A 60948-nucleotide genomic window follows, 5' to 3' on the forward strand; every position below is an offset into this window, starting at 1 on the left:
GAGACCCCTCCCCTCTTTATAAGGGGAATTATAACTCCTCTCCCCTTTAAGAGGGGGGGTTTCCATACAAATTTCCTCATAACTCGAGAACTAATCAAGCAAATAGAACCAAATTTGGCATGTGGGTGTTTTCGGTGACAAGAATTTATTCTATGGTAAATTGAGACCCCTCCCTCTTTATAAGAGGAATTGTAACTCCTCTCTCCTTTAAGAGGGGGGGCTGCCATACAAATTTCCTCATAACTCGAGAACTAATCAAGCAAATGGAACCAACTTTGGCATGTGAAGGTTTTCGAGGGCAAGAAAATTTTCTACGGTGAATTAGGACCCCTCCCCACTCTAAGAGGGGGGGCTCCTGTACAAATGAAATACAAATTTCCTCCTAACTCGAGAACTAATCAAGCAAATAGAACAACATTTGGCATGTGGGTGTTTTTTTTGGTGACAAGAATTTATTCTATGGTGAATTGAGACCCCTCCCCTCTTTATAAGAGGAATTATAACTCCTCTCCCCTTTAAGAGGGGGGACTTCCATACAAATTTCCTCATAACTCGAGAACTAATCCAGCAAATGCAACCAAATTTGGCATGTGAAGGTTTTCGAGAGCAAGAAAATTTTCTATGGTGAATTAGGACCCCTCCCCACTTTAAGAGGAGGGGCTCCTGTACAAATGAAATACAAATTTCCTCATAACTCGAGAACTAATCAAGCGAATTGAACCAAATTTGGCAGGTGTGTGTTTTTGGAGACAATTTTTTTTTCAATGATGAATTGGGACCCCTCCCCACTTTAGGAGGGGGGGTCCTGTACAAACGAGATACAAATTTCCTCATAACTCGAGAACTAATCCAGCAAATGGAACCAAATTTGGCGTGTAGGTGTTTTTGGAGGCAAGAATTTTTTCTGTGATGAATTAGGACCTCTTCCCACATTAGGAGGGGGGGCTCCAATACAAATGAAATACAAATTTCCCCATAACTCGAGAACTAATCAAGCAAATGGAACCAACTTTGGCATGTGAAGGTTTTCGAGGGCAAGAAAATTTTCTACGGTGAATTAGGACCCCTCCCCACTCTAAGAGGGGGGCTCCTGTACAAATGAAATACAAATTTCCTCCTAACTCGAGAACTAATCAAGCAAATAGAACAACATTTGGCATGTGGGTGTTTTTGGAGGCAACCATTTTTCCCATGATGAATTAGGACTTCTTACCTTTTTAGGAGGGGGGGGGCTCCCATTCAAACGAAATACAAATTTGCTCATAACTTTAGAACTAATCAAGTAAATGGAACCAAATTTGGCATGTGAGAGTTTTAGATGGCAGAATTTTTTTTCTGTGGTGTATTACGACCCCTTTCCCTTTTAAGAGGGTGGGCTTCCATACAAATGAAATACAAATTTCCTTATAATTTGAGTACTAATCAAGCAAATGGAACCAAATTTAGCATGTAGGAGATTTTTGAGTCTTGAATTTATTTTATGATAGTTAGAGACCTCTCACCCCTGTGGTAGGGGGATATAGACTCTCATACAAATAAAACAGAAATTTTGGCGAAACTCAAAAACTAATCCAACTCGAGAAATTCGAGACTCTTCCATAAAACATTAATCAATAACAAGACCACAAAAACTATCTATAGTAACACTAGATCATTCAGGACGAGCCGGTCGCGAGTGTTGCCGGTGACCCGCCGTCGGAAGCGCCGCCCACTGGGGGGCTTGCAAAACTCGAGAAGTGATAAAGATCATCCGAGATTCATGATTTATGTACAACACAGGTTAATTTGTGGCAATACGAAGTTTGTCGGGTCAGCTAGTATTAGTATAAAGTGCAATGTTTGGAATGCAAAAAACCCGAATCGATTCGCTTTTCGCGTTATCGAGAATAAAATATTTGAAATTAGGCAAAAAATATGGTGTAAAAAGTACTATGCCCCCTTAATACCATAATAAGACAGGCAACGAGGGAAAAGTTGAACTTTTCGCCGTTGCGGACGACCAACAAAATGGCGGGAATAAGTTTACTTGTCACGGGCGACATTTTCTGCCACTTCCAAAACGTGTGCAACTTGTAAATGTTTTATTATCAGTGTTCTTCTTTGTTCTTCATGTATACTGCAGAAAATTTTTCAGCTTTTTGAAAACTTGCTCGTACTATCTACCGATTACCAGAGGAAAAGCACTATTTAACGTAGACACAGATCATGAAAATTTATTTACTGTTTGGTTTAGTGTGACTTCGATTCGTTTTAATAAAATAGATTCAATCAATGCATGGATATAACTCCAAAATCGGTTAAGGATTGCACATATACAATGTTTCTACTTTGATAAACGTTACGTATGTAGGTTGTATACATGAAGAATCGTATTATTACATACATGGATACATCCTACTATCGCTACAAAGAGACTTACGTAGTCCTACGTCAACTATGCGGTTGTGTCTTGCGCACAACCCCTCAGATTTTTCTGAGATTTCTATCTCAAATAGTAAGACCACTAGCTGGATTAAATCAGGTTTTCTTTTGGTTTTAGAAAATTATGATCCAATTTTAAAACAACTAAATTATTATAAACATTGCATTAAAGGTTTTGAAAGTTACGTTGTTCACGCCGTTTCGTGACTAACACATCTACTTTGCTTTCAAATTGAAAATTGAGTCGAGAGTTTCTTGCAAATCTCTGTTTCCCTACTTGAAGCTCAGTATGAACGCCAGCAATGAGCTGCTTATGCGCAACATATCAGCAAACGATTCCATTGACATGTGAAAAAATCCTCCGCATCTGAACTTCAAACCATGTTGGCTTCGAGCTATTATTGATAAATATGAACGGTACATTCCGCGATGCTGCTTGGTAAACCATGGCCGATCGTAGACAATCTCCCCTATCTGGTTGCACTGTTTGGAATACACATACTAAGATGTAAAATTATCGGCCTGAGTTACAAAAAATGACCACACCTACCTTATCTTCAAGGTTTTCAATGAGATTACAGATGTACCAAAACTGCAGGAGTAGCAATATCCCGTGCACTATATAGCCCATTTCTTGACCTGAGCCGTCTTCATAGATTAGAACCACAATAATCATAGCGAGGATTATTTGCGTTGGATAGTACTGAATAAAAAAGCTAGGAGAGGTTAAATATTGCAGATGGTCAACGCAATCTAAGTACTGTTGATGCTTTTGCACTGCTATTCGTAAATCTTTCCTCCAGTCATCCCCTTCGGGTTCAAGTTCTTCGAAAATATCAATCAAAATATCCAGCTCAGTTAACATCACATTGAGGTACGAATTAATCCAAACAAAATTCATCATGGTTGCTAAAATACATATGATAATCCACAGGCAGCTTAACATCAGAATAAAACCTGAAAGCAACTCATATTCTGCACCCAAATCCAGCTGAACAGTATATTCAGGCTTCCGATATCCACCAGTTACGAAATACAAAACAATATTCGTGAAGCAAACTCCATTAGAAATTAAAGTGAACCAAACATTGATTCGAAAAGATCGGGCCCGTTTGTCCATGCTGCGGCCGCGATTTTTTGTCTGATTCTGGCGGTCGTTTATGAACTTTCGGATAATATTCTGATGCTCACGGGTACTGCAAATTACGTAGGATTGCACAAATGTTGTGGCAAACATCAAACACATTGTAACCTTTCCGAGAAAAAAATCCAGACCGTTCCACACTTCGATAGCTTCCGGAATGTACGCACAATGGTACAAATAGAATACCAGAAGAAATGCCATCATTAAAAGCCAGCAAAAATGTTGTTTGCAGCTCCATGATTTCGAGTTGTAACCTACAATTATTTTTTTTTGGTTACAAAAATAAAACAACGCTTTTTCAGTTGTTTTCACATACCAATGAAAACTTCAAACGGTTTCAACAGGCGAAAATAGTCGGTATCTATCTTAAGTTCAAACATCTCCTCCCAAGAACGTCGTAGATAAGCTTGTCCAATGTTGATCGCCATCCTGACCCGATGCGAGTAACGTTCTGTTACGAAATGTTTGAGTGCGAGTTGGTCTATCCCTGTGATCCCTCTGAAATTGAAGTGTGTTTATCATTGGTTTAAATATTTCATAGTATGTATAGTGCCCAAGCATAATTGCTTATCGCCATCTTGGAGCATAAATCGATAGGGTAAAGATACAATGTGTATAACCCATCCAAAGTTGTAATATTGCTGATGAACGGCCCAGTTATAGGGCTGGAGCTTACATGGAATAGTACCTAAGATCGATTATCGAAACTAATCCTTGTGCGTAAATTAAATTTACCTGGCAATTATTTTTAATGTTATTAGGTCTTACGAAAAAAAATGTCATTGACATCATCTAAAGGACCGAAAACTGCATCTGTTACCGTATAACTCCAAACTGAGTAAAACAATTTTTCATTCTGGACAATTTGTTTACAGTAATCAAAATCCCGTATGCTACATCAACACTTCACGCTAACCTTTTAAATGCGATAATAACAATATAGCAACGACTGGATTGTAACTATCAAAAATGGCTGTACACAAACACATTGTGTTTTCCCAGCGTTCGCGTTGTTTGAGACTTCCATTAAAATTCCAAGAGACCGGCAATCGTTTTTAACCGTTTTCAACTGTTGCCTTGAATGCTTTCACACAACACCAATCTATCAATGTCTTCACGACTAAAGTGCAGAAAAATGTTTCGTTATGTAAAGGGCCACTGGGAGGATTAGTGTTCTGTAGAGCGCCAGCTTTGTGTGAATTTGCAAACAACGGGACTTCAGCTGGCTACGCAATCCGTAGAAAGCTCGATTCGCGGCTGCAACTCGTCGTTTTACTTCGCGGCTTACATCGTAGTCACATGTCACGAGGTATATGAATTCCTTCACAACAACATCTCAACTCAGCAATTCGATTTCTAATGGAAATTATGGGCCTATTCTGTAAGTCACGTCAAGCAACTCGAGTGCCGGTAGAACGGGCAGCATATCATTAAAACTCATCTCAGTCAATTTAAATTCCATTGAGATTTTTTCCAGGACTGGCTCCAGGAAAGAGAGCGATGAAGAGATTGAATTCAGTAATTCCTTCAAAACTCAAGGATTGAACGGCAAATATTTGGTTATGCTTTTCGATGCTCTGAGTACCGTTCTCCTGAAACCGGTAGATTTCAATGTCTGACAATTTTGTTACTAAATACTAATTGGAATATCTTGCATATTAATACACTTTTCAAAGAAAAATTATTGAAATTCTTGAAATTAAATACCTGATTGGGTAACGGCACCAGTTTTCACCCCCCACAATTGTTTTATTGATGTTGAGGATACTATAATAATTCTATTATTCTCTATTCTGATGTATGATTTTGACCCATCTAGTGTCGCAGGAATTAGCGCAATTAGTTTCATCGAAAAACCATGTTCTAACATTATCTGCCACAGTGCATTTCGTTTGACTGAATCGTAAGCTGCCTTAAAGTCCAGACACAGATAATGAGCCGACAAGTTGTACTCCCGGAATTTGTCTAGTAATTGAAGCAGGGTAAACATCTGATCCGTCGTGGAGCCACCCTCACGAAAACCAGCTTGGTACTCGTCGACGAAGGACTCTTGTAGAGTACAGTGGGCCCCCGTTCGTTTGAACGATTCCTCATGCAAACTAACGAGGTTAGTTTTTAATTTCAACAACTGGCACCCTAAATATGCTGAAACCTTTATGAACTTGCCGCCTTGCTCTTCGTTATTGTATTGGTGGGTTGATTCAGTTGGCAATTTCAAGCGGTGAATATTCATTCTCCAATCGGATTTCTATCATAATCGTTGGGAAACCGTAATATGAAACAGATTAAACACGCTAAATCAGTACAAACAAATCGTGTTTATGAGCATTGTCTGCATAAGCAAATGATGTTATGTTGAGAATGACATTTGAACCATTTTTAATTTGCACGTCGTGCAAACCAGCGGGGTTCAAATTAAAAAGTGTTCAGATTAAAAATGGTCACACAAACGGGGGTCCACGGTACTTATTTTTTAGAGATTTTAAAAATAAATCCTACCACTCCTCCGCCATTTGTTCTCACTCCCAGCTTCTGACAATGATCCGGTGGATTGCTTCGTACTGCCGCTCGCTCCTCGCTTTTAGACATCCCGCCTGGATACGGTAGGTTCTTTTTACCGCAGTTGACCTGGTTCTTTTCATCTGTCACTCTCTGGCATTCGCATCAAACCAGTCAAAATCATTGCATATTTTATTGTTAAATTAAACAACAAATGATGTCTATAATCGCTTTGAAATGGGACTAATTTATTATTTCAAAATTTTACCTTAATTTTCGTTAAAAGAGAATGTATTGACATGTACTATTTATAATATTATTCAACCTCAGGGACCAATCCACAGTGCTCCAAAAGGGCGAAAAGTGGAACGTTTTCCCTAGTGTCTTTTACTTTCATTTTATCATTTATAATCTTCAGCACTTTTGTTCGTATGAATATCCCCCTTAATCTAAAACTGTCAAAAGTCCATCATTGCTTACTATAATGAAAAAAAATACTTTTTTGTGTTAGAAAATATAGACATAGTTTCTTCGGCAAAGTCGGAGTCAGTCCCGGCCACAGTGCAGTGGTCGAATTTTGAAATAACGCGGACATTAGCAATTGCGTAAAAAATGCGTAATTTTTCAAGGGTGGTGTCCTCAGAGAAGTTTAATAATAAAATATATCGTATATTTCTGCACTATTTGGGTGACCGTGAATTCACCTATTAGGATGATACCAACTTTTATTTTTTTAAATAAGGTCATTACAAATATTTAGAAAAGTTTTTGTCCCTCCGGTGTTGTGACACCGAAAGGGGGGGGGCGGTGGATTGGCAAAAAAAACAGAGAATTTTTTAATCGAGCAAGACAAAAAATGGATTTTAGGCATATTTAAAGTTTAAACGTGAAAATCAAATCTATTCTTTCTATTAATAAACACGTTGTTATTTTTCATGCAAAAATCTACGAACAAAAAGACAAAAACAAAAGGACATTTTTGGCCGAGTTTCGGAAATTCCACTCTTTGAACTTCCATTTCTATTTCGTGCTAGAAGCGTAACTCAACTCGTACACTCATTTTTCGAGTTTTCAGGCTTTAGAGCCCACAGACAATTGGATTTACAAACAAAAATTTAACTCATATCCAACAAATTATTTTTTGGCCCCGGTTTTTCAAGCCAATTTTCAAGGGGAGGGGGGGGGGGATGACAAAAACTTTGAAAACGATTTGCAGTGGCCTAATTAAAAAAAATTCTTCAACAAATTGCAGAGCTTACTAAAATAAGCAATTTTGCTAAATACATCAACTATCAATCTCTTACCGGTTGCGAAATATAATGATGTGTTAAAAAGGAGCGCTTAAAAATCAATTATACTCAATAACTTTGTACACGATTTTTTTATTGCTTTCAAATGTTCTACAAAGTTATTCAGTATGCTAAAATACATATTTTCTGATGAAATTTATTCAAGAAAACTTTATTGATGTGAATCAATTACAGGAATTACACAGGCACACAGGCATTACAGGAAATTATGCATAGTTGAAAAACCTATAAACTAGACCTTTACTACGCAATGTATATGTTAAAGGATAATATTTCCACTTACAAATGACTTAATTGCACTTACTCAAATTATTAATAACTTACTTAGCAATTTCATGAAAACAGGATCTTTCAAAATTTATAATTACTCCTATTTTGTTCACATTTTGTAAACTTATTCAATTTCCGAAAATTAGCCAAAAAAGAGCACTCAAAAATCAATAATGCTCAATAACTTTGCACACAATTTTTTTATTGCTTTCAAATGTTCTACAAAGTTATGCAGTATGCTAAAATACATATTTTCTCTGATGAAATTTATTCAAGAAAACTTTATTGATGTGAATCAAATAGAATGGCATTACAGGAAATTATGCATAGTTGAAAAACCTATAAGCTAGACCTTTACTACGCAATGTATATGTTAAAGAATAATATTTCCACTTACAAACTACTTTTAATTGCACTTACTCAAATTATTAATAACTTACTTAGCAATTTCATGAAAAAAGGATCTTTCAAAATTTATAAGTGCTCCTATTTTGTTCACATTTTGTAAACTTATTCAATTTCCGAAAATTTGTTGTGATATAAACCAACGCACAACGCAACGTTATCCAACAGATGAATTATGTTCCGAAGACGATTTCTATATCAAATAGTAAGACCACTAGGTGGATTAAATCAGGTTTTCTTTTGATTTTAGAAAATTATGATCCAATTTTAAAACAACTAAATTATTATAAACATTGCATTAAATGTTTTGAAAGTTACGTTGTTCACGCCGTTTCGTGACTAACGCATCTGCTTTGCTTTCAAATTGAAAATTGAGTCGAGAGTTTCTTGCAAATCACTGTTTCTCTACTTGAAGCTCAGTATGAACGTCAGCAATGAGCTGCTTATGCTCAACATATCAGAAAACGATTCCATTGACATGTGAAAAAATCCTCCGCATCTGAACTTCAAACCATGTTGGCTTCGAGCTATTATTGATAAATATGAACGGTACATTCCGCGATGCTGCTTGGTAAACCATGGCCGATCGTAGACAATCTCCCCTATCTGGTTGCACTGTTTGGAAAACACATACTAAGATGTAAAATTATCGGCCTGAGTTACACAAAATGACCACACCTACCTTATCTTCAAGGTTTTCAATGAGATTACAGATGTACCAAAACTGCAGGAGTAGCAATATTCCGTGCACTATATAGCCCATTTCTTGACCTGAGCCGTCTTCATAGATTAGAACCACAATAATCATAGCGAGGATCATTTGCGTTGGATAGTACTGAATAAAAAAGCTAGGAGAGGTTAAATATTGCAGATGGTCAACGCAATCTAAGTACTGTTGATGCTTTTGCACTGCCATTCGTAAATCGTTCTTCCAGTCATCCCCTTCGAGTTCAAGTTCTTCGAAAATATCAATCAAAATATCCAGCTCAGTTAACATCACATTGAGATACGAATTAATCCAAACAAAATTCATCATGGTTGCTAAAATACATATGATAATCCACACGCAGCTTAACATCAGAATAAAACCTGAAAGCAACTCATATTCTGCACCCAAATCCAGCTGAACAGTATATTCAGGCTTCCGATATCCACCAGTTACGAAATACAAAACAATATTCGTGAAGCAAACTCCATTAGAAATTAAAGTGAACCAAACATTGATTCGAAAAGATCGGGCCCGTTTGTCCATGCTGCGGCTGCGATTTTTTGTATGATTCTGGCGATCGTTTATAAACTTTCGGATAATATTCTGATGCTCACGGGTACTGCAAATTACGTAGGATTGCACAAATGTTGTGGCAAACATCAAACACATTGTAATCTTTCCGAGAAAAAAAGCCAGACCGTTCCACACTTCGATAGCTTTCGGAATGTTCGCACAATGGTACAAATAGAAAACTAAAAGAAATGCCATCAATAAAACCCAGCAGAAACGTTGTTTCCAGGTCCATGAACTCGAGTTGTAACCTACAATGTTTGCAGATACTGTTTTTCTATCAAAAAATAAACTTGTTTTTTGTTAACATATACCGATGAAAATTTCGAACGGTTTCAACAGGTGAAAATAATCGGTATCCATATCAAGTTCGAACATCTCCTCCCAAGATTGTCGCACTTGAAGAAACACTTGCCCAACGTTGATGGCCATCCTGAACTGTTCCGGTACACTTTCTGTTGCGAAATAAACCAATACCGGAGTTGATCTATCGTATTTGAGCTGACTATAAAACGATTGCCCGTGACCGGTGCCAACTGATCGATATTCATAAATTAAATTTGAATATAGTTAAAAACATATTGTGCTTTCCCGTCATTGTTTGAGATTCCCATTTTCAACTGATGTCTTGAATGCTGTATAATTTTCACACCCGTCTATTAATTTCTGCACGGGACAGAGAAGTCCAGAGTAAATTAAAGGTCTGGTGAGAAATTTTCATTTATTACTTCTGAACTGGCAGGTTGGCACTGTTTGGTACAATGAATTAAAACGAATTGAAAAAGCTAAAAGAAACATACGAAATCAAATTTATTTATAATAAATTTATCGTGTCTGTATCAGAGAATCATGAGCCTAATGTTCTTCCACTGTTGTCCTGCAAGACATTTCGTTTTACCACCCGGCAAATAATTCAGATCGATCGATTATCGACTATATTCATCTATTGAAACCATTCGAAATTTACTTTTCATTTGGATCATGGATGCACGCGTTGAAATCTCCTAGCAATCTTGTTTTACCAGGCGTCTCCATATTTGAATATGGAAAACCATACTTTTCCATATTCCGTATTCCAATCGGACCGGACAGGGTTGCACGATGTATTTATTTCACAAATATGCGAATTGTGTCAAAATTCGCTTCAATGGTGTTCGTTTCAAGAAGGAAAAATTGTCGCAAAAAATATTACCGCACTCCGACAGTCGGTGTACGAAAAGCTTGCCGGAATAAGGGAACACTCCGTTATTTGGATCACTACCTGTCATCAATACCTAGCGAAGGAAAAGAAAAAGAAACCGCCATTGTTTGTACAATTAGCTGGGACTCGTATCCGTACTCATAGTTGCTACCAAATGATGAGAGCAAACATTACCGGACCAGATTCAGCAAATATTACAGTTAAAGAAAAGCACTTTGATCACGCCAGATTGCGGTGAAACTCAACCGCTGAAAATGTTTATTAGGCGACTCGGCAATTAGTGACTATTTTGCTCATTTTCCAACTTTTACAGAAAGCCTACATCTGCTGTGGTTTGGCCAAAGTTAATCAGTCCATTGTTAAGCTAGATAGCATATAAATTTTGACTTGACAGTAGCTTCAATTTTTGTAAATTCCATATCATATTACCGTTAAGTTTCAGCATAAAAAATTGAAATAGTAGTATTAAACCATATGTTAAAAGTATTCAATGCAACCACCAAACAGAGATAGATTAGTTTTCATCATTCAATATCGAGTACGAAACTAGCATTCCAATGTAAATATTTTAACTCATACTTCCATCCATTGTATCCGCTTCATTGGTTACTACTAACTATTCAAATATTTCTCTTTTTCTCTCTATTTTCAAATGACTATCGTTTTGAACTCGATCCTTGTACTGCTTCCGTCTACCGAAAAACAAAAAACGATTATCGGCTGCAAACTTCGGCTGCCGCTTCGATCCACTTCCGTTGCAACCACGTCCACCACCAATACCACCACAACCACTACCACCAACACCGAAAATACTTTACCATCACTGCGATACGCGTGTCCCATCTCACTCACGCCGGCAGCATCTGCCGAGCTGGTAGACATCTCGGTCGGGGTCGTTCCGAGCGGGTACACGGACTCGCGCTCCCGAATCTCAATGGTCCAGTATTTGGAGCCTCTGTCCAGACCTACCAAGGCACCAAGTATGTTGATCACAAAAAGTCAATTGCTGTTTCTGTTTTTAGTTCCTATCAAACATTCAATGTTGTACCAAAGATAATATCAGTGTCATTTCAACCAGCTACGCTCGGTTGGTTGTTCGCTTCAAAAAAAGAAAACTCACGCTGCGAGCTGGTTGTGTTCTCGAATTATTTGACATAAACCATAGATTATTGTATCTCTGTTTAGTCGTTTTTCAATGGCACATTCGCGCGTAACATTCGAACCCTCTCGCGGCAGGTCTTCGAAGTTGGCGTGTTTGGTTTGATGTTTGAAGTCACAGTCCCCGCACACTCACACCGGAAAATTTCCAACCATTTGCTTTAGTATTCCTTTAGATCCTGCCACGCATTACCACTGTTCCGTAGTTAGAGCTGCTTAGTAGTATCGCTTATTGTTGAAAAAAAAAAATAATCCAAAAATTAAAATGTGTAGAAACCCCTGATTGGCAAAGTTACTAAATCTATTCCATTACAACAGAAAATGTAGACTAATGCATGTTTCGTCGTTTAAATTCTTATAGCACCCAGCGGCATTCCTAATAGTTCACATCTGGTTTCGCCTGAGAACAGCCGAAGCTCAAAATGTGCTGATGAAACGTTTCATTTGTCTCAATTGGAAAATACACATCAAAACGAATCGCTCTGCGTTAACTCAGTAATTGGCAATCGAAGCTGGCTTGGCGTAAATATGGCAATTAAAACTTTTCCCTTCTTTTCGTACTGACGCAACAACAATTCCGCACGGGAGCTAGAAATTAGATTTCTGCCGAACTTTTCCCCCCCGCCCCGGTTCTCCCACAAAGTTGCCGCAAAGCAGCACGCCAATCGTTGGGTTTTGCGTATTGAGCCTTGGTTGCTCCCGTTAGTAGGGAAATTTTTACTGAAAAACTTATTTTACTCTCCCTTCCTAAGCCACACTCAAACAATTCGATTTTTAGCAGCGAACTAACAAATTAATTGCAGCTGAAATTTTTGGTCTAACGTTGAGTTTTTGGATGTCGATATAAATATGTGTTTCTTTTTTGTTAACGGGAATATAAATATCACACACTTAATCATGCTTAGCAATGGGATAAAATGATACAAGACAATACAAAAGCGAATATTTTGAAATGAAATTAAAATGAACTTTAACTACTTATGAGAAATTTGATGGAAAATTTTATACGGGATACCATTATTTAGATGTAATTAAGACAAAGATGTCTATGATTAAAAATATTAGAAGAAATTCGAGCCAAATTAAGGTGCAGATATTGGTCTAATTTGTAGTAAAAAATTATTGCAGAATTCACTGAAATCAATTCTCATTCAAGACAAATTATCAAAAACGTTGAGAGTCGAACAATAGAGAAGAATAAAGAAACTATTAAAAGGTTTGAATCAAATTGATGAATAATTGAGGAGGAATTGAAACAAAATAAAAAGTTATGTTTTAGAAGATTCGTTTTTCATACAACAATTGCAAAAATTGTGTGAAATATTATTTATTTCTCGAGGCAAATTTAATGCAAATAAATATTGGAAACGTCTGCGCTTGAGGTGGTTGCGAAGGGTCCTGTACCGACCCACTTTTTCGAACATTTAGACTGTTGTTTCGTTACTGACCAATTCGCTGGATTATTCCTATAGTCGAGAAGCTATACATAACCCCATAAAAAGTAACTTCGAGATGTCAAATCACACGACCCAGGTGGCCAATTTACAGGACCATCAGTTCATTGTTTAAAATTGTTCTCCAACTCTTTAGTTACTTAGTTATACTACCAAAATAACCCGATCCACCCTGTAATAAAGAATGGGCCGGGCGAAATAGAGAACCTTCTTACTCACCAAAATGATAAAAAATGACAAGAACGGGATGAAAAAATTGTACAAAAATTAAAAAAAAACTGGTTAAGGATTAATATAAAAAAGGCCTAATTATAAAACAGGAAAATAAAAAGACACGAAAAATCCGAAAAGGCACAACAGTAACACAAATACAAACGTGGACAAGTCACAAAAAAAGATTCAAAAATTATGTAAACAATCATAAAAAACTGTCACAACAATTACACAAACATGATGTTGTCTAAAATCAATACCTATAAAAATGGATTTCTGTCTGTCGGTATGTTCCTTATGGAACCGAAAACTACTAAACCGATCGGCGTGAAAATTTGCATGTAGGCGTTTTTGGGGCCGAGGAAGGTTCTTATGATAGTTAGAGACCTCTCCCCCTACAAATGAAACACAAATTTCTGCAGAAGTAGAGAACTAATCAAGCAATTAAAACCAACTTTGGCATGTGGATGTTTTTGGAGGCAAAATTTTTTTCTTTTGTGAATTGAGATCTCTCCCCTCTTTAGGAAGAGAATTATGACCCCTCTCCCCTTTAAGAGGGGGAGCTTCCTTACAAATGCAATACAAATTTCGTCTTATCTCGAGAGCTAATCAAGCAAATGGAACCAAATTTGGCATGTCTGGGTTTTAGGAGGCAAGTATGTTTTTTATGAATTAGGACCCCTCCCCTGTTTAGGAGGGGGAGGCTCCCATACAAATGAAATATAAATTTCTTCATAACTTGAGAACTAATCAAGCAAATGGAACCAAATTTGGCATTTGGGGGTTTTAGGAGGCAGGAGTTTTTTCTATGGCGAATTATGACCCCTTCCCCCTTTTGAGGGGGAGGAGTCCCTTATAAATGAAAGATAAATTTCCTCATATTTCAAGAACTAATCAAGCAAATCGAACCAAATTTGGCGTTTCGGGGTTTTAGGAGGCAAGAATTTTTTCTACGGAGAATTGAGACCCCTTCCCTCTTTAGGAGGGGAATTACGACCCCTCTCTCCTTTAAGAGGGGGGGTGGGGGCTCCCAAACAAATGAAATACAAATTTCCTCTTATCTCGAGAACTAATTAAGCAAGTGAAACCAAATTTCGCATGTGGGGTTTTTTTGAAGCAAGAATTTTTTCTACGATGAATTATGACCCCTCCTCCTTTTAAGAGGGGGAGCTCCCATACAAATGAAACACAGTTTTAACTCGAGAACTAATTAAGTAAATGAAACCAAATTTCGCATGTGGGGGTTTTTGGAAGCAAGAATTTTTTCTACGAAGAATTATGACCCCTCCTCCTTTTAAGAGGGGGGCTCCCATACAAATGAAACCTTTTAACTCGAGAACTAATCAAGCAAATGGAACCAAATTTGGCATGTGGGGGATTTTAGAGGTATGAATTTATTTTATGATGGTTTGAGACCTCTCACCCCTGCGGTAGTGGAATAAGGACCCTCATACAAATAAAACGGGTATTGTTGCGTAACACAAAAACTTATCGAACTCAAGAAATTTTAGACTCTTCCATAAAACATTAGTCAATAAGGCTACTACAAATATTTTATCAAGTTTTTGTCCTTCCAGTGTTGGGCAACTGAACGGAAAGAGAATTTTTTAATCAAGCAAAAGTAACGCATTTTTACCTAAAGTTTAAACGTGAAAACAAAATCTGTTCTTGCTTTTCATATATATGTTACTAGCTGACCCGACAAACTTCGTATTGCCACAAATTAACCTGTGTTGTACATAAATCATGAATCTCGGATGATCTTTGTCACTATCTCGAGTTTTGCAAGCCCCCCAGTGGGCGGCGCTTCCGACGGCGGGTCACCGGCAACACTCGCGACCGGCTCGTCCTGAATGATCTAGTGTTACTATCCCAAGTAACAATTTGGGTTTTATTGCACTTTTATGATGGCATTTAAGACCAAAATTGGCCTTGAAAGCCGTCATAAGAGTACAATAAAACTCACATTGTTGCTTGGGATACATAGTTTTTGTGGTCTTGTTATTGATTAATGTTTTATGGAAGAGTCTCGAATTTCTCGAGTTGGATTAGTTTTTGAGTTTCGCAAAAATTTCTGTTTTATTTGTATGAGTCCACATCCCCCTACCACAGGGGTGAGAGGTCTCTATCATAAAATAAATTCAAGACTCAAAAATCTCCTACATGCTAAATTTGGTTCCATTTGCTTGATTAGTACTCAAATTATAAGGAAATTTGTATTTCATTTGTATGGGAGCCCACCCTCTTAAAAGGGAAAGGGGTCGTAATACACCACAGAAAAAAAAATTCTGCCATCTAAAACTCTCACATGCCAAATTTGGTTCCATTTGCTTGATTAGTTCTAAAGTTATGAGCAAATTTGTATTTCGTCTGAATGGGAGCCCCCCCCCCCCCTCCTAAAAAGGTAAGAAGTCCTAATTCTTAATGGGAAAAATGGTTGCCTCCAAAAACACCCACATGCCAAATATGGTTCTATTTGCTTGATTAGTTCTCGAATTATGAGGAAATTTGTATTTCATTTGTGTAGAAGCCCCCCCTCTTGAAGTGTGGAAGGATCCTAATTCACGTTGAAAATATTTTTGCCTCCAAAAACCTCCACATGCCGAATTTGGTTCTATTTGCTTGATTAGTTCTCGAGTTATGGGGAAATTTGTATTTCATTTGTATTGGAGCCCCCCCTCCTAATGTGGGAAGAGGTCCTAATTCATCACAGAAAAAATTCTTGCCTCCAAAAACACCTACACGCCAAATTTGGTTCCATTTGCTGGATTAGTTCTCGAGTTATGAGGAAATTTGTATTTCGTTTGTATAGGACCCCCCCTCCTAGAGTGGGGAGGGGTCCCAATTCATCATTGAAAAAAAATTGTCTCCAAAAACACATATATGCCAAATTTGGTTCAATTCGCTTGATTAGTTCTCGAGTTATGAGGAAATTTGTATTTCATTTGTACAGGAGCCCCTCCTCTTAAAGTGGGGAGGGGTCCTAATTCACCATAGAAAATTTTCTTGCTCTCGAAAACCTTCACATGCCAAATTTGGTTGCATTTGCTTGATTAGTTCTCGAGTTATGAGGAAATTTGTATGGAAGCCCCCCCTCTTAAAGGGGAGAGGAGTTAGAGGGGTCTCAATTCACCATAGAATAAATTCTCGTCACCAAAAAAAACACCCACATGCCAAATGTTGTTCTATTTGCTTGATTAGTTCTCGAGTTAGGAGGAAATTTGTATTTCATTTGTACAGGAGCCCCCCCTCTTAGAGTGGGGAGGGGTCCTAATTCACCGTAGAAAATTTTCCTGCCCTCGAAAACCTTCACATGCCAAATTTGGTTCCATTTGCTAGATTAGTTCTCGAGTTATGAGGAAATTTGTATGGAAGCCCCCCCTCTTAAAGGGGAGAGGAGTTGCAATTCCCCTTATAAAGAGGGAGGGGTCTCAATTTACCATAGAATAAATTCTTGACACCGAAAACACCCACATGCCAAATTTGGTTCTATTTGCTTGATTAGTTCTCGAGTTATGAGGAAACTTGTATTTCATTTGTATAGGAGCCCCCCCTCCTAAAGTGGGGAGAGGTTCTTATTCATCATAGAAAAAATTCTTGCCTCCAAAAACACCTACATGCCAAATTTGGTTCCATTTGCTGGATTAGTTCTCGAGTTATGAGGAAATTGGTATTTCATTTGTACAGGAGCCCCCCCTCTTAAAGTGAGGAGGGGTCCTAATTCAACATAGAAAATTTTCTTGCCCTCGAAAACTTTCACATGCCAAATTTGGTTCCATTTGCTTGATTAGTTCTCGAGTTATGAGGAAATTTGTATGGAAACCCCCCCTCTTAAAGGGGAGAGGAGTTATAATTCCCCTTATAAAGAGGGGAGGGGTCTCAAATTACCCTAGAATAAATTCTTGTCACCGAAAACACCCACATGCCAAATTTGGTTCTATTTGCTTGATTAGTTCTCGAGTTATGCAGAAATTTGTGTTTCATTTGTATGGAAGCCCCCCCTCTTAGTGGGGGGAGGGGTCTCTAACCATCACTAAAACCTTTCCTGGCCCCAAAAACCTCTACATGCAAATTTTCACGCCGATTGGTTCAGTAGTTTTTGATTCTATAAGGAACACAGGACAGACAGACAGACAGACAGACAGACAGACAGACAGAAATCCTTCTTTATAGGTATAGATTGTTTTCCATGCAAAAACCTACGAAAAGAAAGAAAAAATGGCGATTTTTGCAAATTCAATTGTTTGAATTTCCATTTCTGTCTGGTGTTAGACGCGTTAACATGAGTGTATGGAGTCATTTTTCGAGTTCTTTAGGCTGTAGAGCCCATAGACAATTGATTTTATTAGAAAAATTGAATTACATCCCTCCGATTTTTGAAGCCAATTTTGCTTTATCACCGGCTTTCTGGCAGCAATGGGAGGAGTTGTTTTCTACTTTACTGTGAGGAAAAATTCCACATTTGTATATTAAATTACCCATGCTTTCATAGTTACGTAACTGCCAAAATGAATCATCTAAGGTTGAGCTCCTTAGAACCTAGCAAACTTCGAGATTGTGACAAAGGTCATCCGATATTCACCATTTATGTACCACACAGTTTGATTTGTGGCAATACGAAGTTTTTCGGGTCAGCTAGTTTAATATAAAAAAGTTCTCATGGTATAGCCGGGAAGTCCGGAGTTTTTAACCTAATTGACATGAATTTTAGCAGTAAGTGGATTAATTGCGTAAAATCAGATCCATCATCCTATGATAAGTTCAGGCCAAAACATGCTTTTGTTTATATCTGGACACGCCAGTCTGCTAGTCCCGTGAGTGAAACAATTTTTACTAAAGTGAAATTTTATTTATTTCCGGCTGGCGGCCGACCAGCCAGCACTACTAACATAGACAAAAAATAATAATAATAAGTAAGACCGAGCATTTAGAATACTTGAAATAAATCCATCTGCTTTAACACTCGCGATCCCAGTTCATTGGTAAACACTTTTGAAAGTGTTGTAAAAGAGTCATTAGTCAGCACAATCACGAGTCTGGTACCATTTCCATCTGCAACAGGAAACCGGCAGCAGATCCACTTCAGATTACTGGGTCATTAGTGTCACGGAAATGCCCACACTATTTCAGAATGGCTGTGATTGGCCAACAACTGTACAATTTTGATACTAAAACCACGTACGTTTTGAAAGAAAAGCCGCAAATTTGCCTTATAAAGTATATTTCATATCAAGGTCCCCATCAAATTCTAATTAGTGTGCGCCAGTGGATGCTAGAGCTAAGACTGAGTAATTCAGCATTTTCCCGTGTTTTGGACTCCAATAATCCTCTAATAATCCAATAAACCATGAAATTCTAATGACAGTCAGTCAGCATTGATGAAGTTTTAGAGGGGTTTTCGACGAAAAATTTAGGATCACAAAGTACAATTAAAAAAGACAGAATCATAAAAGGCAGAATCACAAAAGGCAAAATTTCGAAAGGTAGATGTGGCAGAATCATGAAAGACACAAAAACCAGAGTCTTAAAATAAGGCAGAATGGTAAAGAATTTAGAAAGCTGAATTCAAATGGTTCTCTGGGCTGAATAACAAAAGGAACAAAAGAAGATGCCACATGCCACGATAAGCCATCATCGAAGACAAATATAAATATTTATATGAGGACTAACATAAATCGAAATATTGTAAATAGAAAAAAAAACATTCATTTTAATAAGAAAACTAATTGCAAAGACTGTCGACAAAACAAATTTTGAGAAGCAAGAAAAAAATTAGATTGAATTTATTGAAATCCCTTTCCCCTTTTCCCTTTTGTCCATTATGCCTAACGTCCGTATGCCTATCGTTCGTATGCCTAATGGAGTACACCCCAGAAATAAACGGAAAATGATGCAAAAAACTAATATAAACTAAGGCGAGATCACAAAAGTGTTACAAATGACAAAAAGAACTCAAAAATGTCAGAAAATAATATTAACAGAGCGCCCTAGTTTGGTTCAGTTTCATTTCGTTTCGGGACAACCACTAGAATTTTACAAAGTTTTGCTGCCTCCCTGATGACATTTTATGTGCAAATCACAAACTTTGAATCGTCCAGGCAGGAAGTTTCATGGCTTAAATCATTTTTGTTATTCCAAACCCTAACCACAGATATAGTTGTCCCGGTGAACTTCATCGTTATCCATTTTTCGAACTCTCGGTTTGAACAAGTATTTACTAGCTTTTTACTAGCGTCTCGACTGAAACAATTTTCTTGTAGTTTCTAAAAGTTTTAGCCAAGACTCGTAAACAGGTAATCATTTGTTGGTATTTTTCTATCGCAGCCCGTAGCTCTATGTGCAGTTATTGCTTTCACCTGAGTTTAACGCCATATACCTATATTGCTCTGTTTTTTCCCTCATCAATAATCAACTTTAGGGAACTATTTGTTCGTCATTTCATCAAATAAATGCCATATTTCCAATACCAACTGGACAAAAACCCACCTGACCTTTTTTTCCTCTTTCTTCTTTTCGCAGAATGTGACCAAACGTTCGTATCCCGTGCCGGCGGTCCAGCGAACGGGACATTCAACGCGCCACTGCTCACCAATCCGACGAACCACTCGCGCCAGTGCCTGTACATTTTCCTAGCAGGTCCAGGTCAGCGGGTTGACGTTACGTTCACGTCGTTCAACCTAAGAGGATCACCACCGGAGTAAGTAATCATCAGCAGCTCGTTAGAGTGACGCGATCAACCGGGTTACCGAAACAGAAGGATCGAACCTCCTCTTCACGCCGTCTAATGGCACAGAAAAACCAAACTACATTTTCGAACACTAAAAAAGTATGCTTGAAGAGGTTGACCAGGTTCAAAACGCGCAAATGTTAGATATTAAAAATCATGAACTTTGGCGATACACAGAGAACTGATTCAAATCAATTTTCCTTCGGCAGTTCATGAGAAGGTTAAATTGTCATGACATGTAGGCTTTGATGTTTGAAATATGTCTATCAAATAGAAAGTGTAATGGTCGTCAACATGGACATTAATGTAGTCTACAAACGCGTGTCATGATAGTTTAATGAAAAAAATACTAGTCACTGCGTTTTGTTTACAACCATTATACTATTATCATTTAATTTAATCAAATGAACTCCCACATATTTTAAAAAATTATACCGCAATCGATGTAGTCACCCTCAGAAAAAGTACCGCAAACCACCACTCGTTCAAATGGTAATCGTAAACAGACTTTGTTTCGGAGCATACGCAAACAAAAAACCACAGTAACATGCGCCACCCGAGCTGGGCCTGTCCCAAACACCTGCTTTATGACAAATGTGTGCCGGGCAAACAGCTCATCGGGGGCCAGCGCTATCAACAAAAAAAAATTCATCTCGATGTTCGCAACAGATCCACCCACCCTACTCCCATTTTATGACATTACATCCCACAAAGTAGATGTGTTGGCGCGTTACTTAATGGCATCGGTGTAGCAATTGATTTGGAGCTAATGTAAACGTTAATCACTTCGAAGTACACTTAACATAATTCACACTACATTCACCGGAACTTCATTATCAGACATCAAACCACAATCAAACTGAAAGATTTAAAGTAATAAAAATTAAATTAACTAAAACAACACATTAAGGCAAGCACAATTTTCATATCTTTCTTAAATGACTATTTAAAAAGCTTGCAGTTTGTATACACTCGGGAACCTACAAACTAAGATAACTGAAAAAACGTAAAGAAACAATCAGAAGCTAATGTGTTTCTTCTTCCTTTCATTGCACCTTCAATCAAAAATCCACCCATTCACACATCAACCACCACCTCCTCAACCTAACCACCAACCACCTATAGTGGAGCGGCAGTTGGTGAACTTCCAGCGTAAGTACCATGCATTAGCCATCATCGTTTGAAAATTCTGATCGAAAAAAAAAATCTCATTTCCGCAAGAGCCACATGCGCCCTGTTTTCTCTTTCTGCCGACTGGCTCGTTCTTCGTCTTTGTAAATACCTATCTATTCGAATAGAAGCAAAATTTCATTTCACTTGCCACTTCCCCAACACAAAATGCACCGCCAAATTGCACTATCACACCATTTTCACATTGCTCATCCCTCATCCAGAGTATCAATTGAATATCATTTACTGATAAGTAGAGAATGTCTTTGAACAGAGTAGATTATAACAATTCTGCATGCTTTCATACTGAAATGATTTTTTGCACGATAAAAATGTGAAAATCGATCTTTGTATGCTATTCTAAAACACACAGGATTCCGTGTAACTATCCCTGCTCGGTTTAATCCAAACTACAATAGATCAGCTTTATCATCCATCCGACCGGGCGGCAGCCATTAAGTCAGCAAAAGTAAACAAAAACAGATGTTATCAAGTCGGCAAAACCAAAACTATGGTCTATAGAGCTTCGAACCACCCGTAATCGCAAGATTCACTTTCCGACAACAATCAGTACTAATCGGAACATTATACGGAACAAAAAAACATAATGGTGAAACCCCTAGCAGTCCGGCACGACCGGAATCATCATCAATCATATTCGGTTTCATCATTTCCGACGCTGTCATTGTCAGCAGTCACATCGCGCAGCCGTTGAAAAAAACAGCTTTTATTCAGCTCTTCTAGACATACTGCCATCTCTTTTGTCTTGTCTTTCTAAGGAATGTTTTTAGTTTTCTTTTTTCACTGCATGTTACATCGTTTGGTAGATTTGATAGAGTTCAATCACGTAAAGCGGATTGTTGTTAGCAAAATGAAAGCAAACCACAACATTTTCTCGATACCCGATAACTGGCGACGGTTAGCTTCTAGTGAATCGATTCTATAGGTAGAAGATGCTTTAAATGCTTTTTCTGTATTAACCTCCATAACACCATCCAAAAGTTTTGAGCTTAACTGCTTGATTTAAAAATAAAAAAGCGGATTCGCTTTTAGCATTCGCCGAAGGAATGCCATTTACAGTAGCTGCTTTCTTAATCTTACAATATTTCCTTTTACTAGATTTACATTCGATAAAACAAACTTCTCCTTCGAATCTAAACTTTTCTGCTATGAACGAAACTAACCTCAACTAAACCACCGGTGACAGCAGAACTTATAGTTTTCATTTTTTTTGTTCTTCTATTTTTTTACACCTTTACCATGACATCGAACCATCCAGCTGCGTCCACGAGTACATGGACGTGTACGCCGAAGTTCAGTCGTCCGATCCGGCCGAACTGATAAACTCACCATTCGGTGGACGCTACTGTGGTCCTATACCGCCACGTCGTCGCATTTCGTTGTACCGTGCTATTGCATTGTCATTTTATACGGATAAGAACTCGACAACGCCGGATATTTTCGAGGGTCGATATGCCTTTATTAATGAATGTAAGTGTTTGTTGCGATACGAAACTGACTTGACCCTGCCCTAAACCTTAACAAACGCGCACATATCTTTTTCAGCTGAATACGAGATTGGTCAGCCGGTCATTGGGTCGCCATGTTCCTATGTAATTAATTTTGCTCAGAAACGTACGGGTGCTATTATATCACCAACTTATCCAGGTGCCTATCCAAAAGATATGTCCTGCACATATCAGTTCATTGGAAAACCAAACCAGCGGGTACGGATCGAGTTCCGCGATTTTGACCTGTTCTTCGGAGGACCCCAGTAAGTATGGTCTGGTTCCATTTTTTTGTAGAGATAAGCCAAACATGCTCACAATCCGCGATATGTCAAGTTGAAAAATAACCATCCGTCTCCTCTGTTTTCCAATCGATGGATTTAAACATATTATAACTCTGCTAACTCCCCACGGGCGTCCGCTACATTTCTCTTGAAGGAACTGGACAATATAATCAATGTTAAATTAGAAATTTTAATAAATTTTGAACTTCTCTTGAACTCTTGTTGGACTTCTGTTAGACTCTTTTTCGGACTCCCCTTAGATTTTTTAAGCTCTTTTTGGAATCCTCTTGGACTGTTGTTGAACTCCTCTTGAACTGCTCTTGGACTTCTAACAGATTGATTTTGGAATTCTCTTGGGCCCCTTTTGTACCCCTCTTGAAATTATATTGCAATCCTCATTAACTCCTTTTGGACTTTTCTTGGACTCTTCTCGGACTGCTCTTTTACTTTTCTAGGAATGCTCTTGGACACCACTTGGACTTCTCTTGAACTCTTCTTGGACTCCTCTTAGACTGCTCTTGGATTCCTGTTGAATTTTTTTTAACTCTGCTTGAATTCTTCTTGAACTTGGACTCTTCTGAGTAGACTAATCTCAAGTTTTTAGTCTTGACCTGGAAAGGCGGTCATACATATTTATTAATATTTTTTGAAACGATGGTTCTACAATTGATGAAGGGACGGTAGGGAAAAGAAATGAAAATTTTTGGTGAAGGAGGAGAAGAACAGAAAGGAAGGGGGGGGATATTGGTAGCTACGCTTGACAAGTAGTCATTTTGACTCCTACCTTTTGTCCAATGCTGGAAGGTGCATGAGTCGAATCAAGCTATAATCTGAGATTATAACGGATTCGAACCCACAACACCCGCCAGGGCATGTGGTTCGCTGGTACTTGTACCTCTTCTGAGTAGTTCCAAGCCAAATCGTCCTAAGAAAGCTGAAATCTGAAATGAACCTCTTTGAATTGGATGAAACTTTACAAACGTGTTTGATAGGAAGAAGTTTGCGCCTTCCATAGGTGTTGGCGCCATTTTGATTCAGGACTCATTTTTAAAAAGGGCGTATTTATTTTCATATGTATTATGTTTGAAAGATTGTATCTCGAAAACTATAGATTTTACAAAAATTATGTCTAAGCAAAAGTTGTAGAAAATTGATTTTTGAACATGAAAAAAATATGCACTAAAAAATATTTTACCAATTTTTCAAAAATTTGAAAATGAAAATCAAGATATCAAAAATATACCATTTCTGGAAATCATTAATTTTTTTTTTGAAAAAATAGAAGTGATTTGCAACCTTTTAAAAGTTATTCTGTGATGGAGCAACTTTCATGGACGGACTTCATAAAACAACGACTATCATGGTTTTTTAGACCAACCTCGAGTTTTCAGTCATGACCTTGAAATGCGGTCAAACATATTTATTAAGGGGGCATAGTACTTTTTGCACCATATTTTTGGCCTTATTTCAAATGTTAGTTTCTCGATACCGCGAAAGACGAATCGATTCGGGTGTTTTGCATTGTAAACACTTTATTGTAACACTGTATTACTAATATTTACAATTTTGTTTACATATGGGAACCTCTTCCCCCTTCCCCTACGGCTCCTTGATCATTCGAAAAAAACATGAATTGTGGTACCATGGATTGGCGCTCGGGGGCTTATCCGAAATGAAAAATTTCAAAACGACATGAAAGTATATTAAATTATCTTGTATTTGACCTATCCTTTTTTTAAAATTCGAACGCATAACAAAATGGCGGATATTAACATAAAGTCGGTTTTTGACGTCAAACGTTTCTAAAAAATACATAAATTGCAATATCGAAAGAAGGATGGGTCAAAGACAAGACAAATTTATAAGCTTTGAAACAAAAAAGAAGCTAGAGAATTGCTTGAGCTGTTCTTGAGTTATTTGAGACTTTGAAAACCTGGTTCCGAGAAAAAAGGCATTGAAGTTTTTATGCGCTGTGCAATCGTTCCAGACATGCGCGGTACAAATAACTGTAACTTTGTCATTTTTTGGAATTGATCGCAACGGCTTTTAACACATACGCTAAAAATGTTAATCTTTTGATATAAACAATAAAAAAAATTCGATTTTTCAGACCTGAAAAAGTACTATGCCCCCTTAATATTTTTTGAAACGGTGGTTCTACAATTGATGAAGGGACGGTAGAGAAAGTAATGATTTTTTTTTTTGGAAAATAGAGGGGAAAGAGTGGAATGGTAAGGTGGGGGGGGGGGGGGGGTAATTGGAAGCTATGCTTAACAAGTTGTCGTTGTGACTCCTACCATTTGTCCAATGTTTGACCGCATTTCAAGGTCAAGACTAAAAACTCGAAATTGGTCTATTTTCATAGGAACGGAGCCTTTCTCCGAAAACCCGCGCTGAGAATCGTGGTAAACACGCTGACAGACGAACAATGTCACGCGCAGTATCTTGCAAGTCGTAAGGGCCTGCACAGTGTCGTCGTCCTGAAAGTAAGAACAACTTAGATTAAAACTTCTCGGTCGGTGGTTTCCAAAAAAAATTAAAATGTTTCAAAAATGGTATATTTTTGATATCTTGATTTTAAGTTTTATTTTCAAATTTTTGAAAAACTGGTAAAATATTTTTGACGTAGGACTACGTGTTTGTTTACTATACTGGGACTGGGTAGCACTTTGTGAAAACGAAAATAGAAGTGTAACGTTTGAATGAAAGATTTCAAATGCTAATAACTACTAAACTACTGAACGAAATTAAACAATTTATATGTCGGTGGATAGATAAAATTACCAGCAATTTTTTAGGGGGGTAAGAGAGCAATTTTAAGGGGGCGTAAGAGGGGGGCTCCTATACAAATGAAACACAAATTTTCTCAAAACTCGAGAAGTATTCGAGCAAAAGGAACCAAAATTGGCTTGTGGGGTGTTTTTGGAGGTAAGATGTTTTTCTATGGTGTACTGAGACCCCTTCTTCTTTTAAGAAGGGGGGCTCCCATACATATGAAATACAAATTTCCTCATAACTCTAGAACTAATCAAGCAAATGGAACCAAATTTGGAATGTAGGGGTTTCATGAGGCAAGAATTATTTCTATGGTATAATGAGACTCATCCATCTTTTAACAAGGGGAGGGGGGATTTTTTCTATGGTGGATTAGAACCTTTGCTTTCTTTAAGAAGGGGAGATCCCATACAAATGAAATACAAATTTCTTCATAACTCAAGAACTAAACAAGCAAATGGCACCAAATTTGGCGTGTGGGGTTTTTTGGAGGCACACATGAATTTATTTTGTATTTATTTATTTTATGATGCTTTGAGACCCCTCACCCGTGTTGTAGGAGGATAATTGATTACCATTTCAAACTTTATGATGCACACAAGTGATTTTTAAAAGAAATTTTTATGTCTCGAAGGTTGCAGGCATTGTACTTTGAACTGATGATCTGATATAGTCCTACGTCACCCTTTCGTACAAACCCTTAGGGCTGTATACCTTGTAGTTTTTTCAGTGCATATTTTTTCATATTCAGAAATTAATTTTCTACAACTTTTGCTTAGACATAATTTTTGTAAAATCGATAGTTTTCGAGATACAAACTTTCAAACAACAAAATACTCATGAAAATCAAAACGCCGTTTTTAAAAATGAGTCTGGAATCCACATGGTGCCAAAATCTGTGTGAGGTGTATGTTTCGCCCTATCAAACATGCTGGTAAAGTTTCATCAAAATCAGAAAGGTTCATATTTTGTCATTTACCTATTTCATTTGGATTTCATTTGGCTCTTCTTGGACTTGGATCAGTTGGCCACATCATGGACTGCCACTTGGACTGGTGGCTGTCGGACTCCTCTTGTAATCCTCTTCGACTCTTCTTAGACTCATGCAAGCAAGTGACTCATGCACATGCAAGTATATAGTGCTTTAAAAGGAAAGTAAACAAAGCTTATAAATGCAAAAGTTTTACAGTGTTCATGACTGTTGAAGTAATTAGTCGCGAGCTCTGTGCTAGCGTGATTATTCACCGATTAATTCATTTCATTGACAGTCAGAAAATTGGAGCGCTTTATCATGTCTATCAAAGCTCAGCTCCTCTTCAATAGTCGGAGCTTGAATATATTGAACAACTTTTACGCGAATCCATCGCAAAAGTTTATTTCCCGTTTTTTATACCGCCATTACCGCTGGCTGTAAAGCTTGTAACTTTTCTTTGAACCTTCCCACTATTTTCCGGTACAGTTTTCATCTAAGTATTCGCTACCGGATGTCACTTTCATACTGTGTGAATCGTATCTTTATTGGTTTCTTTTTGGTAGCTCAAAAATAAGCTGAAAAATAAGTTATTCTAAATTCCTAGTAAAGATCATCAATATTTCCAAAACCGAAGCCACAGCAAAAGACTCTGTTGTGGTCTTTTGCTGTGGCTTCGGTTTTGGAAATATTGATGATCTTTACTAGGAATTTAGAATAACTTATTTTTCAGCTTATTTTTGAGCTACAAGTTAGGTTGATCAGAAAATGTAATCACCGGAGTCGGGTGGATGGAAACCATAAATTCCAAAATTCTAGACGGTAAACGTTTTCCGTGCATAAATGAAAACAAATGTCTGCAACAAACAGGGGCAAGCTAAACCAGACACACCTACAAATACAACATTGCCTGCGTTCTACAGAATTACATCAACGACGACGACGACGGAATAAAAGAGACGACTCTTTCCCCATCACTCTGTTCGGTCAGGCAAATGGTACAATTGAATTTCGTTCACCGACTAACAGACGTAAAACTACGTCTAGATGAACAGGTCACGAAACAGACGAAAAAAAACCTAATTCGACTAATTGGCTGATTCCGTTCTCGGTTGCCTGGAACGTGAAATTGCTCTTTGGCTGCTTGCCGTGTCCTGCAATCTGTGAGCCAGCCTCGCCTTTCTTTCACCATCGTATAAAGAGCTCGCACATGCAGTTAATGGGAAACATTGTGATAAAACTTTAGGAACCCATCGTTTGCTGCTTTTCTAATGCATGACTTCGGAACATGTCATCCACTATCAAGCCAAGGCGCAGTAATTGAAAACACCCTAGTCCTGAGATGGACGAATGATGACGTTGGAAGACAGAAACGTGTCACACAGCCATTTACGGAAGCAGCGTTTTATGCCACGGTGGTTTCGTTCTCTCCGATAGCCTGATGGCATCAGATAGGACTATACTGTTCATGATGTCTTTGTTAAAGTCGGTGCAATACAACCGGCTACGTATGTGCTGGGTAGAATAAGGTGTTTGTATAAAGTTTGTGCATTCATTTAACTTGCTGCCGATGTACGAATAACACGAGACTAATTCCATCCCATATTCTAGGTATATGCAACTTTCAACATCCAATCATCGATTAATCTTTCCAGCAGAACCGCAGTGAGGCTTATCGTTGTATGCTTTATTTTCCCCAACAGCTGTCCATTCGACTATGTACGTGTGTTCGACGGACCGGACAACACATCTGCCGTGGTTGGCACGTACTGCGGTCAGCAGCGGAACCTGGTGCTATACTCCAGTGAGCAGTATCTGTTTGTGCACTTCTCGACACTGCAACGAACGGCCAACACACAGAACCGAGGTTTCAAGGGGATTTTCGAGTTCAGCGAAAGCTTCGTCAAGCTGGATTTTATTCGTGAGTAGATGATGAATTTCTCTCCGCCGTTGTACAACGAATAGCTCTCTGTCCTGTAATAAAATTTTCATTGAAATTGTACCTCGCGTGTACCTTGTTTTTGTTTTATTTTCTAATAGGAGAAAACGATGGAATGCACATTCGGGGCTCGGAATGTGACCAGAAGATCCTATCGAAGAAAGAATCGACGGGATTTGTATACTCGCCCAACTATCCCTTTCCGTATATACCGAAAGTAGTTTGTAGGTGAGTATGAATTATTTACAATCATTAGGCATTACAAAGAGTTACATTGAAATTTTCGTTTTATAGAATGATTGGAGGGTTTTTAGTATGGCAAAGGCGCTTATACGAAACGACTCAGTATTCTAGTTTAAAATTTATAATAAGACATTTATGTAAAAGTTATGGAAAACTCTTTATCAATAAAAAAAACTCATCATCACATTTTCCACTTTCGCAGATATTTTGTTTACGGCATGCAGGACGCGCAAAACCTGGAGCGGGTGAAACTGGAATTCTCGATTTTCGAAATTCCGAAAGGAGAGCACAAGGGCGAGTGAGTAGCCAAGCATAATGTTGCACTGACTGTTAACAAACCAACCAATAATCGTGGCTTCCATCCTGATTCGTTTCCTTCCCAAGTTGTCTTTCCTTTCACACATCAATTAAGTTCATTATCACAACGGCGAATAGCGGCGAAAGTAAATGCCAGCTGGTGATAGAGCCTTTCGTTAATTGAAACGAAAAATTAATCGATAGAACATATCAGACGTTCTTTGACTAAGTAGATTTCCGTTTACTCAAGCTATTCGGCACCATTGATTGAGCTCATTCCCATCAGCATGTTGCAGACTAATGGCATTGCACTGTACTTCCTAATTTTCTTTCGACAGCTCCAACTGCACGGACGGATACCTGAAGGTCTACCTGAAGGGCCAGGAGGTGGCGGACGCATACGATAAATTCGACCACGAACTGTGCGGCAACGAGCTTCCCCATGCCGTCATCAGCGACGGACCCCGGCTGGTGATGGTGTTCAGCTCCGGTGAATTGCAAGGCCGTGGCTTCAAGGCGAAGTACACCTTCGAGACGGAGTACAAGATCCCGGGAACGGCCGCACCGGATGGGACCTGCAGCTTCACCTATCGGAGCACTTCGCGCAAAAAGGGCGAATTTAACAGTCCTCGCTATCCGTCGAACTACCCCTCCGAAACGAACTGCTCGTATGTGTTTCTGGCGACTCCGAACGAACAGGTGACGATCGTGTTCGATCACTTTAAGGTCAAAGCAGATGGTGCGAACACCACTTACGGTGCGTATGGAACATCCGTTTGCTTCGAAGACTGGCTGGAGATGTACGTCCTGTACCGGGACGGAACGGATCGATTCCTGGGCAGATATTGTAGCTTGACGGCTCCTGGTCCAGTGGAAAGTCCCCGCGGAGCTGTTGGTATTCGAGTTGTGCTGCACACGGATCAGGAAAACGTGGCCAGTGGGTTCAAAGCACGGTACATTTTCGAAACTGCCAAATCTGTGTTCGGTGACTGCGGTGGCAACTACTCCGGAGAGGACTCCGGCGTTGTGACATCGCCCAACTTCCCGTCTAACTATGATGCACCCGGCAAGGGGCTAGCCTCGCGGGCATGTAACTGGTATATTTCGGCACGGATCGGTTACAAGATACTGCTGAATTTTGACTTTTTCGGAATTGAAGGAGAACCTGCAAGTAAGTGAAAAACGCTCGACCAGCTTTGGACTTTTAATCGAAACTTTTTATCCCCGCAGCTCGTGGATGCGCTGCAGCCGTTATGCGTTTGTGGCTCTCGCCCGAATCGGACATGTCACCTATCGAGATGTGTGGCGAGAAACCCGCTATGGAGCACTGGCAGTACGTGACCCACGGCCAAACCGCTCGAATCAGTTTCACTAGCGCAGACAAGGCCATTGGGGCACAGGTAACAACATTCGCCTTCGCTTTTCTAAGCAGTGAATACCAACCGAAGGTGGTTCTTTTCATTGACAGGGTTTCCGCGTAATCTGGACCGAAGTGCAGGATTCTCCAATCGGGCCCAGCTCAACGATTTCGCTGCTGTGCGAGTCGACGTACCATTTTCAGTGTCTCGGTTCCGGTTACTGCATCTCGGAACGGTTGCGTTGCAACGGTGTCAAGAACTGCGGCTCCCAGGACAATAGCGATGAAATGCACTGTGAGTCGTGAGTGAGTCGAACGGATTTCAGTTCATTTTTTTCGCAGTATAATTTCCTTTTATTTCAAGTATTTTATCAGTTCGATTCGGATTCAGTTTCATCGAAACAAAAAATGCCAACCCTGACACACCAACTGAGTAGTGACGCGTGATCTCTCTATTCCGTTCCACAGTAGGATGTGCCGAACTCTATGGTCTATTTCCGTTAGCGTATTTTTTGGCAGCTGCTATCAGAACCGAGTGAAAAATAATCCCACTTCAAACCATCACTGCCAGAGCAAAAGCTAGACATTCGCGTTTTGATTTTTGTTTTGCTCATGAGTAGATGAAAATGCGTTTTTTGATCGAAAACTGTCTCAGCAAATGAAATTTCAACTAGAAAAATACTTCAAATAAAAAGGGTTTCATTCAATAGCTAGATCTTATCGAACGAATAGCCTAACAGCAAACTAACTAGAGTTGCTTGCACAGTTTTGAGCCCTGTTTGGCAAGAAGTCCGACCGGTCAGCTTTTGGTTGATACCGTCATCTGCACCCGTTTGTAGAAACAATTTAGAACGAACGAGCGCGTTTTGAAACAACCTTTAGATTTCTGCTTCTACAACATTCGACTAGTCAAGCAATGACCGCTCAGCGATGATAACCCGTTACGTTGCACGTTTTCTAATAATTGCACGAATTTCCTGGTTGAAACTGTAAATTTTCCACTTTCGTTTAGACCTTCAATGGCCATCGTTTATTTGTTTGATTTTCCAACTCACATCTTGTACATTTGATTCTAACTTTTACGTATGATTTTAGGTGTAATGTTTTGATCCGTTTAATTCAGAAAATTTGTACCTTTCCTTAAATAATAAAAAAAAACATTTTAGTTGTTTTTGCAAGCAGGTCCAGTACAGTCGTTGAGGTGGTTAAATTTTAACACCCCCTAGTTTGACTCCGCTAAGGTTACTAGGCAAGCATATGGCTTTGTCACCGGAGAAAATATTTGATAAGCCGTCTTACGATATGGCCTCTTGAACATAAATACTCGTCTCCTCCGAATCTCACGGCTGGAGTCATTGACCGCCGTCATCAGTGAGCCAAGATAGACAAATTTCTCCCTCCAACTCATCATCGCGTTCGGTACATTATCAACTTAAGCGGCGACGGTTAGCCTCGGTTCCGCCGGTTCTAGCATGTACTTTGTTTTGTACGTATCCAACTTCAACCCAACATTGTCTGGTGTACCTTTCAGCTACCGACAGGTGCATGTCCTGGTGAAGTAGACGGATCAATAAGATTTGTTGAAAATCGTCCCCCACGTGTTGGTATCCGCTCGGTTCATGACACCCTACAGCTCTACTATGTTGACCAGCAGGCAAGAGAGACCATCTTCTTCTGCTTCTTCTTCAGCATAGAGCCGGGGTGGCTCGTGTTTTACGAAGGGCAAAGTAGGGCCGATTTCCCGCTTGGATGCGCCGCTGGATCTCCTTACTAGTGTTGTTGTCCGCGATCACCAGCGATCCCAAATCCACACACTACTCTACCACTTCTAGTTCGTCGCCGTCAACCGTTTCCGTCCGTGGGGGACGCGCATTTGTTTTCTTTGAGCCTCTTCCTTTCATGTATTTGGTCTTCGACGCATTTATTTTTAGCCCAATTCTCCTAGACTCCGCTTTCAGTCTGGCGTAGATTGCCTCCGCCGTCGCAAAGTTCCTGGCTATGATATCGAAGTCATCTACAAAGCCTAGAAGTTGGCTACCCTTGGTAAACATCTTGCCTCTCGTTTCAATGCCCGCTCGTCGGATCACCCCCTCAAGAGCGATGTTGAACAGCATACAGAGTAAACCGTCACCTTGTCTCAACCCTCGCCGCGTCTCGAAGGGAGTCGAGAGTGTCCCCGAGATGCGTACGAAACACATTACTCCATCCAATGTAGCTCTGATCCGTCGCGTAGGTTTATCCGGAAGACCGTATTCGTGCATTATCTGCCATAGCTTGTCTCGATCGACTGTATCGTATGCTGCTTTGAAATCAATAAAGATGTGATGCGTGGGCACGTTGTACTCCCGACATTTTTGCAAGATCTGTCAGATAGTAAAAATTTGGTCCGTAGTTGCGCGAGCCTCCATGAAACCCGCCTGATAATTCGCTACGAAACCTTGTGCTATCGGTGACAACAGGCGTAACAGAATCTGGGAGAGTACCCTGTAGGCGGCGATTACCAGCGTAATACCGCGATAGTTGCAGCAGTCTAGCCGATCACCCTTTTTGTAGATGGGACAAACCACTCCTTCCATCCATTCCTCCGGTAGCTTTACCTCCTCCCAAATCCTCGAAATAACCCAGTGTAGAGCGTTTGTCCGCCATGGTTATAAAGCTCTGCTGGTAGGCGGTATTTATTGGTCTTCAGCAGCCTGATTTCTCATTTGACTTCTTGGAGATCAGGTGCTAAGACATTACTATCTTCCATGGGCGCTCCTAGGTTAATTTCCGTTTCGCCTCCTTCTGCGACTTTGCCATTGAGGTGTTCATCGAAGAACTGCTTCCATCTGTCGACCACCTCGCGCTCGTTTCTGATTAGAGTCCCTCCCTCATCCCTACACATGTCAGGTTTCGGTGTGTAGCCCTTCCGAGTTTGGTTTACCTTCTCATAAAACTTGTGCGTGTCATTAGCTCGGAATAGTTGTTCTAATTCTTCACGATCTCTGTCCTCCTTTTGGCGCTTTTTCCTCCTCAGGATCGTGATCAACTGGTTCCTAGCTCGTCGGTATTTGGCCAGGTTCTCTCTAGTGGCAGTACTTAGATATTTTTTCCAAGCAGTTTTTTTCCCTCCACCGCTTGTTGGCATTCCCCATCAAACCAATCATTTTGTGTACTGCGAGGCTCAATACCTAGTGCGTATTCTGCTCCAACCGTCTTCGAGGTTTGAAGCACCTCCTCGGAAGAAGGCAGTGCTTCATTCAGTATTCGCGCGTAGTTCTCGGCAGCTTGCGGGTTATCTAGCTGCCTGATGTTCAGCTGAGGAGGGCGGCTTTGACGTGTCCGGTATACGGTGGACAGCTTTGAGCGCACATGTACTGCTACTAGCTAATGATCAGAATCAATATCCGCACCCCGTCGGAAGCGTACGTTCGTGATGTTAGAGAAAAACCGGCCCTCTATGAGATCGTGGTCAATTTGGTTCATTGTACGCTGGTCAGGTGATCTCCAGGTGGCTTTGTGGATATCGTTGCGCGGGAACAAGGTGCTTCGGATCACCACCAGGCCTCGGGAAGCTGCGAAGTTTATACATCGTTGGCCGTTATCGTTCGTGTCGGTGTGCAGCCTATGGGATCCTACCACCGGTTTATATATTTCTTCCCTTCCGACCTGATCGTTCATATCCCCGATGACGATCTTGATGTCCCGTGACGAGCAGCTGTCGTACGTTGCCTCCAGCTTCGCGTAGAACACTTCTTTCTCATCGTCGGGTCTACCTTCGTGCGGGCAGTGCACGTGATGCTATAAATTGAAGAAACGGCCCTTTATCCTCAATACACAAATTCTCTCGTTGATCGCCTGCCAATCTATCACGCGATCTTGCATTCCGCCCAACACTACAAAGCCCGTTCCCAGTTCGTTGGCAGTGCCACCGCTCTGGTAAAACTGGGCCTTTCCGCCACGGATCTTTCATACCTTTGCGGGGTTTAAGCTGTTCAATCAGCACCCGCTCGCAACCTGCGAATTTAAGCGATCTGCAGTTCCAAGTACCGAGTTTCCATTCGTCGTCCTTGTTCCGTCGCCTAGGTCGATGCCGAATATTCCGCTCCGAATTTGCTTGAATTTTGTAAGTGGGATTAAATTTAGATGTGTAGTCGTACTGGGGCAACACTACCGAGTCTCGCGATGGGGCTGCCATCTTATAGTGTCGAGACTCACTATACCTCCTTCCCGGTTAGTATACGACCTTAGTTTCCACCGGGGTTGATTACCCGATCTCCCGTCGGGATCGGAGTTGCTGGATAAGAGGCTAACGACCACCATGGGGTCTATATTCCGCATTATCCAGCCATTTACCAGAGAGACCATCACATTGACGAAATCCTCTCTGTGGAATTCGAATAAGCTCGATGATTTACTAGAGATCCGCGGACAGCACTGTGCACCATCCATCGTAGACATAATCAGCTTAGTCAGACGCAGGAAAGTCGTTTTACTCCTTGATTTTCAATAGTTTTGTTCGGTCGATGGTATCATATGCAGCTTTGAAATCGATGAATAGATGGTACGTGTGGACTCTGTATTCACGACCTTTTTGGAAGAACCGCTCAGCTCATCGCCTACTCCTCCGGAAGCTGTTCTATATCTCAAATTCTTACAATCAGCCAGTGCAAACAAATGGTCAGCTTTGGTAGATCAATATTAATAATCTTCGCTCCAATGTCATCCTTCCTTAATCGATTTTTGTTCTTAGGCTGGTTGAACGGATGATTGAAACTGCTTCCCCGCCACCATGGTTCTTCACATGGGCGCCATTCTGGTTCTCGTCCACCTATCGGCTACCACACGATCATCCATTAGGATACTACCACAGACAAACAGACATAACTCTTTGAATAAAATTCAGCAAAAGATACTTTAATGAATATGGAAACGTTGGAATGGAAATATGCCAAGAATGGAACAGCGAGTGTTAGGTCGGTTTGTCTGTGATGCTACTATTCTTATCGCGACGCAATTGGCCATTGCGCGAAGCGTTGCATTTTTGATAGAACTTACACGTCTCCTGAAAACAATTTTTCCAGGAAGATTAGGGAATGCATCACTCTTTTACAGTTTTTATCATACCAGTCATTCCATTCCACATGCTCGAAGATGTTCTAGTTCTCTGCTACTGCTTATCTCTAAGTTTGCATTCCACCCGGCCTAAAATGTTCTCCGCTACGGTACGTATTTTTAATGGGGTTTTAACAGATCTCAAACGTGGCCCCATCCAGCTCGTCTTCTTCTGGTAACACGGGGTCTAGGGAGAGTGCTCGAAGTATTGGAAAATCATAAAGAAATATTACCGTGGTTTTATAAATCACAAAATGTTGTATTAGTGATTATGCTTGGAGAAATTTTTATTATACGATTAAGGACAGCTCTCATTACAAGAAAGCCATAGCCTAAAAGTAAAATAACGACTGTATGCGATTCTGTTTGCAAAATCATGAAAATTTCTATTCACCTTTAAGCATGAGGTTCATAAAAATCGTGAAACTAATTGAAACTTTCAATCTAAAAATACTCATCCTGTACTTTTTCTCTTACTTTTCTTCTTTACAATTAATCTGCCTCCTAAAACAACTATCGTCACCAATGAATTTCAATTGCTAATAACAACTCTGACAACAACCAATACCAACTTCTATTACTATCAAACCTGCTACTTCTACTTCTAATACTACTACAACAACTACAACTACTACAACAACCTAACAAAAATTGGTACCACAAACAAGGTGAAGCAACTTCCATTCCTAATCCTGTTATGTATAACTTTCTTCTGGTGGCATTTAGCTGGATACTACACAATTGCTACTACCAATACTACTATAACGCAAGTTCTCTTATCTGAGTGAGCCCAATCCGATCCCTTCAGGAATCGAACGAACAGATACGAACGCTTAAAACCTGCACCTGCAGCCAAACACTAAACACACGCACACATAGACACAAGACGACATCACCACCACCACCACCAGCTGAATCACCGTACAACTTCCTTCCACTAAGTCAAGTCAAATGCAGGGATCCGCAATGTTGCGTTCGCCTTCTGTACGGCACTTTTTTGAATGCAAATGCACCCAGTCAAATACCACAAACACACCTGTAGTAGCTGCATGACTCACCCCAAACGAAAAATGGTAGCCTACCAAGACACGTACTCAATAGTTCGCACAGTTTCGCAAACACGAAGCTACGCTTCCTTCGATGGCCGCCTTTCTAGACAAACTTTGCAAAAAAATAAGAAATCAAAATGAAACAAAAACTAAATCAAGTGAGTTACCTGTTCCTTTTAAAGAACTTTTCTTTTGCGTTCTATTTCATCCGATAGCTATTCTATGGTAGAATAAAAATTAAGTAATTGCTTTTTTCTTACACTCATTACTGCCATTAGTAACCTTCGGGTGTTCAGAGAATGAAGAGTATTTTTAGTAGAGTTTGATAATCGTTCTCAGCCTCATATAACGCACGCTCATCACAAACAGAAACAGAAAAGACTCTAAATATAGTAAATCCCGCTGATTGGCTCTCACTGGAGTTCAGAAGGACCATCCACACAAGCCCACCTCAACCTACATTCACGCCAAGTCGATTAGCACGAGTACTTAGTTTCGCTTTTTCTACCTAATTTGTCAACATCAACGGCAGTTTATGTTTATGAAGTATAGTTTGATTATTGTATTACAAAAATTAACTGATATTAGCGTTTGACTCATACAAATCTTATATAAGAACGTCTATTGCATAACCAATAAGTATGACACTCACCAAGCCGGAACGGTCACGAGATGAAAGCATACTACAGTTCACTTCGGGGCGTTCCTCACTGCACTCACGCCTTACTAACACCACTAACACCAGACACCGCTAACACAACAATTGCTAGCAATATTCTAACCACGCATCGAAACTCCACCGCACAATTTGCTAATAAATTTTCCTTTTATTTCTACCTCGTTCACCTTTTTCGCCACCACGACGTCAACCATCCACCAGGCACCACCATAGTTCCCGAGGAGGATCACGGCGTGCTCATAATATCCTGCATAGCCGCCGGCTCGTTCCTAACCTGTCTCCTTTGCACTCTCTGTCATCGAAAAAGAAAACGCAGACATCACAGACAGCTGGGTCTGCATAGGAATGCTGCCCACTACGATTCGACGACCAGTGCAACCGGTATAAGTAAATACGTTTTCTTTTCTATGTTTTCCGTTTTTATTTAGGCAAAACGAGTGACGAGACACTTGAGAGATTATTGTTGATGGGGTTCTGCTTTATCGGTATAGTATTCCTGCGGTTTTTTTCCAGCCGCTTGTGTTATCCAATGATACCGCACTTTTCGCAGTACGCATAAAGTGCAACTGTCTGTCACTTTGCTCGATTGGATTATTTTTATATTATGCAAGTCGAGCCCAAACGATTCTGATGGTAAGTCAACTTAATCGACCGCTCAGCGAAGTAAAATTACTCGACTTGTATAGTACGACCATTTCACTCGACTCGACAGTGACTGAGTTATACAGTAATAGGGCCCTACGAAGGGCATCTCTCTACCTCTCTTGATTCAAGCGCCTGCACCTCTTTCCGCCAAAGAGAGCCCCAACACCTCTTCTTTGAACACTGTTAGTGCGTCCTATGAAGGGCAAAGTAAATTCGATTTCCAATTTAAATGCATCGTTGAATCTCCTTGATCCTATCGTTGTCGGTGGTAACCAGAGATCCCGCAATAGCCAGGGAACTAACCGTAACCTAATTCTCCAGGTTTCACTATCGATAAAGATTCAGAAAACCATCAACAAAGGCATCAGAGCTGGTAACGCCTAGTTTACTCATGATTCACATACTTCTCACAGGTTTGGGCTCCAGCAGACGGCACTTGCAGGGCGGCGGTAGCCTGTCAGGCAGCCTCCACGGTATTAATAACAGCGAACCGATGGTTATCCCGCCGGCTCCGCTGCCACCCGTCAGTGTACCGCCGCACGTCTGCATCAACGATACCTTGCTCGATCCGGACGACTTGAACGATGACCTATTTGTGAATAGCTGCGACCGCTTCGACGATGACGGTGAGTGTGTATAGCGGTCGGAGAGACCGACGGCGACGCTGCTTTATCGACACTGCAGTCTCTGTCGCTTCTGTCAGCACTTCTACCAGGGACAACACTGTTGCTCGCTGTACTACTACTACCCATACGACTATTGTTCCACCGTATTGAGAATACTCTGCTTTGGCCGTGATTGTCATCAGCATCACCATCATCGCACAAACGCCAACGATACGGGTGAAAATCAACGGCGTGATACGCACGAGTACAACTTCTTTCACCATCCCCACAACTATCAGTACCCGAGCGTGGCAAGCACCGCGGACAATGTGAAAGTTATTTATTATTAGCAAACTGAGCGGCGAAGCATCAATGGAATGGAATTCGTACTATCTGTATTCGTTAACGACATCTGTGAGTTTTGTTCGTATCCGACAAAAAAAGAAAAGGCATTAACAATAATTAAACAAGAATAACACTAACATTAGATAAATTAAATATTTTAAATTAATGGAAACAAGGTAAGATTTTTGTATTCAACAGCAACAACAGCAACTACCCTAGCGAGCAAGATGCTCGACGCTGCAGTAGTAGAAACTGCTGGAAGAAATATTACAAGTATAGTCAAAAAAAAGGTCAAAACACAAAGAAAGATTTCATAACCAATCGCAATACATTATATTTTAGTTTAGGTTTTCCGAGACGCAGTAATGGAAACAAAAACTGTACATGTAACATAGTTATTATGAAATTTGACGAGAAATGCGAGACGAAGCGGTGAAGTTGTTTTATTTGTAAAGTTCATTTTATAAGAAACCCCTTAAAAAGAAAAGCATTTCAAAAAAATGTAGTGGCTGAATACACCCGAAAAGAGGGAATATATAAATAATCCAAGTAACACATGAATCTAGGAAATATTTGAATTTAAACAGCTCGCTCACAAGCCCATTGACACGAGTAACACTCAGACACAAGCTACAAATACGAAAGGGAAAATCGTCAATAACATCTAGAATGGGGGCGGCAAATCATTTGTAACATAATTGATGGGAAGGAGGGATACAGTTGTTTTTTTATATATTTGTACGAAGTAGACTATAGACATTGATACAGAAATAATAACAATGTGTAAACTAACCTTAAACGACTAAACACAGAACGCAACAGCCATCAGACGGTATAGAACAGGTCAGGAGAAATAGTTCTTTTACCCTTCCCTCTGTCGGATTTTTTTAAACCATCTTCAACTTGCATACGGACAGAATAAAAAAAACGCTTACGAGATCTTCCCTGTTTGTGCAAGTCAACGAGAATTAGCATAATCATTCCAGAGGCATTATTCTTTTTTTTTTTTATACAAACCAAAATCAAAACATGGTGGGAGAATAAAACGGAACAGTTAAAATACTAAAAAAAATGCAACCTGCAAAGCAAAAATATAAAGATGAAACTGCAAATAAGAACTAAATACTAACCGAATAAGTAAACATAACAATTAACCATGTATTGAATGTGTAACGAACATAAACAGCTAGAATTTAACAGAAGCAGGAAAGTGAGGTTAACCAAGATATATTGACACAATGTGAGCGTCCAAAGAATAAGTGAATTTCAAACGAACACACACCAACACACACATTCAATTACACACGTATAGTAAAGAATACATACAGACACACACATAATACACTCACGCTGATGAAAAAGCGAGTAAGCGTTAATATCAACCACACGAAAATCCACATACGCCAGCACGCACGACGAAACGGTCACGATAACCGCATTTAACACAGGTGGAAAAGCGTCAAAGGGAATTGCGACTCCCCTCGAATCTTCCAGCATAGAGGTCTTTGAATTTGTAACAGAGAGCAGCACTTTCAGTAAGTAGTCCTACCACCACTCGCCCTTTCCAGTGAATAATAATTATTACAGACCAATTGACAAGTAAATAGACAAACAGAAAGCAGCAACATTGAGTAATACATTCAGCGAGAGACATCTGTCGGGTCGGAAGCAAACTTTGAGATGTTTTCCTAATTTGTTCTGTTTGTGAAGCGCAGAAGAGATAGCTAAAGGTTAAATTATTGGTTTCACTATGTGAGTAAAGGAATGAAATTTATATCAATCGTAACGAGAACGGTTGCAGCTTAGTACAGTTAATGTTTTTTTTAAATAAACCGGGTGCACTGACACTGCGGGTAAAAATTCGGCTGAGTTTGTTTGCTTTCCGCTTTCCTTGCTTTCAAAGCACTCCTATGAAATTCTTTTCGCTGGCACTATTTCCATCATTGTTTGGGATATGTTTGAGAAGCTCATTTTTTAGCTCTGATAACTGTGAATATATGAAAAGACTTTACAATTTGGTCTGGTATTTCGGATTTTTTAGCATACTAGCTATGTGAACTTAATCTATCTTTTAACAAATGGAGCTGGTCTCTGTTTTTAAATGAAATAAGCTTGGCTCAATTACTGCCCGCTGTATCATGTGTGCTCATCCAACGGCAAAAGTCGAAAACTCACCAGCATCTAGCAAACCGATAAGGTGTCGCTGTTATACGTATTTAAAACCGAACGATAAGGTAACATCACAAACAAAAGCAAACACAGACACAACCATGTTGCACTACATAACGGAGGACAGAAAGTTACATGGTACACACAATCACTCACATTAGGAAAAAACAACAGTTGAAACGTCTTCAAGGAAACTAGCACCTAAGTTGAAGGTCAACATGTAATAAAAGTTTAGGATTAAATGTTTGTTATTTCGAAAGTAAAAGCAACAGAAGCAAAACGGAAAAGTTGGAAGCGAAAAAGAAAGCAAAACGGTATGATCACAGAAATCCTGTTTGTAACCGTGTGGTGAATGTATGAGCGAACAAGCCCGGATTTCTGTGTTTTAAATGTTAGTTTTATTAGCGAATAAAAAGTTGCGTACACAAACACAAACAGTCGAGCTAGTTTTCGAATCACCGCATTGGAATCATCGTTAAGTCCGAGCAATAAACGTCAGAGAGTGGCCACTGTATACGACACGTTGATAATCACTGCCTAACAAAATAACAAAAATGACTTACTGAAAATTTTACACAATTCAAAAAGGAACATAATTGAAATGGACAAAGCTGACGTAGCTAAAATTTAATCAGAAGAAAAAAAAATGATATAAAAAAAACAGATACATTCATGCAACGCACGCGTATGCAGGCGACACAGACGTTCATTCCGGAACCTAAAGTGTGTCCTTTTTGCGGTGCACATTTCTACGGGCTCCTAAATAAATCAATAAATAAAAAACTAGAAAATTATAAACAATTTTTTATATATATAACCCTACAAATTGCTCCCGGACCCGGAAATGAAACCACAAAAATAGGTCAAAACGGATTCCAAAACCAGCTCGCGTCATAGACAAGCTCAAGTTGAGTAATCGAAAAGTGCTTTCTGAGAATCATCTCCTAGGCAGACCGAAAACGATCCTCGCCTCGAACACACATACGTTTCATAGATTCGTGGCTTTTCCTCTCCGATATTTCCCACTCCAAATTTCAACACACATCCACTTATCCGCAGATGGTCCTTCCCAGCACGGCGAGGATCTCGGACAAAGCGAGATGTTTTTTAGCAGGAATCGTGACGGTTGGATTAAAAAAATAACAATCCACACTAACAAAAGGAATTGTTCCAATTGTCCTTCTTGTAGATTACCCATTGGGCGAGCAAAACATTTTATGTCTGCACTCGAGTTTATCACGCAACTCCAAGATTACTACGGGCAAACAGATAACCGACTCGTGTAAGGACGCTTGGAACAATTGTGGCATTTAAACGAAATAAAAATAAAAGTAATTCCTAATGTTGTTTGTTATAATAAAAAATAAACTGTTACATAAATTATAAAATAACAGCAAAAAATTATAAAAAGAAAAAAAAACATCTGAAAAATGGATAAAAAAAATGGAAAATGTTAAGAGTATAGAACTCATTTTGATATTAATTAACAAAAACAAGGAAAGGAAACTGTAATTTTAAGAATCAATAACGTGAGTTAACGAAAAATATAAGATAATGATTTAAAGAAAGAAAAGTGTTTTTTCTACAAATACACGAGAGGTTTTTGTATGATATGATGATGGCCCTACTCTACAGTTCCCTGCACAAAAAATTGATATGTTTGGAATTGAAAACCTTCCGTTAGAGTACTTACCCATGTAGTTTTGACTAGTACGATCTTCGATTAATGTTGATAATATTTCATAATTACAGTAACCGATGGATAATATAGAAAACTGCTCCCTGCTATCACCGTGTTGCGTTCGGTGTTAAACACTTACGAAACAATTTGATATTTCGTTAATTAATGCACCCTTCACAATCACTGGCCTCCACTAACCGCTCTTTTCTCCTGTTGGGAGATTTCTTAAACATTTAGCTGACTTTTCCGTACGTCGGCTTTCCCCTTCCGACAGAACACTATTTTCATTTTCGAGTCCGTTAGCTCCAACACCGTCATCCCCATAACACTATCATCTCCAGCTACACCGTCACCTGAGTCGTCGCTGACAGGCAACGATCGTATGCCGCCCCAATGAGGGTAAAATTCCCCCCACACTATGATGAAAAATTTCTTCTTTGTACTAACATCAATTTACCAACATCGGTACACTTGTATACACTATATTGATGCCGCCCATAGGGGAGGCCGAATCACTACTTGATGGACAATGCCCGCTAAAGAAACTGACTAAAGAAAAGACACTGGAGCTCAGTCACACACGGCCTCCTGTCATCATTAAACCTGATTTGCTCAACGATGATTGTTGTGCGTGACTCTGTTCAAAGTTGCTAGGAAAAGTTCGAACAATATTTTTTCGAGTTCAACATTTAGGCGATTTTATGAACTGTACGATACAAATTTGATTGCCTGGTGTTTTCGTTAGGCAGCACGGATCAATTTCGTGATGATACGATGATATTTGTTGCCGTTTGCTTGCAGTCATTATTTTCAGTCGCGTTCATCGACTGATACTCCGCAAGTTTTCGAGCAAAAGATTCAGAAGGTTTCATCGAGATTCATGCGCACTTGGTTTCGATGAACTGAAAATGAGTTACTTGTCAATTCTTTAGTCAGTTTCTTTAATGCCCGCGGTAACAACTTTTTAGCCGAATTTAAAGAAACTGACTAAAGAATTGACAAGTAACTCATTTTCAGTTCATCGAAACCAAGTGCGCATGAATCTCGATGAAACCTTCTGAATCTTTTGCTCGAAAACTTGCGGAGTATCAGTCGATGAACGCGACTGAAAATAATGACTGCAAGCAAACGGCAACAAATATCATCGTATCATCACGAAATTGATCCGTGCTGCCTAACGAAAACACCAGGCAATCAAATTTGTATCGTACAGTTCATAAAATCGCCTAAATGTTGAACTCGAAAAAATATTGTTCGAACTTTTCCTAGCAACTTTGAACAGAGTCACGCACAACAATCATCGTTGAGCAAATCAGGTTTAATGATGACAGGAGGCCGTGTGTGACTGAGCTCCAGTGTCTTTTCTTTAGTCAGTTTCTTTACACTCAACCACTGAAGACTAAAGAAACTGACTAAAGAAAAGACACTGGAGCTCAGTCACACACGGCCTCCTGTCATCATTAAACCTGATTTGCTCAACGATGATTGTTGTGCGTGACTCTGTTCAAAGTTGCTAGGAAAAGTTCGAACAATATTTTTTCGAGTTCAACATTTAGGCGATTTTATGAACTGTACGATACAAATTTGATTGCCTGGTGTTTTCGTTAGGCAGCACGGATCAATTTCGTGATGATACGATGATATTTGTTGCCGTTTGCTTGCAGTCATTATTTTCAGTCGCGTTCATCGACTGATACTCCGCAAGTTTTCGAGCAAAAGATTCAGAAGGTTTCATCGAGATTCATGCGCACTTGGTTTCGATGAACTGAAAATGAGTTACTTGTCAATTCTTTAGTCAGTTTCTTTACTGAAGACTGAACAGTGAACACTGAACTTGAACTGATGAGTCTGATGACCTAAAGAAACTGACTAAAGAAAAGACACTGGAGCTCAGTCACTCGCGGCCTCCTGTCATCATTAAACCTGGTTTGCTCAACGATGATTGTTGTGCGTGACTCTGTTCAAAGTTGCTAGGAAAAGTTCGAACAATATTTTTTCGAGTTCAACATTTATGCGATTTTATGAAATGTACGATACAAATTTGATTGCCTGGTGTTTTCGTTAGGCAGCACGGATCAATTTCGTGATGATACGATGATATTTGTTGCCGTTTGCTTGCAGTCATTATTTTCAGTCGCGTTCATCGACTGTAAAGAAACTGACTAAAGAATTGACAAGTAACTCATTTTCAGTTCATCGAAACCAAGTGCGCATGAATCTCGATGAAACCTTCTGAATCTTTTGCTCGAAAACTTGCGGAGTATCAGTCGATGAACGCGACTGAAAATAATGACTGCAAGCAAACGGCAACAAATATCATCGTATCATCACGAAATTGATCCGTGCTGCCTAACGAAAACACCAGGCAATCAAATTTGTATCGTACATTTCATAAAATCGCATAAATGTTGAACTCGAAAAAATATTGTTCGAACTTTTCCTAGCAACTTTGAACAGAGTCACGCACAACAATCATCGTTGAGCAAACCAGGTTTAATGATGACAGGAGGCCGCGAGTGACTGAGCTCCAGTGTCTTTTCTTTAGTCAGTTTCTTTAATCGACTGATACTCCGCAAGTTTTCGAGCAAAAGATTCAGAAGGTTTCATCGAGATTCATGCGCACTTGGTTTCGATGAACTGAAAATGAGTTACTTGTCAATTCTTTAGTCAGTTTCTTTAAGCACGACTGAACCACACACCACCATTCACACTCAACTAAAGAAACTGACTAAAGAATTGACAAGTAACTCATTTTCAGTTCATCGAAACCAAGTGCGCATGAATCTCGATGAAACCTTCTGAATCTTTTGCTCGAAAACTTGCGGAGTATCAGTCGATGAACGCGACTGAAAATAATGACTGCAAGCAAACGGCAACAAATATCATCGTATCATCACGAAATTGATCCGTGCTGCCTAACGAAAACACCAGGCAATCAAATTTGTATCGTACAGTTCATAAAATCGCCTAAATGTTGAACTCGAAAAAATATTGTTCGAACTTTTCCTAGCAACTTTGAACAGAGTCACGCACAACAATCATCGTTGAGCAAATCAGGTTTAATGATGACAGGAGGCCGTGTGTGACTGAGCTCCAGTGTCTTTTCTTTAGTCAGTTTCTTTAGGCCCTATGCGCGATGGTGTGTGTGTGTGATGCTGCATTTTTACCAGGGTGTAGTCTTGCGCCGATTTGAATATTATCGCATCAAATAGGGTCATTTATGTATTTTGGACAGGCGTTACACGTATTCTATTTTAGACATTTACGGCAAAATCAAATGGAAATGTTCAAAAAACAGCTTACGAGTTACGCCCGTCCAAAATACATAAATCATCCTACATTCTGGATATAAAATTCGCTTAGATTGACAGGAAAGAATATAGTTCGTGTGGCCGGTTGGGACGGGAAGACCTGGTCACTGTTTCTACCTTTATTATACAGCCAGAATTCGTTAATAGGGCCATGACTATCAAGCTGTGTTCGTTAATTGGGCTGACTGACAGTTTGCTGAGGGGCACGCAAATTATTTTTGTTTCTGATTTTGAAAACTTTCGTGACTCGGAATACATATTGAAAACCTGGTTAAGTTTAAAATTGGAGTAAGTGAACATTTCCATCTGCTGTCTTTGCATTCAAGTATGATGAATAATAATCGACTGTTGATATGACTAGTTTGTTTTTAAATAGACAATGGCTGTATCGTCGGGAAGAACAGCGACAAAACGCAAATATACCACATTACCTCTAGCTAAACAGTTAGTCGTAATCCGTGACGTTGAATCCGGCGGATTATCCCATGAGCAACAATAAATATGATCTTGAATCGCATTTCTAGACCCCTCAAATGATTCATGTTGACAGTAAATTTTGACATTTCCGCCCATCTAGCGAACGTCCAATTAACGCACCGCCCAATTAACGAACCACCAATTAGCGAATCTTTGCTGTACTATACAGCAAAGATTCGTTAATTGGGTGTTCGCTAATTGGGCTATGTGACAATGTCTGAATGTCAAAAATATATGGAATTTTCGAGTTTAGAAAGTTCTGACAACTGTCAGTCTGCCCAATTAGACGGCTAAACGGAGTAAACGGCTGAATTATGCGTACCGTCGGTGCCTTGTGCACGGGTAGGCATAAAATAGACCCTACAGTGGTTCATAGTCTCTTATTCAGCAACTCCTATTCCTACCTCCTCGTGGTACAACCCGGGATACGAACAACTTTGGTGGAGATCGGGTAACCAACCCCGGTGGAAGCCAAGGTCGTATGCTGACAGGAAAGGCGGGCTTTTTCGAGCTTCGTTGGCCCTGGTTGGCCGTTGGGGTTCGTGTAGCAGGCTTTGCAAGCCGTCACCACGAAAAATACTAAAGCACGGAACGAAGAACAAATATATTCTTACTGGAACAATCGGAATAGACCCACGCGACGAAAAAGGACTATGGATTGGACACTCGGGACGTGGAACTGCCGATCTCTCAACTTCCAAGGCAGCACTCGAGTGCTCTCCGACGTATTGAAGAGCCGCAAGTTCGACGTCGTAGCGCTGCAGGAGGTGTGTTGGAAGAGCTCAACGGTACGTACATTCAGAGATGGACATACCATCTACCAGAGCTGCGGCAACACACACGAGCTGGGTACAGCTTTCATAGTGGTGGGCGAGATGCGGAAACGGGTGATTGGGTGGTGGCCAATTAATCCTCGACCATGCAGGTTGAGAATCAAGGGCCGATTCTTCAACATAAGCATCATCAACGTGCACAGCCCTCACCTCAGAAGTACCGATGACGACAAGGATGAATTCTACGCGCAGTTGGAGAGTGAATACGACCGCTGCCCAAAACATGATATCAAGATCGTCATCGGGGATTTCAATGCTCAGGTCGGCCAGGAGGAGGAATACAAACCGGTGATTGGAAGGTTCAGTGCACACCAGCGAACCAATGAAATGGGCCTAAGACTTATCGACTTTGCCGCCTCCAAGAATATGGCCGTACGTAGTACCTTTTTCCAGCACAGAATCCACCATAAGTACACCTGGAGGTCACCAAATCAGACAGAATCACAGATCGACCACATTTTGATCGACAGTCGGCACTTCTCAGACATTATCGACGTCAGATCCTATCGAAGCGCTAACGTTGACTCGGACCAATACCTAGTGATGGTTAAGATGCGCCCAAGATTCTTCGTTGTGAACAACATTCGGTACCGACGCCAGCCTCGGTTAGATCTCGCGCGGCTGAAGCAGCCAGACGACGCCGCAAACTACGCGCATTCACTCGAAGCTGCGCTGCCGGAAGAGGACGAGCTGGACGAAGCCCCTCTCGAGGACTGTTGGAACACTATCAAAACAGCCATCAGCAATGTAGCGGAGAGCTCCATCAGGCATGTGGCCGGAATCAGCGGAACGATTGGTTTGATGATGAATGTAGGAGGGTGATGGATGAGGAGAACGCAATGCGGGCGGCCAAGATGCACAGTGCCACACGTCAGAATGTGGAAAAACACAAACAGAAGAAAATGCAGCGAAACCAAATGTTTCGGGAGAAAAAGCGCTTCCTGGAAGAGCAGGAATATGCAGAGTTGGAGCGGCTGCATCGCTCTCAGGAAACGCGAAAGTTCTACCAGAAACTGAACGGATCCCGCAAAGGCTTTGTGCCGCGAGCCGAAATGTGTCGGGATAAGACTGGCAGTATTTTGACGGACGATCGTGAGGTGACCGATAGGTGGAAGCAGCACTTCGACGAACACCTGAATGGCGCCCAGGCGGAGAACCATGACGGAGGAGAAAGCCATTTCGACGGTGCAACAAACGGGGAAAAGGTGCCAGCCCCAACGATAGGCGAAGTTAAGGAGGCCATCATGCAGCTAAACAACAACAAGTCAGCTGGAAAAGATGGCATCGGAGCGGAGCTTATTAAAACGGAACCAGTAAAGCTGGCCCTTTGTCTCCACCGACTAATTGTTAGAATTTGGGATACGGAACAGCTACCGGAGGAATGGAAAGATGGGGTTATCTGCCCGATCTATAAAAAGGGCGATAAGTTGGACTGTGAGAACCATCGAGCGATCACCGTTCTCAATGCCGCTGTCCCAAATCATTTTCCGCCGTCTATCACCAATTGCGAATAGATTTGTGGGAACTTATCAAGCCGGCTTCGTCGAAGGTCGGTCTACTACGGATCAAATATTTATACTGCGGCAAATTCTCCAAAAGGGCCGTGAATACAGAGTTCCCACGCATCATTTATTCGTTGACTTCAAAGCCGCATATGATACCATCGACCGGAAAGAGCTATGGAAAATCATGGACGAAAACAGCTTCCCCAGGAAGCTCATCAAACTGATTAAATCTACGATGGATGGTACACAGTGCTGTGTTCGGATTTCGGGTGGATTGTCAAGTTCATTCGAATCACACAGAGGGCTTTGTCAAGGTGATGGTCTTTCATGCCTGCTGTTCAACATAGCGCTACAAGGTGTTATGAACCGAGCGGATATCAACACGCGGGGCACGATATTCAACAAATTTAGTCAATTCGTCTGCTTTGTCGATGACATGGATATTATCGGCAGAACATCTGTGGCGGTGGCTGAACAGTACACCAGACTAAAGCGCGAAGCAGAAAAGATTGGGTTAAAGGTAAATACGTCTAAAACAAAGTACATGCTGCCCAGCGGAACCGAGGCCGAACAACACCGCTTGGGCAGTAGTATATTGATCGACGGCGATGAGTTTGAGGTAGTCGATGAATTCGTCTACCTTGGCTCACTGGTAACGGCGGACAATGATACCAGCCGTGAGATTCGGAGGCGTATTATCAGCAGAAGTCGTGCTTTCGGTGGGCGCCACAAGCAGACTAAGTCCTCGTACAAAGTGCACCCTGTACAAGACGCTTATTAGACCGGTTGATCTCTACGGGCATGAAACATGGACAATGTTCGAGGAGGACCTGCGAGTGCTCGGAGTCTTCGAACGACGAGTGCTAAGAACGATCTTCGGCGGCGTACAGGAGAACGGAGTATGGAGGCGGGGGATGAACCATGAACTCGCACAGCTCTATGGCGAACCCAGTATCCAGAAGGTGGCTAAAGTTGGACGGATACGATGGGCAGGGCATGTTGCAAGAATGCCGGACAAAGATGCCCTGCAAAGATGGTGTTCGCCTCAAATCCGGTAGAAACAAGACGACCAGGAGCGCAGCGAGCTAGATGGTTAGATCAGGTGGGGCGAGATCTGGCGGAGAGTACTCGGTGTCCGAGGAATTGGAGAGCGGTAGCCCTCAAACGAGTTACATGGAGAAACTTTGTTCAACAAGTTTTGTCCTAGGACGGCAAGCCTCCTAAGTAAGTAAGCTATGAAAGGAATGAAATCCATGTGCTCCACGTGATAGGTTGATTTATCAAATATGACAATGCTTGACGTTTATCAATAGTCATTTGTTCAAAATAAATTGTTTTCACTATATCGTTGTATACGTAGAAAATTTTATGGTCGACTGATATTGGAATTGGTTGAGAAAGCACTGATTTATTAGCGCTCAAAACCTCGCCACTTTTAGTGACGATCGCTTTTAGATCTTTCCGAAAGACCCCCTACCCTCCTGTAAGACGTAGTCCTATGTCAATATTGTAATATCAAATATGTTCAAGATTTTTATTTTAGATTATTCAGATATTTTTGGTGTACAGTATCTTATCAAACATTTGTTCGCCGGAGGTTAACTTCGCCGAATACTAACTAAATAGATCAATGAGCTACTATGCAATAAACATATTTATTGGGTTAAGAATAGATTGTACCTTTTTATCTGCATCTTCTTTTGCATTCGGGCGTGAATGTTCTTACTATGGAGTCCAGGCACTCTAATATGCAGACCGAACCGGACCGATATATAGTTTCAAAAACTGCATATTTAATAGCGACGCCTACTACAATCTCCATTTGTGAACTGTTATAATGTACCATATTATCGAATAACTATAAAACCATAGCCTACAAATCTCTCCCTTAAGAAAGCTATCTACTACATACTTTCTCATTCCTGTCCCGGTCCCGGTAGTCCCATTGCAAAAATGGCCTTCGGATATTGTAGCTACCGAATGAAAGCACATCTAGCGCTTGCAATGTCTATATTATTTCTCATAGTAGGTATTTCGTTCGATATAATTTCCGCACTGTGTGTCTAATGTACTTAGAATAATGGTACGAATAAGATTTCCTACCTGTCTCCAGGTCTGCATTTACCAGCATTCTCTACCATTTCCGTCTGTTTGCTCGAATTTATCCAACCATACGCACAACGTTCTCTTTTTATCATAAATTAGTGTATAACAAAATGCGGTTCAACCGGTTCGAAACGACTGGAAGGAAAGCCTTCCTCAGGCCCGCATCCATCATCGCATAATCTGGTTTTAAAAGAACAGGAGCATTCTACGAACCCTCCTTACGATCCGATCTTTTCGATCTCGTCCGAATTCTCCGCGTCCAAAAGTTGAATCCTTTTCTTAAAGTGTGTCTCGATTGACCGACAAAGTTGCATACTACGATCACTATCCACCAGATTGATCGCAATTCCGTTTTTACCTGCATTCAAAGAAAATCGTCAATCGTGGTCGCCTCTAGATCTAGGTCGCCTAACTTACCGAACCGACCAGTACGTCCAATTCGATGCAAATACGTTTCACAATCCGCTCGGCCTTGTTGATCCATTGGTAGATCGAAGTTAACTACAATAGTAACCTGTTCGACATCGATTCCTAAAGAGCAAATACAATTAAGACAATGCAGACGTTGGCGTTGCAGTAAAAGTTTCAAATTATTTACCTCTAGACAGAACGTTGGTCGTAATCAGCACCTTTTCCAACCCAGCTCGGAACCGGTCCAATACAGCAAGCCGCTGTTCGACTGTCAAATCGCCGGACAGCACCGCTACCGAATGGCCATCGGCGGACATTTTACCAGAAAGCCAGCTAGCAGTTTTGCGAGTCTAAAACAAAACAGATCATCAATTTTTCCCAATGAACTAGTGGCAAAATCCAGATTTCCACAAAGACCCTCTTCTTTTTACTCACATGGCAAAAGATAATCGCTTGCCCGACGGTAATTACGCCGTAGATATTCGAAATAGCCTGATACTTTTCATCCTGATTGCGACACTTGACATAGTACTGCTTGATGTTGTCCAGCGATTCTTGTTCCCGTGCCAGTCGAATCACGATCGGGTTCGGCACGATGTACTCGGCAAACTCCATCACCTCCCGCTCGTACGTGGCCGAGAAGAACATCATCTGACAAGACGGTGACAGTTGCTTATGTATCCGGATGCATTGATCCTGGTGCCCTTGGGTGGCAATCATTACATCCGCCTCATCCAGCACGAACACGGAAATCTTTTTCAGATCGAACGCCCGAAATTTAATACCCCAATCCATTAGCTTTCCGGGCGTTCCGATAATAATGTGATCAATAAGTTTCGCACCTTTAGCAATCTCTTCGCCGCGAACGGCGTAACGAAGTTTTATTTCCGGACAAAACTTTGCCATTTTGGCTGCTACTTCGCCGGTCTGAATTGCCAGTTCGTAAGTTGGTGACAAGCATATGACCTGGGGATAGTTCTTCAGTGGATTAACACGACTGAGCATAGCTAACACAAAGGCAGCAGTCTTTCCTGTTCCCGATTGGCTTTGTGCGATCATATTTTGCGGAGGATCAGCCAAAAGAGTTGGCAAGGCTGTCTCCTGAATCTTAGAAGGCGCGTTGAAACCCATCGCATACACACCCTGCAGGAGTTCCGGTTTTAAATGCAGTGCTTCAAATGTTTTCACCGAATACAAGGGAGACGATGGATCCTTTCTTTGAACTTCCAGATCTAGCTTCGATTCAACTAGACCTTTCCGAATTATTTTCATCAACAAGCTGGCGTCCGCTGGACTGTAAATTATTAGAGTATCGAATAACAACAAATAAGCTTCTTTGGAAACTCGAATGAAACTTACTTAAATGTTTCCGCTTCGTCTGTAGAGGAAGCGGTTTCTCCATTCTCACTAGGTTCTGGCTTAGCATCACTAGTTGTTGCCTTTTCCACGGCATCGGCTGCAGCAGTAGCAACACGGGCCGAATCTTCGGCCGCAGGCTTGTCAGTTGTTGCTGCTGCATCTGAACTAGCAGCAACACCCTCCTTCGCTTCGGTGTCCTTGGAAAGATTCAATTCATTTACCTAATTTTAGAAAGTACGTCATAATTCACGAGACGGATTCGAAAATAGGTTAGAATATTAAAATTTTGGCAAACAGGATTTTTTTCATAAACTTACTAGACTAGAGATCTCCTGATCTTCTGCCTTTTTGACCCAATTGTCGAGAGCCGTCGGGGAAGTGCTAGCCATGGTTTTAAATTCGAACGATGAAAATCTACTGTTCCTGTTGTTTCTAAACTTAACTAAATCTGTTAAAAAATCCGTTTCCTTATCTCCGGCAATTCGTCCCTGTCGCGTTTACCCAGCGACCTTGCGATGAAAAAGTTTAACGATACCTTTTGTTTCTTTTTATGCCACCCTTATTCGATGCGGTGCATTGCGTTGACGTTGCCGAAGGCGCAAATGAAAGGAAGAGCGCCGTCAAAACTGTCAAAGCATCTCGGTGGTTCCATAATATTCGAGCAGCGAGGGGCGAGTGAATGCAAAGCAGGTGATTAAAGGCTAAAAGTTTAAAAATCTTGTTAAAAATATGCAGTATTGAGCTTGCTGCCGTTTATCGTACGCACACATCGACGCGCGATTTGTTGTTGCTGTTGTTAGATTTTACATTGATTTTACACGTTTGTTTTTGTTTTCCCCCAGTTATACCCCGGTAAAAAAACCCGAATTAATCCACCTAGCGGCGTGACCTAGCCTTTCTACTGCCACAATAATCTTTATAAAATTTCTCAGGAACTTAATTGTAGATGTATCGATGTTATATTAGACTATATTTTTAAATATTCGTTCCGTATTCCTCAAAATCCTTATTTGCCAGTAAAATTCACAATGTATTGTGTAGAATAATTATATTTTCTTTCCTTGGGTGCGTAAATACATGTAAGCGTCATTTATGTTACTTGATGAACACCTTATTTAGTTTTATAATATTTATAGAAAAATAATGTAAACACAAAAGATAATTTTTACAGACTTGAATGAATATGTATAGAAAATTAGAAATTAACCCTCTAACGGGTCTACAGACGGCCTTAACTTTCGGGCTTCAGAGCCACATACGAAACTTGTTTTGAATTGACAATATGAAGTATTTGTTCATAGCAGATTTTTTGATATTTTGATATTAATACCATGCATTCAAAAGTTAGCATCTTTGAAAAACAAGAGTTCAGAAAAATTATTATTATATTTCACTTTTGAAGAAAAAGGATATCTACAACAAAATGATTGATCTCAAAATTTTACTATTGGTTTGCTTGGCTTCAATTTTGCAATATATCTGAATTAGGAAAAAATTACTGAATAGAGCATTAGATATGAAAACGAGAAATGGAACTATTTCTTAGCTAGCGCTCCTTCAGATAATTATTTTTGCATGAAAATCAAAACTTAAGCTTCTTTTGAATGTACTTTCATGAAAAGATAGTCATTAGCTAGATCGCATCGTTTTTACAATGTTAGAGGGTTAGGAAAACAAGATGAGGTCGAAAAATAGTGCCAAAGCTGCGCCATAAACATGCTTGAGAATGGGAAATACGATCGATATGATTCCCAGTGCTTGTCTTTTTTGACGTAGGACTACGTCTTTGTTTACTATACTGGGACTGGGTGGCACTTTGTGAAAACGAAAATAGAAGTGTAACGTTTGAATGAAAGATTTTAAATGCTAATAATTACTAAACTACTGAACAAAACAGAACAATTTTAATGTCGTTGGATAGATAAAATGACCAGCAATTTTTTAGGGGGATTAGAGACCTATTTTAAGGTGGGCGTAAGAGGGGGGGGACTCCTATACAAATGAAACACAAATTTCCTCAAAACTCGAAAACTAATCAAGCAAATGGCACCAAATTTGGCTTGTGGAGTTTTTTGGAGGCATGAATTTATTTATTTTATGATGCTTTTAGACCCCTCACCCCTGTGATAGGGGGATAATACATTACCATTTCAACCTTTATGATGGACACAAGTGATTTTTAAAAGAAATTTTCTATGTCTCAAAGGTTGCAGGCGTTCTACTTATGAACACCCGTCCACGTATTTTCAAAGCCATCATTGCATTCAATAAAGAATTGAATCTGAATATTTCGCTCTTCTCTTTTAAACATTCACTTAAACAATGGAACTCACAGATTCTTATAAGCATACATAGGCCAGAAATGCAGTTTACATTAGTCTTTGATCTGATGATCTGATATAGTCCTACGACTCCCTTTCGTACAACCTTAGGGCTGTATACCTTGTAGTTTTTGATTTATTTATTAAAACATGATACATGACATAAGACATCTGTCCTTTAAAATATCACTAACGAAAACAAATCTTACAAAATTTCTACCGTGCAACGTTTACTTCCTATTTTTCATATAACATTTCTAAGCTCTGGGAATGGGAAATACTATTGATTAAAAAGAGCATCTATTGATGCGCAGAATTTGTTTGGAATTTGTACAAATTTATTTGGAAAAATCAACTCACTAGTAATTCTGATTCTATACACCACTATATACCTACATGCTTAAATAAACTGCTTTTCTTCGCTTTTTGCTTTTCTTGTACAATTGTGAGTAACAGCAAGTCAAGAAAATGACAAATGAATTCTGAAATCAAAGAAAAGAAAAAACTTTTCGATTGAATCCCACTATTTAATATTTATTTGCAACAGATACGTAGCTCACCTACGACGTGCAGGCTTCATCAGTGTCTTATTTCAAAGCGTATACGTATCTGTCGCGAATAAATATTAAATAGTGGAATTTAGTCGGTAAAAGTTTTTTCTTTTCTTTAATTTCAGAGTTCGTATTCCACTAAGAGGCTTCAAAAACTTCAGACAATTGACATGTTTCTCACTTTTCTTGAATTTCATTGCAAATTTTAAAATTGCAAATTGTCATCACATACATACATACATACATACATACATACATACATACATACATACATACATACATACATACATACATACATACATACATACATACATACATACATACATACATACACACATACATCACACACATCTCATACATTGAATACAATCAACATTTGATTGATATGTTTTGATTTCACACGTTTTAACGGTTTAATATACGGTGCTTAAGTGTTAAAGTTTGAATAACTTTTGAATGAAGCGTTCGATTTTAAATAACTCGGTTTCGTTTGATAGATCTCAGCAGTAATTTTCAAATAATCATAAAATGTGTGATGTTTTTCATTAAATTAATGCTTATATGTTACATAAATATGTTTTAAACATTATTTTTTCACATTTCTTTATGTAACTTTCAAACTACAAGTCCAATCGTCATGAAATTTGGAAGTTAAGGGTTCGCAAGGCTCCTCTTTCATATGCAATCAATTTTGTTCAAATCGGTTAAGAGACCTATGAGATAATGAAGTCCCATATTTTTCGTATTTTTATACATAACTTTTGAACTAAAAGTCCGATCAGTATGAAATTCAATAGCGACCAATGGGACACCTAGACCTTTCATTTGACACTAAGAACATTAAAATCGGTCCAGCCATCTCCGAGAAAAGTGAGTGAGATTAAAAGCGTCACATACACACACACACACACATACACACACACACATACATACACACACACAGAAAATGCTCAGTTTTCGAAACTGAGTCGAATGGTATATAACATTCGGCCCGCAGACCTTCTTTCCATTTCCGGTTTTCCAAGTGATTTCTATACCTTTATACTATATATTTATATAGTAGAAAGGCAAAACATACGTTTGAGTGATAAACGATAAGTTTTTGTAGCATTTTGCACTGGGATTAGCAAGCTCTATTCTACGAACCATAATGTTTTTTTTTGTATGCCAGAAGGGCATTTGGTTAAAAGGTCACTGCGAGAGTCTTAATGATCGTCTTTTGTGGCAGGCCCCGATTGCTGTACACGGCGTTCGTAATAAGGATTGCTAGTGTGTGACTGTATTGGTGATTTGTGTGCATCGCAAAACGGTTTCGCTATGGAAAACAAATTTCCCGATGAATACAAATCGCGTATACGTATACGCGGCAAAGTGTGCTTAAGATAAATGTCAGCAATCTCTATATTTGGACAGCATTTGTGACATTTCCCAGATACATTCCACATTTTCTTTCCGCACGTTCACGGAAAAACAGTAAAACCACTGACGAACTGGCGTGACACTTAGAAGAAAATCCGATGAAAACCATCGTCCTGCACATTTTGCTTGCACACTAGCACCCTCTGTTATGCATGTTGCGGAGTAGCTTGCATTTACAGGGTTTTAAGTTGTAGGATTTTGTACATTTGAAAGGTTTTATACTAGCAACACTTGCACGCCACGGTGTGGCTTTTTTGAAAAATGAGTGGTTTTTTATTGGACGATGAAATTATCGCGAGTGTCTCGTCTGTTTGTCTGTGATAAAACTAAAGAAACGTGCGGAAATAAAACGTGCGTATTCACCCTTATTCTTGTTTTCGTTCGAATGATATTCGCTCGAAAATTAAGCCGGTTCGTATTCTTGTTTTCGTTCGAATCAGTTCGAACGTTCGAACGACACTTCCTTTTGTTCATTCGAAAATGAGAATAGTGCTTCTCGATTCGTTCAAAACAAACTATTCGTACGTATGCAGGATACGGCCTGACTTCAAGAATAAAGGTGATTACCTATTACTGAAAAGTCAAAACTGCCGTTCAAATATAGAGCTTTCTGACAGCTCAAGCACCCACACTAGCGAATACGAAATACGCGTGTATATACATGATGTTTACTTCATTTTGGGGAATGCTGGAGAACAAACCGAAAAATAGCGATTACTAGTTTTCATCCTGTTCTAAATTCAAGCACATATTTTGAAAATTTGCTGGTATTTAAGCCAGCGGAAGACGAAATTCATTCTGTACCTTGGTGACAAAGGAATGCATCTCTTTTGTTGTTTGCCTCATTTTCAAGCACCAATACACACATAACTGGAAAGGTCTATTACGAACACATCTGCTATTATGGCTCGTACACAATTAATAAAAAGCAACGAGTTCGGTAAAATTTTACCGAAATTCAAACAGCTGAACGTTCGGTAAATTTTTTTATGATGCCAAACATTACTAATGATCCGTAAACGTCGATATGCACCACCAAAATTTTTACCGAACGCGTACAGCTGTTTAGATTTCGGTAAATTTTACCGAATCGTTTAAGTGTGTAAATAGCTTGATAAGCAGCAAGTCATAGATTGGTTCACTTTATGACTCATGTGTTTTATTTTCAGTGCACACTGCAATATTTATGCCAACTGCTCGACAATACACAAACGAGCACACAAAATTACATTATTTATTCGTTACTGTTCGCCCACCCCTTGGTAGTTTTTATAGCTTCGTGATCGCGAAGAGTGTGTACGAGAAAACGAAGAAAAACATCAAAAATATTCCGAGCAGCAGCGACCAGCGACAATCGACACCTCGATAGAAGCAAAAATGAGCACTCTGAATCGCCCCAAATCTCCGCGGACACCAAATTCTGGCAAAAATTTCGATAAAGAGGAAAGTTTTTGGGATAAAATCGGAACTCTTGGACGGAAAAAGCGAATCAAAGAAGGTAAGAACGAAATAAATTGATGTTTTAGACAGCAGACCTATTGAGCCCTTCTCGGAAAGGAATTTCTTCCATTTATGGCGATTTTTAATGAAAACACTTTCATCTAATTTGTTGACGTGATCTCAAAACGCTTTCTATGCAATGAAGTTAGTTATAATATTTTAAGATTTCTGTTCTATAAGAAACAGCTGGCGTTTGATAGTTAACCAAGCCTTGAACTATTATGTGGGTGAATCACTTTCTTGTGGGTTACGCATGGATGACGTCATTTAGTGTTATATGTAAATAGAAGAAATAAAATAATGCATCTGTACTTATGTTTTTTTCTTTTAGTACAAGAGGTCCAGGAGGAAGGAAAAATTGCCATTGACTCGCCAGGAAATCCGAATGCGCCGATCGTACCACCAGAGGAGTACAATCTTGAAGACAACGAATCCCGTTCGATCATTCAGCCTGCCTCGTTGCAGCATCCGCATGTTCGTGAGCTTCTACAAGTGTTGATCGATTGGATCAATGACGAGTTGGTGGAAGACCGTATCATCGTTACAGACATCGAGGAGGATCTGTACGATGGTCAAGTTTTGCAAAAGCTGTTCGAGAAGCTGACGGGAGTTAAGCTGAATGTCCCGGAGGTTACTCAATCGGCCGAAGGCCAACGACAAAAGTTGGCTGTTGTTCTGAATGCTGTCAATCATGTAAGAGTGATGAAGTAACACGAGATTAATCATATTGAATATTTTTGTTGTTTTTAGACTCTGGGCTATCATCATAATGTTCCCAAGTGGACGGTTGAAAGCATTCACACCAAGAACACGGTGTCAATTCTGCATTTGTTAGTCGCTTTGGTTCGTCATTTTCGGGCTCCGATTCGCTTGCCGGAAAATGTTCACGTTACGGTCGTAATGGCACAGAAGATCAATGGAAAGCTAACAAGCAAGTAAGAATAAGCTTTTTCTGTACTAAGGCCATGCAATATTATTGATTACTTTTCAAACTTCGCCAGAAAATTCCAAGAGCAGATAACGCAACAGTACGATGACGTTGGTATGCGTTGTGAACGAGATGCGTTCGATACTCTGTTTGACCATGCACCGGAAAAATTGGCAGTTGTCAAGAAGTCACTTATTACTTTCGTCAACAAGCATTTGAACAAACTGAACTTTGAGGCAGCTGACCTAAGCTCGGATTTCAAGGATGGGGTTTTCCTGTGCCTGTTGATGGGATTGTTGGGTGGATTTTTTGTGCCACTGCATGAGTTCCATCTGACACCGAAGGATACTGACCAGATGGTACATAACGTCGGATTCGCTTTCGAGTTGATGATGGACCAGGGACTGAAGCCGAAGGCACGTCCTGAAGGTGAGTTAGTGTTGTATTTTGTTTTTGTTAACAAATAAATATTTTTTCTTTGTTCGGCAGATATCGTCAATATGGACCTCAAGTCTACCCTTCGTGTTTTATATACTTTGTTCACAAAATATCGAAATATCTCTTGAGCTGGCGGTGTGACAGTCAAAAGAGAAAGTGCCTTGGCAGCTAGGATGTCGAATTCTAACGATAGTAATTGTTAACATAGGACCCACAATATGACCGATTAAAGTTAACATACGCACACACTCACCGGTACTAGCAGAATGACCGGTGAAAGAAGTAGCCTTAACATTAACTAACATTTGCTGGAAATTCGGAACAGGCAGCCAAACTTACGGTAAGTGATGGAAATTCTGTTTGAAACCACTTAGTCAGATCAGTAAAACACATTTTATTTACTCATAAATAATCGTCTCAAGCAATTGTGTTTTGCTAATTTATTTGAAGCAATTTTACTTAATGTAGTATGCAAAAATGTAATAAAAAAAGTCTAACACATTGACAGCAACAGTTCACTGGCAAAAGAAATGCTCCTAGACTTTATTCCGAATTGCTGTGGACCGCCACGGATCAGCACCAGATGACGCCATGGCAGACCTAATCCCTAGGTCGAACTGAGCCTGCATGATACCGGAGCATCCTGTTCAGTAAATTGCTTCTTCTGTTCCAAGCTGGTAACGGACGGTTGATCTTCTTCCCAGCAGATATCTACACCGTCGTTATGAAAAAGTTCACAATAAAAAAATAGGAAACAACGTTCCAAAATCGATGCAGAACACTGGATTACAAGGTTAAGGACTGCGCACCGAGCGGTATGGACGTTTCTGGTTTCATCCCTGACCCCGAATTCTCCACCAAAGGCTAAGAAGACTTGCACGGACAAGCGTCCCAATCT

General features: G+C 40.0%; 3 protein-coding genes across 3 annotated transcripts; 2 read left to right on the plus strand and 1 right to left on the minus strand.

Moving 5' to 3' along the window:
* Positions 1-19803: 19803 nt before the first annotated feature.
* LOC128733591 (cubilin) lies at positions 19804-42524 on the plus strand. The gene is made up of 13 exons (XM_053827297.1): positions 19804-20051; positions 21207-21233; positions 22531-22742; positions 22818-23025; positions 28492-28709; positions 28829-28955; positions 29173-29268; positions 29606-30438; positions 30498-30667; positions 30736-30919; positions 37648-37827; positions 38505-38717; positions 42400-42524. The coding sequence occupies exons 1-13, from the start codon at positions 19804-19806 to the stop codon at positions 42522-42524; spliced, it is 2841 nt and encodes a 946-aa protein (XP_053683272.1).
* An 8493-nt stretch (positions 42525-51017) lies between these two features.
* On the minus strand, positions 51018-53456 carry LOC128736905 (DEAD-box helicase Dbp80). The gene is made up of 6 exons (XM_053831417.1): positions 53211-53456; positions 52894-53114; positions 51970-52828; positions 51722-51884; positions 51541-51654; positions 51018-51481 (listed from the first exon to the last, which is right to left on the minus strand). Exons 1-6 carry the CDS (start codon positions 53280-53282, stop codon positions 51342-51344), a joined length of 1569 nt encoding a protein of 522 aa, XP_053687392.1. The 5' UTR covers positions 53283-53456; the 3' UTR covers positions 51018-51341.
* Positions 53457-58521: 5065 nt separating this feature from the next.
* LOC128743714 (beta-parvin) lies at positions 58522-60544 on the plus strand. The gene is made up of 5 exons (XM_053840345.1): positions 58522-58682; positions 59016-59377; positions 59435-59619; positions 59686-60041; positions 60102-60544. Exons 1-5 carry the CDS (start codon positions 58562-58564, stop codon positions 60176-60178), a joined length of 1101 nt encoding a protein of 366 aa, XP_053696320.1. The 5' UTR covers positions 58522-58561; the 3' UTR covers positions 60179-60544.
* The last annotated feature ends 404 nt before the right edge of the window (positions 60545-60948 follow it).

This window comes from Sabethes cyaneus, chromosome 1 (assembly GCF_943734655.1).
Source record: "Sabethes cyaneus chromosome 1, idSabCyanKW18_F2, whole genome shotgun sequence".
In the NCBI taxonomy this organism is placed as follows: domain Eukaryota; kingdom Metazoa; phylum Arthropoda; class Insecta; order Diptera; family Culicidae; genus Sabethes; species Sabethes cyaneus.

Coding starts and splice junctions, on each gene's coding strand:
- LOC128733591 (XM_053827297.1), top strand. CDS start 19,804: ATGCCATATTTCCAATACCAACTGGACAAAAACCCACCTGACCTTTTT. Junction 20,052..21,206: donor CTAAGAGGATCACCACCGGA/GTAAGTAATCAT, acceptor AACCACCTATAG/TGGAGCGGCAGTTGGTGAAC. Junction 38,718..42,399: donor CGACCGCTTCGACGATGACG/GTGAGTGTGTAT, acceptor TCCTTCTTGTAG/ATTACCCATTGGGCGAGCAA.
- LOC128736905 (XM_053831417.1), bottom strand. CDS start 53,282: ATGGCTAGCACTTCCCCGACGGCTCTCGACAATTGGGTCAAAAAGGCA. Junction 52,829..52,893: donor GACGAAGCGGAAACATTTAA/GTAAGTTTCATT, acceptor AATAATTTACAG/TCCAGCGGACGCCAGCTTGT. Junction 51,482..51,540: donor TGGACGTACTGGTCGGTTCG/GTAAGTTAGGCG, acceptor CTTTGAATGCAG/GTAAAAACGGAATTGCGATC.
- LOC128743714 (XM_053840345.1), top strand. CDS start 58,562: ATGAGCACTCTGAATCGCCCCAAATCTCCGCGGACACCAAATTCTGGC. Junction 59,378..59,434: donor TTCTGAATGCTGTCAATCAT/GTAAGAGTGATG, acceptor TGTTGTTTTTAG/ACTCTGGGCTATCATCATAA. Junction 59,620..59,685: donor AATGGAAAGCTAACAAGCAA/GTAAGAATAAGC, acceptor AAACTTCGCCAG/AAAATTCCAAGAGCAGATAA.